The sequence below is a fragment of the Gorilla gorilla genome, chromosome 15 (genome assembly GCF_029281585.2).
Source record: "Gorilla gorilla gorilla isolate KB3781 chromosome 15, NHGRI_mGorGor1-v2.1_pri, whole genome shotgun sequence".
In the NCBI taxonomy this organism is placed as follows: Eukaryota; Metazoa; Chordata; class Mammalia; order Primates; family Hominidae; genus Gorilla; species Gorilla gorilla.
The window spans coordinates 32975073-33046245 of NC_073239.2; the positions used below are offsets into that span (position 1 = coordinate 32975073).

The window sequence follows — 71173 nt, forward strand, 5'->3', positions numbered from 1 at the left end:
ACTAGGCCCTAATAGCCACTTACCCATCAGAATAAATGAGTTTGTGGAACTTTCCTGAGAGTAATTTTTGATATGGGGAGGGAAGAAAGACATCACAAGAATACAGTGATGGGATGCAGCCAAAGGGTGCTGACCCAGGATGGAGGAGCTTCTGAAGACACACTCTTGGTGATTTGTTTAAGGAACTCCTAGTGAACAGTTCAGAAGAACCGCTGTCTGCACAATATTCAATGGATGCAGACTAACAGGGATGGCCAAGCATCAGAGGGAATGGAGGCAGGTACTTGTTTTAGGAGAGGTGATGGGCAAGGAGACAAAGCCAGCAGGGGCCAGACCAGACGTCTGAACACAGAACAGACCCTTTGGTTGCATGACAACACACAGGGCTTATGGCAAGCAGTAAGAGGCTCCATTTTGGGATTGGGTGAAGAGACACCTTCACTCCCCAGAGAATTGGTGCACACAATGCAAAGCAGATGCTGCTCTTCAGCCGTGGAGTTGATGGGCACAAACAAATCCCCTGCTGGGTGGAGGTTGGGGCGTCACAGAGAATAACTGATCAGTAGGGTGTGTCCCCATGCTCGGTATGAAGACTTGGTATTAAGATATCATAATAACAGCTAATATCAATCATAATCCAGGCCCAGATGTTAATTCATTTCCTTCTCTCAACACCCCTGCAAGTGTACTCCCACTTTACACATGAGAAAACTGGATCACAAAGAAGTTGACCCTCTAGAATTGGAGTCATATAACTTGTGTCTATTATCAAAATTTGGATATCAGTTTGGCTCTGAGGGATGCACTTACAGATGGCTGGCTGTCCCCTAAGATGCGGTCTTCACAAGGAGAGCCCCCAGCACGGTGATCAGGATTTAGGTCACATCTGTGCCTTTTTTAAGCCACTTGACCCCACTCCAGGGACTGGCAGATGTCAGTGCTGCTCTGTTCCTTCCTGGTCCTCCTGGATGAAGACTACAGTGAAGGCACAAGCTGTTTCTCTGAATAATGCAACCATGGAATAGTGGGAATAAGAGCACTGGACAGGGAGCCAGGAAGCCCAGGTCAGCAGATGGATGAAAGAGCCCAGGAGCAAGGAAGGAGATGGGCAAGCCTCCTGGCCCAGCTCTGCAGGAAACCAGCTATGGGCTGAACACAGAGGTCCCCAGATCCACCCGTGTCAGGCAGGCTCCAGTAGGAGTCAGCAAACACGGGGGTCAGGGAGGGTGTAGCAGGCCTCTGGCCTCACACCACAAAGTCTACTGATTAGATTAGCCAGGACGTGCCATCACAGGGATCAGGGCTTTCTTCTGCTTCAACTTTTCAGCAAGCTCTTGCCTCCACCATCCTGGGAGAGGTGGGCTAACTCCTGTGAAAGGCACTTGGGTCATCTTTCAGGGGGATGCTGCTTCCTCCTCCCTGCCCCACCCTCTACCCAGGACTAGATGGATTTGCTGTGCTCTGGTTTTGCCATGTATCCAGACATCTACCAGCTGGACTGGCCAGGGACAACCAAAACATGAAGTCAGAAAAGAACAAAGCCAATTTCCTTCAGCAGCCCAAGACCTTGACCTCACCAGCCCTGGGCCCCACCCCTCACACCCATCTCTAGCTCACTGCTCAGACAGAGGAAGGGAGTCCCCCTTCATCTGCTGCACTTGTGAGAACCACAGTGTCTTCCGGTCCCTGTCCTGGCCCTCATCTGAGGGGTGCTTTGAGCTGTCCTTCTACCCCCGCAGGTTGTCATGGTGACTGCCGCTCAAACTCTCCATTGGACAGAGCAGCAGATTGTCTCCATGGTGATCAAAAAGATCTGTGGAGAAAGGATGTTTGGCCTTGGAAACGAATTCATGGGAAAACTCCTGGGAAATAAGCCTCTTCTGGGGGCATCAGAAGAGATTCTCCTCCTTGTGACACAGTTCTTCAGCCATTCCACTGGCCCAGAAAGCTTAGCTTTCTAACGGTTGATGCCAACATCTGTGTTAACATTCTAGCCATAGAGGATGCCAACTCCAGATTCCTGGCTGTGCCAAGGAAAACTTGCAAGTCAGGAAAGTATAGCTGAGATGCTGAAAAGCACCTGCCCTTTCAGTGCTCTGCAGCAGTGCCCCCTGCACACCTTCCTCCCCAGTCTCCATGGAGCCTGGCTTCTCTCCCACTCTGACAAGACGCTGGGCTCACTTCTTCCTGATAGGGTGTGAACTGATACAGCTGAAAACAATGCTCTTCCCTCACCGCCCCCCCAAAAACATGTGCATTTTAGGAGAACCTTTGATAACAAAACAAACTAGTCTCTGCTGTTGCCCAACAGTCTCTGATAGACATTTCTCTGCCCCATGTATGCATATTTCTTTCTTTTTATTGTACTTTAAGTTTTAGGGTACATGTGCACAATGTGCAGATTAGTTACATATGTGTACATGTGCCATGCTGGTGCGCTGCACCCATTAACTCGTCATCTAGCATTAGGTATATCTCCCAATGCTATCCCTCCCCCATCCCCCCACCCCACCACAGTCCCCAGAGTGTGATGTTCCCCTTCCTGTGTCCATGTGTTCTCATTGTTCAATTCCCACCTATAAGTGAGAATATGCGGTGTTTGGTTTTCAGTTCTTGCAATAGTTTACTGAGAAAGATGATTTCCAATTTCATCCATGTCCCTACAAAGGACATTCTTTTCTACCTTTCATACCTTGAATCTTGGCTTTTGCACAGTTAAAGTTCACAGTATAACAGGGAGGTCACTAGGGCTCTTTGAAACACCTAGTCCCTTGCTAATCTGACACTTGCACTCCTGCAATCAGGCTGGGCTAGGTCAAGAGAGATTGGCTTTCCTCCCTTTGCTTTTCAGACAGGAACCATTTCCCTACCTACCTCAGGCACCCCACAACTTCTTGTCTCTCCCTATCAATACTTGCTGTCAAAGACGATCAGAAACCCATTCACATCGGAATGTGACTAATAACACATTAAAGTATATTCTCCCCCAGGGAAATCAGAGGTTAAATTGTAAGGAATAATTCCTAAGGGGAATTCAGGCACCAGCTCAAGGATCACTGCTACAAGAGTACTGTTTGAACTTTACTCTTAGAAAGAAAAAGAAATGATATGGGTCTTCTTTTCTCCAAAGCATTTCTTTATACTTGCCGACTCCCTTGGGTGATAAAGGGAGTTGGTTTTGTTTCTAAAGCCTAGGATGTGATTTGTCATAAAGTTCTGCCACACTGAAGCTAGATATAGCAGCACCATAAGAGGACTCTACCTCCACTGCCCAATGTCACTGCTTCCTTCCCAGCTGCCTGGCCTGGCTAGGGCACAAGCATGGTGGTACTCACCAGCATATTCAGGTGGGGCAGCCCACCATGGGCAGCCACTCCGCCAGCTGCCTCCTCATCTTCACCTCCTCTTCGTGACCCTGGGTTTCTCCTGGGATGTCTCACTCACTAAAAGCAAATCAAAAAGCCTTTTTCAGATACACCTGAGTTCAAGTATGAGCTTCACCAATTATGCCACTGAGTATCTGTCTGCTTGAATTTCTCCAAAAGTAGAGCCTAAGACAGGTAAATCCTTTGTGATGTGACTTTGGGGGAAGCAGGGAGAGGGCAGGGAGAGAGATTCAGGTCAGCAAGCAGAGCTAATATAAATAAGGATGCAGTGTGGGGTCGCTGCTGTGGGCAACAGGAATCAATTCCACCAGGACCCACTGAGAAACTAACAGAATGTCTTCCTGCCCATAGGAGGGAAACTATGCTGTGTCCCGCGCTCGTTAACCCTATGCTTCTGACTGGTGCATGTTTGAGATGAGTCTGGACTTCCTGGGAACTGTCCGCCTTGGCTGAGCTGCGGGCGCTGAAGGGATGACCACTCTTTGGCAAGTTACTGACCATTTCCGGAATCTAGGTTCTTCACAGGTAACCCTCTGCCTCACAGAGCTGTAATAATCTATAAATGAGAGAACTCCTGAGACACTGTTAGCACAGTGCCTGACCCAGAATAAAGGCTCCATAAATAGCAGCTACTATTCCCGTGCTGCGACTGGAGATGCGGAAGCGCCTCTGTTGAGCCCTAAGGCTCTGAGAGTCTGTAGCACACACCCCACCCCCATCTCTCTGGCAGGACCCAGATTGGGTAGGACTGGAAATGACATAGGAAATGGCTGCTGAGGAAGCAACCTGATTTCCAGATCTAGGAAACTCCGACAAGTTTTTTGCTTATTTCTCAAAAGAAAGACAACCCCAGTAGGGCCTGGAGTGCATGAGGCAGAGAGGTCTGTAGCTCCGGAGTGGCAAGGAGGGTGGAATCCTCCACTTTTTTTTTAAAGAAGGAACAGTTTTCTTATATGGTTTGCCACTACCAATGCACCAGGCTGACCCTTCAGAACATGAATTCATTCATTCAGAATTCGTTTATTTATTCAACAAGCCTTCACTAAGGACTTCCTATGTGCCAACCTCGTTGTTGGAAGCAGGGCCGTCAGAAATGAAAGGTAATCCCCGCACTAAGAACAGAAAGGTATGGCAATGATGCCTATGCACTATAACAAGTGCCACACTAGAGGCTGCCCTGGAAGGTGAATTCCACCAAAGGGAGCAACCTGCAAAGGCTTCTCGACAAGACAGGACACAGCACATGGCACTCATGGGGCACTATAAGTCATTCAATGGGCAGCAGTGATGCTCCTAAGGACACGTAATGTTTATTTTTTAAAAAAAATTTTTAAAGACTGACCAGGGAAGTAGAGGTCAGGATTTGAGAAGAGTTGTCTGCCACACAAGGGAATTTGGCCTCATCCTAAAGCTGATGGAAAGTCACACCAAAGAATGTATTCATTGGGAGGCTGAAACGGGTGGATCACGAGATCAGGAGATCAAGACCATCCTGGCTAACAGGGTGAAACCCCATCTCTACTAAAATTACAAAAAATTAGCCGGGCATGGTGGTGGACACCTGTAGTCCCAGCTACTCGGGAGGCTGAGGCAGGAGAATGGCATGAACCCGGGAGGCGGAGCTTGCAGTGAGCCGAGATCACGCCACCACACTCCAGCCTGGGCTACAAAGCCAGACTCTGTCTCAAAAAAAAAAAAAAAAATGTATTCAGTACCCTTCAGTACCACTCAGTCCATCCCCCCCGCTATGGTTTGAATGTGTCTCCTCTAAAATTCGGGTGTTGAAACTTTTTTTTTTGAGACAGAGTTTCGCTCTTGTTGCCTAGGCTGGAGTGCAATGGCATGATCTCGGCTCGCTGCAACCTCCGCCTTCCAGGTTCAAGCCATTCTCCTACCTCAGCCTCCCAGGTATCTGGGATTACAGGCATGTGCCACCACGCCCAGCTAATTTTGTATTTTTTGTAAAGACGGTGGTTTCACCATGTTGGTCAGGCTGGTCTTGAACTCCTGACCTCAGGCAATCCACCCACCTCAGCCTCCCAACGTGCTGGAATTACAGGCATGAGCCACAGCACCCGGCCAGGTGTTGAAACTTAATGGCCGGTGTGATGGTATTGAGGTGGGACTCTAAGAGGTATTTAGGTCAGGAGGACTCCTCCCCTTATGAATGGGATTAAGGCCCTTATAAAAGGGGCTTCACAAGCATTCAGCTCTCTTGCCCTTCACTCCTGCCCTGTGAAGACATATTATTCCTCCCCTCCAGGGGATGTAGCACCAAGGCGCCATCTTGGAAGCAGAGAGACCAGGTCCTCTGTAGCCAGCACCTTGATATTGGAACTTCCCAGCCTCCAGAGATGTAAGATGCTGTCTTTTACAGATGACCTCATCTCAGGTATTTTGTTATAGTAGCACAAATGGACGAAGACACCCCTCATTGTCATAAATGCTGCAACTTCTACATCAACAGTGATGTTCTAATCTATAAATGAAGACAGAATCAAAAGCAACCAATAGGCCTCTTTGCAAATAAACTTTTGGTAGCTGTTTAAAATCACCACAAACAACAAAAACCTTTCTTCTCTTGCCTTTGCTGATTGAAAAATTGTTGGCCAGGCACAGTGGCTCATGCCTGTAATCCCAGCACTTTGGGAGGCCGAGGCGGGCAGATCACTTGAGGCCAGGAGTTTGAGAACAGCCTGGCCAACATGGCGAAACCCCATCTCTACTAATAATACAAAAATTAGCCAGGCGTAGTGGTGCGCATCTATAGTCCCAGCTACTCAGGAGGCTGAGGCATGAGAATCGCTTGAAACTAGGAGGCAGAGGTTGCAGAGAGCTGAGATGGCAGCACTGTACTCCACCCTGGGAGACAGAGCAAAACTCTTGTCTCAAAAAAAAAAAAGAAAGAAAGAAAGAAAAAGAAAAATTGTTCATACATCATACTGAGCCACCTTTATACTTTCACTAAGAAAGCTCATAGCATTGCTGTGGAGTCCCAGGTACAATAATGTGATGATTAATACTGAGTGTCAACTTGATTGGATTGAAGGATAAAAGTATTGATCTTGGGTGTGTCTGTGAGTGTGTTGCCAAAAAAGATTAAAATTTGAGCCAGTGGGCTGGGGAAAGCAGATCCACCCTTAATCTGGTGGGCACAATCTAATCAGCTTCCAGAGAATATAAAGCAGGCAGAAAAATGTGAAAAGGAGAGATAGGCCTAGTCTCTGCCACTCTACATCTTTCTCTCATGCTGGATGCTTCCTTCCCTCAAACATCGGACTCCAAGTTCTTCAGTTTTGGGACTCTGACTGGCTCTCCTTGCTCCTCAGCTTGCAGACAGCCTATTGTGGGACCTTGTGATCCTGTAAATTAATACTTAATAAAATCCCATATATATATTCATTCAAAGAATATATATATCCTATTAGTTCTGTCTCTCTAAGAGAACCCTGACTAATACAAATACATACTGAGTGGATAGATGAATGGAAAGGGGGACAACAGTAATAATGATAAATGTGATGAGCAACTATGCATACCTGCTTGCACAGACATAGACTGTCTTTAGTAACAGTGATTGCCTCCAGGGAGGGCAGCTGAATTCTAGGGTTTGAGGATAAAAAAGAGACTTACTTCTCACTTTTCACCCTTTCAAAGTGCTTAAATTTGTTACAAAATTAATTTGTCAAAAAAATGTTTTAAGTAAATGTAAGTGCTGTCAATACCCTCCAGCCAAAGACCACCAGATCACAACTGTAGTCAAATAAAGCTAGTTTTATTGATTTGCCACAATAAGGGAGAACACGCACCATGGGGATCTGTGAGGCATCTCAGTAAGAGAATGTTAGAAAGGACTTACAGGATTTAGCTTGTGTCAGGAGATTTTGAGGAGGATTCAAGGAAGCAAGGCTTTGCCCTGGATTGGATCCAGCCGGGAAGCAGGGGTAACTCTCTGATTAGAGTCTTAACCATGAGTATCTTAACAGTTTGAGTCTAGAAAGAGAGAGGAAAGGAGCAAAGTTAAAGTTGCTTTTGATGAAGCAGCGGCAGTCACTCTTAAGCAAGCTGGGGTACTGTGTGTTTGGTCATTTTTGTAGTTTGGATGATATATTTAGTCCATTCTCACATTGCTATAAAGAGCTACCCAAGACTGGGTAATTTATAAAGAAAAGAGGTTTAATTGGCTCACAGTTCTGCAGGTTGTACAGGTAGCATGGCTGGGGAGGCCTCAGGAAACTTACAATCATGACAGGAGGCAAAGGGGAAGCAGGCGTGTCTTTGCACGGCAGAGCAGGAGAGAAAGAGCAGAGGGGAGGGCACCACACACTTTGAAACAGCCAGATCTCATGAGAACTCTATCCTGAGACAGCACTAGGGGGATGGTGCTAAACCATCAGAAACCACCTGATGATCCAACCACCTCCCACCAGGCCCCACCTCCAACACTGGGGATTAAAGTCAACATGAGATTTGGGTGGGGACACAGAGCCAAACCATATCAGATAATAATTTATTTTGCCTGTGTTCAGACATGATTACAGAGTAATCTTATTTTTGTCTTTATCCATCAAGTGAACAGAGTGACCTTGCCTGAAGGGGTATTTCCTGAAATTGTTTGTGTTGAACAGAGCACCTTCGTCTAGCTATAGGGCCAGGCCAGCTCCTATTAACACTAAGGCCCGGCTGCCAGGGTTGCTTTTCTTTCTGAGTGCCTTTCAAACTAAGGAGTACAGATGTGAATTCAATTATTTACTTTTACTATACCGCCTGAGTGGTACAGAAATTGACCTGATTTTTTTAAAATTATTGATTGAATACCAAGTAAGGATCACTTCAGCCACTTTTTGAGACACCAAAGTCCTTTAATAGAAGATATTCTAAAACTCCAGTGGGCAGGAGCTTTGAGGATGGGCCTGCTGTTGGCTGGGATGCAGTGGGGATCAGCCAGGCTCTCCGACCTCCCATTGGTATGACAGTGAAATCATTTGGGCTTATCGGTGGTCTGGCAGAGGTTAATGCCAGGTTGGCCATCCCATCTTCAAGAACTGTTCCTATTTAAATCCAGAAGCTCCTGCCCTGGGGGCAGGAAAAAGAACTTCTTAAAGGATCATCAATGCAGGAGACCAAGAAAGCAAGGGAACCTGGCATGGGGCTTTCTCATGGACAAGCCCACACTGGGAATTAAGGAGCCTTATTTCTGGATAATTTCTCCCACCGGCCCTCCACATTGTCAAGTCCCTTGCCCCTCTATGGCCCTCAGTTTCCTTGTCTATAAAATGGCAGGGGAGAGGAAAGGTGGGGGCAAATTAGACTTTTGTATTATCTTTTCCAGTTATCTCTTCCTTAATTCTGGGGTGTGGCTGCTCCCAAGGCAGGTGATGGGCAGGTTTCAATCTCTTCTTGAAAAGGTTAGAGACCAGGGCACTGGAGGAAAACCAGCAGATTTGGCAGGAAAAACACAGCCTTTATGGCAGGAATGCAGGCTTACATCAGATGAATCCTCAGGCAGTTACACCTCCCCACAGCTGCGCCAAAGCTTAACCCCAACAAGTGAAGCAAGGCAGGAGTAGAACTGAGCCTCTCTGAAAGGTCTGGCAGGAAGTTAGCTGATAAAATTCCAGACAATGGGGAAGAGAAGAAAGGAGTTAGAGGAGGATTCTGGAAATGGCTCTATCTGATGTAGACTGTTTTGTAGTTGAGGGTTGGAGGGTCCTATGATCTGAATGTAACCCCTAAAATTGATAGCTAAAACTTAATGGCTAGTGTGATAGTATTAAGAGGTGGGATCTTTAAGAGATGATAAAGTCATGAGTGCAAAGCCCTGATGGGTGGGATTAGGGCCCTTATAAAAGGGCTTGAGGGAGCGGGTTCATGCTTTTCTGCTCTTCCAGCATGTGAGGGCACAGCAGTGGGGCACCATCTTGGAGGCAGACAGCAGCCCTCACTAGACACAGAATGCTGGCACGTTGATCTTGGACTTCTCATGCTTCCGAACTGTCAGAAATAAATGTCTGCTCTTTATAAATTACCCAGTCTGCGGCCGGGCACGGTGGCTCACGCCTGTAATCCCAGCACTTTGGGAGGCCGAGGCAGGGGGATCACCTGAGGTCAGGAGTTCGAGACCAGCCTGACCAACATGGAGAAACCCCATCTCTACTAAAATACAAAATTAGCTGGGCATGGTGGCGCATACCTATAATCCCAGCTACTCCCGAGGCTAAGGCAGGAGAATCGCTTGAACCCGGGAGGCGGAGGTTGTGGTGAGCTGAGATCGCGCCATTGCACTCCAGCCTGGGCAACAAGAGTGGGGGAAAAAAAAAAAATTACCCAGTCTGCAGTATTTTGTGATAGCAACACGAACAGGCTAAGATAGAAAGTGATGGTTTCTTTTCCTTGGCATCCCATACTTCCTCCTCTTGCCTGTTAAAAGAAACCCCTCCAGATATGGGCTGACTGTGCTCTCAGTAAGCTGTTCAATTGGCCCAGGGAACCACTTGCTTTAGATGGAAGAACAGTTCATTTTTCTGGTAAAATCTGACCCAGGACATTCGAGACCCAAACTGCCTGTTGCTCTGGCCAGGGTTATTGCTGAGGTTTCCAAACATCAAACCCACGTTTGGGGTGCTTCAGGCCACCAGGGACCCACCATTACCATAAGCATCCTTTGTCAATGGTCTCCAGAAACCAAGTTACCTGAAACGGGACAAGAGAAGGCCCTGTATTACTCCACTTCCCAAGTCCTCACGTTGTAAAACTGTCCTGTTATTTACTTGGGGAAAAGTAAAGGGAGTTTTAAGATCAGCATGTAAACTTTATAGTATTAATTGTTGCATTTAAATAATTCTATTTTGCAACAAATAGAACATTTGGTTTTGAAAGACCCCCAAGCTCTTTTCATGTGTCTAGTTAATTAAGGGTTTTCTTTCTGATCCTCCTTTCCTGTCTTCCCTTCCTTTTAATTCTCTGGCTTCTTTTGGTAACTCCAAGAGACAGCCACGGGGACTGCTCAAACCATTAATGACAGATTTGAGATTGGGCAGCTTGAAAGCCTCCAGTGAAAATTTCTAAACTCTACCCCTTGGGGGAAGTGGACTAACTGTCATTTTGTGCATAGGAAATATTTTGTTTCTCCCTGGAGTCTCAGAGGAGCAATGGATCGAGCGTTTTGTTTTTAAACATATTTGAGCCCATGGACTGTTACTTACCAGAGACCTTGTAGCAGATGTATTGAGTGCCCTGACTCTTGCCCTCATCCTGATTTCAGACATGGCTGGGGTGGGCCATTTCCTGTAGGTCTCAACTCATTGCACTGTGGATGCATCTTCCTCTCTGTTGGGGGAATTGTGAAGGAGCTGATAACTCCGAGGCAACCCTTGATAGGTGGGAGCTAAGAACCCATGGATGAATGCTCCATCTGCCATCCCACTCTTCCAGAGGCATCCCACACTCTTATAAGAGGTCCTAGGGGGATGGGCATGTGGGGGCTCCCTCCATGATGTACCCCTGTAGTGGCTTTCCTGCCTCCCTAACTCTCTCACCACTCCCTCCCTCACTCACGCTCCCTCTCATATCTTGTCCAAATATTGAAAGCCTCAGGCTCTGCTTTCAAGAGACACAGAACAGGACGGAATAGCCAGAGGAGAGAACTGGGCTCATAGAGCCTTGGCCATCATTTTGTCATGGAGGATGGTTAAGAAAAAGACTCAGATTCAAATCACAGCTTTGCCTCTTGCAAGCTGTGTATGTATATCCACAAATTAACTTCTCTGGAGTGGGTAGCAATTAGAAAACATCAAAAGTCACAGATAAAATGATCAGCAAGGGGAGTCATTTTACTCACTAGGATTCATAAGAATGCTGCCTGCATAGGGGACAGCATCTTTTAGCCTTCAAGGGCTAAAGGGACAGAAACTCTAAACCTAAGTCCAGCCATCCAGGGCACACAAAACAGTCATGGCCTGCACCATTCCTTCAGGTTCCTCCACCTGCCTCGACACACTCTCCCAGCCCTACACATGAGGAAGCATGAGGCATACTGTGGCTTGTGGCCTTCATTCTGAACCTTGACCTGTGATCACTCCTTTCCTCCATTTCCATCCTACTCCTGTCACTCTTTCACTTTGTCAATCAGCCAGTGCTTACCCCCACTACATAATTGACCAAAGGGACCATTTGCTTTGGACGGACAACTTGTCTTCTTGGTAAAATCTAATCCAGGATGTTTGCTGCTGAAGTCAACAGTGAATACACGCTGCCTCAGGCATGCACCCATTTCTGTTCTCACCTGACCACACAGAACCAAGCCTCCGTAAAACCTCACGTTCTACTCTTCAGCTACAGCCACACTGTCTCAAGCCACCCTGGGACCACACCTTCTCTTTTAATTTAGCACTGGGTTCCTCACCCTGGCACTGCCCTGACCTCCCTCCTGCTGGGCGAGCCCAGCCTCACAAGCGGAACATGGGCAGGGACAGCTGGAGATACGCAGTGCCGAGGTGAGTGCTACATTGCAGTGGACAAGAGGATCTCCCCCAACCACACAGTGGTCTGGAAAAAGCAAAAACAGGGATTGCAGCTTGTACCACTTTTTATTCCAAGGGGTGGGGATAATATCCAAACAAGCATGGGTTGCCTGGGGAGTCACCAGACAGAGAACCCTCGGGCTGGAATGCCATCACCCCAGTTTACCAGAATGCTTATCTGTGGCCATCCTGCACACTCTAGAATTCCCCCCATAGCCCTGGGACTTTTTATCCTTTCTCTTAAGAGATCAGAGATAAGGGAATTAACCCGAAATGTACAAGTAGGCAACAAAGTGCTCCCAAGGTGGAGAGTCTGCTATTCTGACTCCAGCCCCCAGAGTCTGACCCATCCTAAGGCGCTCTGCCCACACCTGAAGAGCTGTAAACTCATCAGTCCCACTCACTGCCCCATCACTTCCAGGGTTCTGTTTCTTCCTCCTGCCCAGCTCCCAGACACTTCCAAGCCAGCAGAAACCCTCTGGCTGTTGTTTTGTTTTTTGTTTCTCATTGATTAGCCCAGGTAATAGTCTCAGTACTGCCCAAGGCTACTGGAAACCAAATAAATACTGAGGTGATTTATCCCAAGGAAGCACATGTGCATGGTTATGCACAACCCATAGCCCCTGTGCTGGAAACTTGGCCTGAGAAAGACTATGGGAGAAGGAGATGGGAGACTCAACCAGTCCCAGCCCTTGTCCTCACCCTACCCAGTTAGGCCACAAGACACTGCACTCTGTCCACTTAGGGGGCTGTGAGGCACAGGACAGCCCAAGGAGCATGGCAGGGTGGAGGAGCTGAGTCAGAGCACAAAGGCCTTCCCTTCTGTCTGTCCCCCACTCCTCACTCCGCAAGGCTTGGCTCAGCTTGGACCCAGGATGAGTATTTCAACAAAGGAAGAGGCAAGAGCCATAAATCAAGTGCAAATCCCCCTCCACACCTCCCACATCCTCACCTGCACTTTCTCCAACGCCTTCCCCTTGCTAAGGTCAGCCCTACTGTACCACACACACACATGACACACACACACTTGCACACACACAAAAACACATGTCACCAGGACTCCAAATCCACCCTTTGAGCATTGCTCGGCTGTGTGCAAAGTCCTCTTCTCCCCACTGTGTACATAAATGGGGCTTTCTGTCTTGGTGACATCTCTCTGCTCTTACCCAGGAAGTCAAAGCTTTCCCTACTCTCATTGCAGGGAGGACAGGGATCAATCCCCTGCCCTGCTTTCGAACTGCAGTTCCACCAGCCTCTCTGCAGCCAATCTCTCCACTCTCGGTGTCTCTCCTGCAAGCCTACATTGTCCCATCTTACCTGGTTACTTTCACTGGACTCAGCCCCTGAAAGTGGAGGAGAAGGTCATGGTGCTGAAGCTAGAGTGGCAGGGCCGTATTCACTGCCTTGGCTGTTCCAGAGCTGCAGAACCTTTGAGTGAGTCACCTCTCTGGGCCTGGGCTTCTCACCTGGAGAATTTGGCCTCCCATTGCCTGCTGCATCTCCTACTACACCTTGCTCTGTCTCCCCAGCTCATCCAGGTCGTAGAACCTTCCCCACACTGACTGAAGTCTCAGTGCTGAGACCTTATGCTTTTGGGTCACTGAAGAATTTGGATCCCCACCATCCCCCGTACTGGGATCCCTCCATTGGGCCATGTCAGGTGACATCCTGGCACTGAACTGTGGCCTGGACATGTCCCAAACCCAGGAAGACCTCGTTATCCATTTTCCTCCATCCTCAATCCAGAGTTGCTGAGTTCGGCTAGAAAAACCATGTGTCTATGTTGCCGGATTCCACTATAAATTCACCCACTGGAAACTGTATGGGGCTCTGGGTAACTCAGACACTCTTCTGTTTTGCCCTGATTCTTTCTAAGTTGCACCTAGCCCAGTAGCTGGTTCAAATCTCCCTTGGGACCCTGGGATGCCCACCGCACACTGCCATAGGAGGGATTCACACTCATTTGCTCAATGAGGGAGGGCTGTCAACCAAATAATATTAGATGAGAATCACACACCTTGAAGTCAGGAAGGATTTTGGGGGACCCCCATTTCTCAGAAACTGAGGCTCCCAATGTTACTTCCCAGTCAGGGCAGGTTTGGGGCAAGGACTCCACCAGGGGACTTACTCCAAGCAGTGACGATGCCACTCACAGCAAGACTCATGGAGGGCTACAGAATGAAGACCACATTTGAATTCTGGCTCTTCCTGTCTTCCTCTAGAAGCCACAGAAGCCTTGACATCTGGCTCTGCTTTCTGGAGAACCCAGGCTGAGGGGTGTGCTTCCATAAGAATGCATTCCTTCAGCTGCCCATGGAGATGGGTGGCCTGAGGCTGATGCATGGTAGTGCCCACCTTCCAGGGTGGGCAGCCTGGGTATGGCACAGATGTCCAGGCAGGGAAAGCTGGATTTAGGGAGGCCCAGCACAGGAGCTGGAGGTGGCCCAATTCCATGAGGAAGGAGGAAAGAAAGAACTTAGTGGGAAGAGAAGGAGCAGCGGGCAGGGCCAGGCACTGCTCAGCCAGAAGACCCTCCCCCCTCAACATCCAGAAATAGTTTTGGAAGTAGGGACGTTGGGGAGCTGTAAAAAGTGGTCTCTGATCCAGTGAGAAATCACCGCTCACCTCCAAGTGACTGTTCCTCTTCCTTTCCATGGAGTTCCTGGAAAGGAGCGGGAGCCTGGCTGTAGAAGGCCAGGAGGAGGGAGGTGATGCCCGGGGGATCTCAGGCAGGTCCCTGGCACCTCCAGAGATCTGCTTGCATTTGCTTTTTCTCTACTGCAAGGCCTGGGCCACAAAGGAGGCAAGTCTGCTATGTCACCCCTTCACCCTCTGGCTGCTGAGTCATAGGAATGCCCAGAGGAACCCAAGGAAGAGGCCAGGGCAGTCTGGCTGGGGGTAGTTAGAAAGATTTCAATAGTTAAACCTATCAGGGTTGCCCCACCCTGACCTGGCTGCGGCTTCCCTGTCAGGCCACATTCAAAGGAGTTAAAGAGAATGAAATGAAGGAATAATAGGTGGGCAAGATTAAAGGAACCAGCAAAGGGTAGTGAAGCACCAGGAACCAGCAACAGTCATTCCTAGCCTGAAGGGACCAAGCAGGGAGCCAGTTGGTGATTGGGGGGTGGCAGTGGCCTCAGAGGAGCCATAGTCATAGGTGGGCACAGACACTGCCTTCAGGGAGGGGGCCAGGGAAACATGTGCCCTCCCCAGTTCTAACCCTGAGTGGAAGCCTGAGGGCAAGGGAGACTCCATGATACAGTACAGAGGTCAGCCCGGCACCACGCAGGGCAGAGAAGGGTGGGGAGTGGATCTGGAGGGCCAAAAACACATCCGGACCCTGGTCTTGTCCGTTGCTATAATATTTCTTCCCATGTCTTGAGGATTCCAGAAGTCCATTTATCCCTTCACCATTAACCGTCCCACCTGTTCAGATCCTGGCCTTCCCACTGAAAGACAGTGTTCCTGCAACCCAATTTGTTCTCATGTTTAATGAGTAGGTCTCAGCTCCAATGGCACCTCCACCAGCCTCACTGGAAGCCATGGTCCTCCATGGTCCTGTGATGCTTTGCATATGATGTGCCTACCCTGGCTTGCCCACAACCCCCACACCCTCGACTCCTCTGCCCTACTCCTTATCTTTTTTATTCTGTACCTAGTAACACTATATATAATATAGTTTGTTATTTATTGTAGTTTCTCCTGACTAGCATGTGAGCTCATAGGGCAGCAAATTTTGTTTTGTTCATTGCTATACCCTAAGCTCCTAGAACAGTGCCTGGCACAGAGTGATAGTCAATAAATGTATCAAATGAATAAACATGTTCTGCCTCATTTTCTGATGAGTATTCTACCTTCTGTTTTCCCACCACACTGAAGGAACTGGAGGGAGGTTTGGTCTTATTTACGTTTGTGTTCTCCAGGGTGCCTGGCACGATGCATAGCTTGTAGTAAGATGCACAAATGCTTTTGTAATTCAACTATTCACACCACAAGGACCCGTCCCTGGCTGGTGGGGAGAGAAGGTGTTGTTGAAGGGCTTCCATGAGACCAAGGCCGGGGGTCAGCTTGGAAGCCTTGTCTCAGTTCCTCCCTCTGGACTGGTTCAGGACAACATTTATGGGTGGCAAGAGGGGTGCTCAGGGCCACGGATGACTCGAGGACCACTGTTCCCCCTCCACTGTGCTGAGCCTCAGTATGCATACACAGAGGGTGGTGCCTCCGAATATGACTCAGGACAATACACAGGGCCTTTTCCGAGAAAGCCATGTGTTCACCCCAAGAGGAACTTCAGCTCTGACTACTCTCCTCTAACTGGAATTATGCACAAGATTCGGTATAACTGTTTTCTCTGGGTTCTCAAAGGCCTGTGTGGCCCAGAAAACATTAAGAAGTACTAGCCTGGAGGACCCCTGGGAGAACCCCAGAATCTTTCCACTGTCACCCACCACCACCTTGCTGAGCCCCCAGCAGGCCCAGTTCAGATAATGGAGCACACACAAAGCCTTCCGCAAGGCAGCACACTCACTCCCACCTCTGTGTGTCTGCAACGAGCTCAGGGCAGCTGGCGGTAGAGGCCTCTTCCCACCATGCTGCCCTGGGCTCTACCCTTGACAGATGCTTCCAGACTTGAGGATAAATTTGAGTTTATTTTAGGAAAAAAATGCTTAAAGCACAAATTACAGAGAGGAGGAGCTGAAATCCTTCGAAGGCCTGATCTTCTACTCCTTTCCCTTAAGGTTCCTCCAAAGCACCAGCTCCATAAAATCCTTCAGCTCCCCAGACCCACACCAAGAACCCCACATGTTAATTGGATCAGCCAAATCTACAAGCAGATAAGTCCTAAGGAGAATACCGAAGCGTTTTTCTTCTTCCTCAAGCCTAGCATGAGTAAGCCCCCAAATTGCTAGTCTGGCAGAATGGCAGACTCTGCCTCCAGATGCAGATGATCACCTAGACACCCCCTCAGGCTCCTGGGCCTGGCACCACAGCTGCGCAGCCGCCCCCACTCCTCTCAGAGCCGAGAGGAGTAGCCTGCCACCGCAATGTTCTCCCCATTAATGTAGCTGGCATCTGGAGAGCACAGGAAGGACACGATTCCTGCACAGTCCTCTGACTCCCCAATCCTGGATGGAAGAAGGACACAGTGTCAAGCATCTTCTACTCTGATTCTGCTGCTCTGGGGCTCACGGATGATAGGTGGGAGTGGGCTCCATGGGGAACAAGGGGGATGCAGCAGGGCTACTTGCACCCTCCAGGGCCATGTGGACTCCAGATTTCAGCAAAAAGAATGGCCAGATGACAGGGAGGGGTCTGCTCTTGCAATAGACTCAACTGTCCCCGCCTAGCCACACATGGACCACCAAATCTCCAAACCCCACTTGCCTCTGCAGCTGATAATGTTCCTTGAAGTTCTTCCAGAAAGACTCATTCCCATGAAACTGGGCAAAGGGAAGAAATGAAGGAGTCAGTGCTACTAAAACAAGAAGATGGGCAGGGCCCCGGGAAGGCCACCAGGCAGAACACCTAGGGCAGCTATGCCCTTCTCAAAAGAAGGAGCATCTTCTCAGGATAGATGGACTGCACCATGGCTGAGTTCAGAGAACAATGAAGACCTCAGTCATAGGCATGCTGACCTAAGGATTCAGTCACCCCTTGATCCCTTAGTCACTGGGAAGGGTTCCCACTGAGCCAGACTGGGAGATGGAAGACACACCCAATCCTCACCACTTTGCTGAAGTCAGTTTTGATAATTCCTGGAACCACACAGTTTACCCGGATGTCCTTGGGGGCCAGCTCCAGTGCCAGTGTTCTAGTGAGACCCAGCAGCGCTGTCTTGCTGACATTGTAGACACCCAGCGCCTGGGAAGGGAATTGACAGAGTGATTAAGATATGGGAGAGTGGGGGAAAGCATCAGTTGGATTTCTCACCTACAGGGATCTCACAGGCCCAGCAGCCCTCCCACCCACATGGAGACACGCTCAGCCCAGGGCAGCAGGAGGATGGTGGGGGTCTGTCCCAGGCACTTTGTCTGTAAGACTCTGAGGAAGAGAACAAAGTTGCCCCTCACCCTATACCACTCAGGAGCACAAGGACCAAGCACTTACCACTACTGGATTATAAGCTGCAATGGAAGAGACCAGGATGACAGCACCCCTCCTGAGACAAGACAAACACAAGAGAAGCTGAAGCTAAGAGCTTACCACTGATGGTGACACTATCATGAGTTCATTAAATGATGCAACCCTCACAGAAGCAACACAGGTCCTATTACTATCCCCATCTCAGAGTTCAGAAAACTGAGGCTCAGAAAGGTTTAGTACCAGCCAATACACGGCAGAGCTGGGATTCCATGCCCATTTCTCGTAAATACGATGTCCATGCTCAGAACCCTTATCCTCTGCTTCCTCTCTTGCCAGGTGCTTGAAGGAGAGGGCAGCGTGGGCTTTGTGAAGAGGCACCCAAGGCTGATGGTGAGTGCCTGTCAATGAGCAACCTCTAAGGAGCAGATGGGGTAAGGGAGACCAGAAGTGACAGTCAGGAACTTTCCTTCTACTGAAGACAGCCCCTGGCCAGTTCCTAAGGGTGTGTCTGTGAGGAGTACAGTCAGATCTGCAGGACCTGGAACACAGGCAGGGTCCCTGGAGACCAAGCACAGGCATGAGGAGGGGTCTGGGACAGGCTTTTTCCTATGGAGAGGAATGGGGCTAACCCTGTCATTGGTTTTAAGTTGGTAAGAACAGAGAGCAGGTAAGGTGACAATGACCAGCCCACAAGGTCAAGGAGTTAAAGCATAGCCTTGTCCCAAACCTGCTGATGTCAAGGCCAAGGAGGCTATGCCTGGGCCCCTGGAATACTACTCTCATCCTGCAGCCACTGGAATTGCGAATGGCAGCCACACAGATGGGGAGGCAGGACAAGAAGATGAGGGATGTGGAGATCCCAGACCTCTTCTGTCCTCTACCCACTACTGGCTGTGCTACCGACTGTATTTCTGTGCCCACCTCAGGTCCCCAACTCCGACTGGTCCCCACCCCCACCCTGCCATACCTGTTCTCCATGTAGGGCAGCAACTGGCTCAGCAGCAGGGCTGGGGACTTCACGTTCACACTTAGGATCTGAAATCAGAGCAGAGCATGGGTGAGGGCAGAGAGACATGGTCAGCCCAAGTCCTGCTCTCATAAGACACTTGGAGCCCTGTAATTTGTGCAGTAGACCCAATGTATGTGCATATAAGAGAAACCAATCCCCCTTCTGACTGGTGCAAGAGGTATTTCCAATTTGCTAATGGTTTCATAGGCAGGCAGGCTAAGTCACAGGCCGGTGAGCAGAGCCCTGAAAATGTGAATTGTTCAGGACTGACACGAGGAAGGAAATGTTCAGGCCTTTTAAAGAAAATGGGGACTGGGGGCAGTGGGTCATGCCTGTAATCTCAGCACTTTAGGAGGCCAAGGTGGGAGGATTACTCAAGGCCAAAAGTTCAAGACCAGCCTGAGCAACACAGTGAGACCTTGTCTCTACAAGATTTTTAAATAATTGGCCTGGTGTGGTGGTGCACACCTATAATCCTAGCTACTCAGGAGGCTGAGGCAGGAGGATCCCTTAAGCCCAGGAGTTTGAAGCTGCAGTGTGCCATGATCATGCCACTGCACTCCAGCCTGGGTGACAGAGTGAGACCCTGTCTCTTAAAAAGAAAACAACAACACACTGTAAGCAGAGGCCTCTGGAGAAAAACTGAAGACAGCCTGATGGAGGGGAAGCAGGTGCTAGAAGCAAGGGAGATTTCTGGAAGAGCCTTTTTTGTCTCTCTGAGCTTTCATTTGCTTGTCCTCTTACCTTGTCCCCATAGAATTTAAGGCATACTCACAATGCAACAGCATAAAATAAATCAAATAGGTACTATGTGTGAAGAAATGGAGAAAAGGAAAAATCAGTGTAGAAAAATAAGAAAAAGCAAGAGTGAGGTTGGTGCCTACAGTTCACAGCATGTGATAAGGACTGAGCATTTATTCTATTATTTGGTCATAAAAATGCAGGCTGTAAGGGCCTACACACACCAGCTTATCGCAGACTTGGCTCTGAGCTTTCCTGCAGCCAATACAAACAGGAAGACACAACAGAGAATTGCCATGCTGGGAGCTACATGTCTATGCTGATCCTGCTTGTGACTAAAGTCTGAATCTGGGCTAAGTCACACATGTCCTGACACTCTGGAAGCTCTGTCTGGTGGGTCTGGGAACAGGGGAGAAGTGAAAGAGGAAGTAGCAAGGAAAGATGCAGAGGCGGAGCCTGGGAGCTAGGGCAGTGCCAGGTGGGACTGACATGGCACCAGGAGTCCCTCCTGCAGGGATCTGTCCTGATTCAGGTCAGCTGCATCCTGCATCTCTAGGGAATGAGACCACATCTGCAACTCACCAGGACTGTTCACTGTTTTTTCCACCCCCCCAATCTCACGCCCACTCAATCCCTTGGATGTGGGAAGGAGAAATACTTAAGCTGAATGTTGCTGTGGCCCATTTGATGACAGGTTACCAGTGTGGGGGATGACCCCCAATGACTGCAAGAAGTGGTCCAGATGTCAGAAGGGGGTACCACCCTGAGGTCCCTAATAAGAAGGAATTGAGGATTAGGTTAGCTGTAAGGGTTTCCTGGTCAAAACAGACCCCAACCAGCCCACAGGATATCTGTCCAATACTCCATGTGCATCAGGCTGAGTGAGGGGCTGAGTTAAGACCCCTCCTGGACTCAGGAACAAAAACCAAGCCAAAGAAAAGGTGAGACTCCCTCCCTTGATGAAGAAAACTGCCCCATTAGAAAGTAAGAGAGAGTAGTTCAGTGCGCCAAGTAGTTCTGAGCAGAGAACTATCCATGAGCCTGAAAGAGGGCGCATGCTGGAGACACTGGATCAGGAGAAGGATGGAGGTGATGTGGTTTTGGTAGTTTAACAGATTAGAGGTTTCCCAACCTGCTGGAAAGAAGGGGGGTTCTGCCTGGAGATGGCCTCAAAACTGGCTCAAGAATAAGATGAGTGGTAAGCAATTCTCCTTACAGGACACCTACTGAAAACGCATTTAGTTGAAAGCAGAGCATCTGGTAAATTCTAAACTCATTTTGTGACAATTTCACCTCTGAGGTGATGGCAGATGTGATCGGGGACGAGTCATCAATGATTTCTGTCCAGTGGTATAGAATTGCTCACTGAAGGCCAAGTCCTTGGAGGACAGGGGAGAATCAGAGAAAGTAAGGTCAGATTGTTGGCATCTGCCCTCAGCTTCAGGAGGGAGGACTGCAAACAGTTTCGAGAAAAAGAGTCATATCCTGTGAACTGAGACACTAAACAGCAAAATGATTCAGGAGGGTTAGGAGACTGTCAGCAATAAAATCCCAGCTATAAAATCACAAATGATCCTTTGGAGGCATTAACAACATAGCTAAAGAGCCTGGGGAAGCTGCTCAGCAGGGGCTGCAGGGAGCTCAAATTTCAGATCATCTCTGAGGATGTAGCCGAGGGCACCCAGCCAAGGGCAGATAGAAGGGAGGGGCTAGCCTGAAGATGATGTTGGCAAGTGAGAGTGCAGGATCTAGGGAAGGCAGAACACACTAAGGCCAGAAGGCAGGAAACACTTTGACCCAGTGCTTAGGGCAGAGTGGTGAATGCTCACAATAGCAGAAAGAATGAGATTCATCACGATGCATTCTGGCAGAGAGAACAGGAAACAAAACATGAGAGTGAAGGGAACAGAAGTCACTGGGGAACAACTAGGCCCAAGATGAGCTTCAAGGCATTTTACAAGGTCTCTCCCGGTCCCTTGTGGACAAGGTGGCAGAATCCTTGAATGGACTTGCAGCAGGCTGGGATGTCTAAGCCCCCGGAATGCTGATGGCTGGATCTGGTCCTGTCGGCAAGTTTGTGTGGGACTCAGTGAGGAGCCCCCTTCTAGGAGAGACAGTCTCCGCAACAGGCACAGGTCACCAAAGAAAAACACAGTATCCATATCTTCCCCTACAAAAGGGTGTACCATACAGAAATGTTTGACTCTTACAGAGAGACTCTGACTAACCATTCACAGCTGTATCCCTAGAGCCTGGAATGGTGGTGCCTGGCAGACAGCAATAAATATCTGCTGAATGATTAAATGAAAAAGTGATGAGAAGAGAAAACAAAGCAGAAAGTGTGGGGGCCAGATTTAAGAACCAACAAGCCAGAAAGTAGCATCCGGGCACATTTTGGGAGACAGCTGGCCAGGCAGGACTACCACCCAGGGCCTGCTTCTCCCATAACCTCTGGAGGGAAACAGAGAGTCTTGGTGGGCACAGGCATGCTGGAGCCCAGTGCAGAGCTGGCATTGGGCCCTCAGCTGCCTCCCCAGGGGAGGCTTCTCACCTTGTCCCAGATCTGCTCGCTGGTCCCCAGAGTGCTCCCCACCAGAGGGTTGACCCCTGCGCTGCACACCAGGAAGTCGACGCCCCCACAGTGCTCCAGGGCCTGCGGAGAGGGGATTGGATGAGTGTGGAGATGGCCTGAGGAGGACTCTCCCTCCCAGGGCAGCCCAGGTCATAAGGCCTTCAGGCAAAGCTTGCAGAGCTCCTAAAGGAAAATGACCTAGGTGTCCCAAGGGCAGGCTCCTGGGGCCAGGCACTGAGAGAGGAAGGTCTGCTCCAGGAGTCCCTCTGGGGACCTCCCTCACCCCTTCAGACTCCTCCTCCACAGTGATCCTCCCAGGGCCTGGGGGTGGGGTGAGGGTCCTCTCACGAACAGGTCACTTTCCTGAGGGACCTTCTGGGTAGCGAGGTTAGCTTGGGCAGCCTGGGTGCAGTCATGGTCTCAGGACATATAATAGACCCACCCCACAAGGGCCAAGCAGTGAAGGAAAGGTTCTGCATGTTCCCCTCTCTGTGTCCTTCCACCGCCTGCCCCCTCACCTTGGCCACCAGCTGCTCCCGGTCCTCAGCCTTCCCCACGTGGCACACAATGCCCGCCACGCTCAGCCCCTCCCCCAGCAGCTTGGCCATGGCCCGGTCCACGTTCTGCTGCTTCCGGCTGCTGATGACCACGTGGGCCCCGTCCCAGGCCAGACGTCGGGCGATGGCAAAGCCGATCCTGAATGCAGAGATGGAGGGCAAAAGTCAGCCTCAGCCTCTCTCCACTGTCCTTCCTCTACCCAGCTCTGGAAATCAGCAAATAAGGCTGGGTCTTGCTTTAAAACCCTGAGTCCTTGTGGAAGCCACAAGGACCCTGTGAGGGGCCAGGACCCATGGGCAATCCAGCACTCACCCACTGGTGGACCCCGTGACCACGGCTACCCGGTTAGCCAGGACGCCCTTCCCGTCTATCCCGGTGCTGCTCATCCTCACAGAAAGCCTAGCACAGGGATGAAACCAGCCCTGGTAGCCCCGGGCCACTGCTGACAGCATAGTGGTTGGTGTCTGAGATGCTTCCTGCTGAATCAGGCCTGGGGGAAAGAATCAATTTCACTTATCACTGATGCCTCAGTGAGCATGAAGGTAATCTACCCTCCTCCTTCCTCCAGACAGACAAGGCCAGCAACAGAAAGTGGCAGAGAGTCAGGCTGGTTAGGGTAAATTTCAAACATGTGAACCTCAGGTCAGGAAAGCAATCCATGAAAACTCCTAAGCTATAAAACTGGGGAAATTATTCACAAATTAAAATGTGAGACTCAACATTCATTAGACAAGGGTGATTTTTCCATTCATTGCATAGCAAACATTGAGCACTGGCAATGTGTCAAGCACTGGGCAGTAGAGGTGGGGACACCTTAGTAAACGACAGACTCAGCCCTGGACCCCAACCATGCAGCTTCCCAGTTAAATGAGATGCCAGGCACCAACAAATAACTATACCAGTTATTAATTAACTGCTTCTGTGTCTGGAATTGGTCGGTTCTTGGTCTCGCTGACTTCAAGAATGAAGCCACGGACCCTCGCAATGAGTGTTACAGTTCTTAAAGATGGTGTGTCCGGAGTTGTTCATTCCTCCTGTCCGGAGTTGTTCATTCCTCCCAGTGGGTTAGTGGTCTTGCTGGCTTCAGGAGTGAAGCTGCAGACCTTCGCAGTGAGTGTTACAGCTCTTAAAGGCAGTGCATCTGGAGTTGTTCATTCCTTCTGGAGGGTTTGTGGTCTCACTGGCCTCAGGAGTGAAGTTGCAGACCTTCATGGTGAGTGTTACAGCTCTTAAAGGCAGCGCAGACCCAAAGAGTGAGCAGCAGTGAATCAAGATTTATTGCAAAGAGCAAAAGAACAAAACTTCCACAGTGTGGAAGGGGACTCAAGCAGTTTGCTGCTGCTGGCTCGGGTGGCCTGCTTTTATTCCCTTATCTGGCCCTGTCCACATCCTGCTGATTGGTCCATTTTACAGAGAGCTGATTGGTCTGTTTTACAGAGAGCTGATTGGTCCATTTTGACAGAGTGCTGATTGCTGTGTTTACAAACCTTTAGCTAGACACAGAGTGCTGATTGGTGCATTTACAATCCTTTCGCTAGACACAAAAGTTCTCCAAGTCCCCACCTGATTACCTAGACACAGAGCGCTGCACCCTTGCTTGTCCTCCTAGACCATGAGGAGGACCGAGAAAAATCGGATTTAGTGGCCCTTACCGACGCATTCTCGAAAACCTGTTAGAGTCCTAAGCATTCTCCTGTTAGTATTGGGAACTTACCCGTGTCCTATAAAGATGTTATGCCCCAAAAATGAAGTAGAGGGCCATAACCTGAGGGAGGGAAGGGGTCTCCAGGGTTGGAAGAGTGACACCTTTTGTCCTCACTTATATGAATAGGAAGGATACAATTTCTGAGGCTCCTCATAGTCTAGCTTCAGGAATAGCTTTTGTTAGACCTGCTTATCTGAGGAGGGATCCTAAAATTCCAGATAGTTCCCCCTACAAGTGGGCTTTGGGCAAAAATTATGTCTTTCTGATTGGTGAGCCCAGGTGCCTAAAGAAGGTAACAGAGTCCTGAAATTTTTACCAGAAATCATTCTTATAAGAGAAACTAGAAAAACACCAGAGACAGGGAGTGGTTTTTTAGAAGCGGGACTAGCCTTGGAGAAGAGAGGAGAGAGGAAGTTTGTCTGGCAGGCATTAGGACCCAGGGAGCAAGGGTCAGGATAGATAGGATAGATAGGTGAGTCTCACTTTGGCAACATGCCTTTGAGAGTTCCGCTCATGGCCGCAGGGTCAACCAACTTGTTGTGGGGACTCCGGAGCTGAATGGCTTTCCTCTCTGTTGACCCTCGGCTCAGCCCAGAAGTACAGGAAAAGCAGAAGCTGGTTCCAGGCAAACCAACATTCCCAACTCCGCAGAGCCAGGGGTTGTTAGAGATCCCTTTCCCAGAAAGCCTGACATCCACGTTTTTAGTCCAGCAGCTGCGCTAGTCACTTTTAACTGGCTGACAGGTGCCCAGAATTTAGCCACCAAATTCTAAGGAAAAATAGGACAGAATAGCAAATGAAAGGGATCTGATGGTACTCACCACTTGGCGATAGGTGATAGTCTCACCACTTGGTGATGGTCTCACCACTTGGCGATAGTCTCACTGCTTGGCAATAGTCTCACCACTTGGTGATAGGTGACAGTCTCTTCAAGGTCACCAAAATGCGTCCGGAATTGATGGGTTCTTGGCCTCACTGACTTCAAGAATGAAGTTGCAGACCCTTGCGGTGAGTATTACAGTTCTTAAAGATGGTGTGTCCCGAGTTGTTCATTCCTCTTGGTGGATTCGTGGTCTTGCTGGCCCCAGGAGTGAAGTTGCAGACCTTCGCAGTGAGTGTTACAGCTCTTAAAGGCGCCACGGACCCAACGAGTGAGCAGCAGCAAGATTTATCATGAAGACCAAAAGAACAAAGCTTCCACAGTGTGGAAGGGAACCAGAGCAGGTTGCCGCTGCCGGCTCAGGTGGCCTGCTTTTATTCCCTTAACTGGCCACACCCACATCCTGCTGATTGGTCCATTTTACAGAGAGCTGATTGGTCTGTTTTACAGAGAGCTGATTGGTCCATTTTGACAGAGTGCTGATTGGTGCATTTACAATCCTTTAGCTAGACACAAAAGTTCTCCAAGTCCCCACCAGATTGGCTAGACACAGATTGCTGATTGGTGCGTTTACAAACCTTTAGCTAGACAAAGAGTGCTGATGGGTGCATTTACAAACTTTTAGCTAGACACAGAGTGCTGATTGGTGCATTTACAAACCTTTAGCTAGACAGAAAAGTTCTCCAGGTCCCCACCGGACCCAGAAGCCCAGCCGGCTTCACCTCTCAATGGCACGCACTGCGGGACTTTGCGGCACCTAGCCCAGGCACTCCAGCAGCCCAGAGGGAGCTCATCCCCCAGTCAAGCCCAGCTGGCACCGGCCTGCCCACGGAGCCCCTGCTGGCCGGTGAGTGCCCTGTACAGTGTGGGCTCCTGCTGGTGCCTCTCCCTCCACACCTCCTGGCGAGCAGAGGGAGCTGGCTTTGGCCTTGGCCAGCCCCAGAGAGGGGCCCCCACAGTGCAGTGGTGGGCTGAAGGGCTCCTCAAGTGCAGCCAGAGTGGATGTGGAGGTCGAGGAGGCACCAAGAGTGAGCAAGGGCTGCTAGCACATTGTCACCTCTCACTTCTAGTTGAAAAAGCAAAATCAACAGAAACTCTCATTCACTGCTGGGTAGAGGGTAAGTACAATCACTTTGGGAAATGATTTGGCATTATACGGAGAAGTTGAAAATAAAGATCTCTGACTCTGTAGAGGGAACTTGCATCCTGCAGACAGGAGGTCATGCGTGCACCAAGAGACTGTACACACATGTTCAGAGAAGCCTGCTTAGAATGTTCCAAACTGGAAACAAGTCTGTATTAGTTTGTTTTCACACTGCTATAAAGAACTACCTGAGGCCAGGCACGGTAGCTCACACCCGTAATCCCAGTACTTTGGAAGGCCAAGGTGGGCAGATCCCTTGAGCTCAGGAGTTTGAGACCAGCCTAGGCAACAAGGTGAAACCATGTCTCTGTAAAAATTAGCTGGGTGTGGTGGTGCGTGCCTGTAGTCACAGCTACTCAGGAGACTAAGATGGGACGATTGCTTGAGCCCAGGAGGTCAAGGCTATGGTGAGCTGAGATTGCACCACCGTACTCCAGCCTGGGAGACAGAGCAAGACCTTGTCTCAAAAACAAAAAAGAACTACCTGAGACTGGGTAATTTATAAAGAAAAGAGGTTTAATTGACTCACAATTCCACAGGCTGTACAGGAAGCATGGCTGGGAAGGCCTCAGGAAACTTACAATTAAGGCAAAAGGTGAAATGAAGCAGGCAGGACTTACACAGCTGGAGCAGGAGGAAGTGAGAGCAAAGGGGGAGGTGCTACACACTTCCAAACAACCAGATCTCATGAGAACTCACTCACTATCACAAGCGCAGCAAGGGGGAAATCTGCCCCCATGATCCAATCACCTTCCACTAGGCCCCCTCCTCCAACATTGGGGATTACAATTCGACATGAGATTTGGGCAGGGACACAGACCTAAACCATATCAAAGTCTATATGCCTATTAACGGTGGAATGGATAAACAAACTGTGTTGCATTTCTATAATGGAATACTATACAATAATGAAAATGAATGAGCTGAAGCCACACTGAACAACATAAAGGAATCTTTAAAAATATACTGTTGAGTAAAAGAAGTCAGACATAAAAGAATACATATTATGTGAGTCCACAAGTTTCAACAACAGGTAAAACAATTCTATATTGCTTAAGAAGGCAAACAGGTGACAAAAATACAGAGAAATGCAGGGCAGGGATCACCACAAAAGTGAGGAGAGTGGGTATTTCTACAGTAGAGCTGTGGGGAGGCAGTTATGATTAAGAAGGTGCAAACAGGCTAGGCACGGTGGCTCATGCCTGTAATCCCAGCACTTTGGAGGCCAAGGCAGGGGGATCACTTGAGGTCAGGAGATGGAGACCAGCCTAGCCAACATGGTGAAACCTCATCTCTACTAAAAATACAAAAATTAGCCAGGTGTGGTGGCGCATGCCTATAGTCCCAGCTACTTGGGAGACTGAGGCAGGAGAGTCGCTTGACCCAGGAGTTGGAGGTTGCAGTGAGCCAAGATTGCACCACTGCACTCCATCCTGGGTGACAGAGGGAGACTCCGTCTCAAAAAAAAAAAGGGGGGCAAACTAAAGAGCTTCTAGCGTGCTGGCAATGTTGTATTTGATAAGCAAGTGATGCCTACATGATGTCCATGAAGATATATTATATCACCTATGTATGCATATACTTTTTATGTATGTGTTATAATTCACAATTTAAAAGTTTAAAAGTAAAGATTACCTGCTCATGGTAAATTTTAAAATTCAAGCAGCCTAAAACTTAATTCAAAAATTAAATCCTCCAATTCCCTTCTCAGAAGAAAATTTGCCAGCATCTCAGATACTTTCTCAAAGTTGTTCTATGCAAAGGGCTTTGCTTTAAATAAGCAAAACTTTCTTGATTTTAAACATTCAGTTCACAGAGGGCTTTCATGGAGTATCCTAGCCAGGAAGCAGAGGATCAGTAATGAGTGTCATGTGAGTTCCTTGAACACAGGCTCCACTCCTCCCTCTTGGGGCCCAGGGCTTGAAACACAGGAGTGCTCAATAAGGCTGGTGAGCTAATCAGGCTGGGAAAGTTGCAGGTAGATAGGACCTGCAAGACTGAGGAGGATTTTGACAGGGGCAGCAACAGGATAGATCCTCCTGTCAAGGGGAACAGGCTGAGAGGAAGAATGGAGGGTGTGGATGTCCAGGGTGTTTGGGAGAGAGCAGGGATGCCTATGTGCCTGGAATACAGAGAATGGGGGGCTCATGCCTGAGAAAGCAGACTGCAGTTCTGAATGACTCCAGCAGGCCGGTGCTGATTGAAGCTCTCTGAAGGGAGGTCCGTGGAGCTGAGCCAGTTAAACCAGCCACAGACATCCAGGCTGCTGTGTGGAGACCTGTGCCCTCAGGAGGCCCTTCAGAAGGGAAGGGTGTGCCTCTGTAGCTATGCGCAGATGTGAAGGCAGGGAGAGGATCTGGCATGGGAGACTCACGTATGAAGCTATTTCACCATGAACTGGAAAATGCCAGGGATGCTTGTCTAGGAGACCCTCTTTCACCCAAATCCTAATTTCCCAGCTCCACATTCATGTTAGCCCAGAGGCTCCTGCCTTCCCCTATGTGGGATTCCCATTGGCCTGCCATTCCCTACTCTAATGGAAGAATCTGATGAGCTTCCTGTTGAGAGAGGGAGGAAAGGAGTGGTTCCAGCAAGGGGTTAGTTAGCAGGGCACTCAGGGACTTAGGAGTGTGCTTTTCATGTGGGACAGGACAGTGCCAGGAAGGTGAAGAGAGGCAGGCTCTGGCAGCTCTGGGCCAAGGGGCCGACAGATGTGAACTTTCAGGAGGCTCTGGCATGGGATGACTCTGTCTACAGACCCTCATCAGTTCCAGACATGCTCTGGCCACTCCATCACCAAGGGACTCCTGGTTACTAAGCAACCCCTGCCTTACCTACTGCATCTCCCCTTGTTCCTTAGCAACCCTTGCATAACTCAGTTCCTTCGAGTTAGGGGTCTGTATCTATAAATTATAAGTGAATGGGTGCTGCTCAGGAATTGTGAAGAAACTGTCTATTAAATATCAGTCTGTACTCAGTGTCAAAATGCAGGCGACCAAATGCTTTGCTTTGGGAAGGAAGCCTTGATTTCCGATTTATATCTCTTCTGATATTGTATTTCCAAAAACAATCTTTGTAGGTCCTAGACCTCCTCCCTCTTTCCTCCCAGCTGCTTCCACTCTGCCTGCTGTTGCTCTCGCTTACTCTCTCATGCCTCTCTCCTTCCTGCAAGGTCATATTTACAGCCTTGCATTATGTGGAGACAAGGGGTTTCAGCTCCTGATTGGTCTACCTTTTCTAAACAGGACACCAGATTCTGAACATTGTTATGCCCCCCCTGGGGAACTCCTCTCCTTCTGCTGCGAGCGCAGATTAACCCCCTTTTGAGGTTGAGAGGAATCCAGTCTCCTTGGCTGGGAGGACAGCAGGAAAAAGAGGACTCGCCTTTTGTCGGGACAGGACGCCCCCTGCTGGAAGGCTAGAGTAACAGCACCTGTGAGAAGTGTTCCTAGCTCAGCAAGTCTGGCTGTCCCCTTTCTGGCCTCTAACAGTTCTCACCAAGCCCTGCTTGTCTGAACTTGCCTCAATGTGGTTTGCAGGAAAGCTCACCTATTGTAAGGAAAGGCAACTCTGCCTGGACTGTTGCAGGTAAACAACCTGCAGAGATGAAGTCAGGCCTCCTCTGTCTCCCTTGCTTCCCCTTCCCATGCAAAGCCCCTCTTTTGCCTGGGAGGATGGGAAGAGTGAGCAGCTTCCAAGGCCTCTGGTTCACCCTACCCCACTCACTTATGCTTTCCCCAAAACAGTCAGCTCGGTCAGCTGGAGCAGAATTGACCACAGGTCCTGGGAGCTTAGAATGGTCCCTGAGCCTGGCACTGCCCACTCTGATACCCCTTTCCATGCTTATCAATTCAGATGCCCAGATCTGGGGGTGGGGAAGCTGAATGCGCACACCCTTAACCTAGTCCCATCTTGGAGGTGAATGGCCTTCAGCACTGGTCCAAAGAGAGAAGAGAAGGGAAAAGGAAAGGGGTGGGGGGGTAGAGGAAGAAAACAAAGATTAGAGGAGAAAGAATGAGAGACATGGAAGAGTTAGAAATATTGAAAATCAGAAAAGAGAATAATGTAAACAGGAAATAAAATTCTAAGCTCCCCAACCAACTGAAAGCACTCCTCTGCTTGGCAAAAGGCATTGCAAAGTCAACTTAAAAAACCAGTGCAGGCCATGATGGGAATACAGGGTTGGACATGCCTCATTATACCCTCCTCCCTTTTGAGTTCAGGCACGACTGACCAGCATTAACATTAAAATGGAGATCTTAGGGCTGAAAAAACAGACTTTTAGCAATAAGATACCAAATTCTAACCTGACTCTAGTATAGCATCACATGACAGATAGCAGGTCCTGAAAAAAACTGAAGTATTTTACATCAAAATGCATTTCTTTGACATTTTTTGAAATGGCCCTGCAAGGCTGTCTCTTGTGAGCAAAATTTACATCCTATAGAAAATCCCATTCTCTTTCCAGGTCTTTTCCTGATCCAAGAGAGATTGAACTAAGAGTCTGGCACCTTTTAGGGTCTGATAAAAAATATTTACAATCTATTATCTATGATGCCTACTACCTGGAGGCTTCATCTACGTAACAAGAACCTTGGCTCCCACAACTCCCCTTATCTTAACTACAAACATTTCTTTCTATTGACCTCAACTCTTTAGGCAGAGCTTAACCCTTTCAACCACTTGCCAATCAGAAAATCTTTAAATCTACCTGTGACCTGGAAGCCCCCACTTCAAGATGTCCTGCCTTTCTGGGCCAAAACAATGTAATCCTTACATGTATTGATTTATGTCTCTGCCTGTAGCTTCTGTTCTCCTAAGATGTATAAAATCAAGCTGCAACCCAACCACCTTGGGAATATATTCTCAGGACCTCCTGGACCTGTGTCACGGGTCATGGTCCTCACATTTGGCTCAGAATAAATCTCTTCAAATATTTTACAGTTTGACTCTTTTTCATCAGCACTAAGGAGATATCAGCAGAAGCTGTGTGATCTTGGACAAGTCTGTTCCCCTCTTGCCTCCATCTGTATCACAGTAAATTAAGGGGTTGACTTGGGTGGTCCAAAGGACTTTGATAGCCCCAAGAGCTTTGTATTGATAATCAAAGAAGAAATAGACTGAGCTGCAGACATAGAGGCAGGAAGAAAGAAGCATCAACATAAAAAGTAAACAGGAGTGAAGATGGGCAGTTCCAGTCATTATAGACCCAACCCAAGGCAGTGAGGCAAGGCAGCCCCAGCCTGAGCCACATCATGCCTGCCCTGGGCAGTGTGATGCTGGCCCAGGCTTACCTGGCTGTGCACCTGTCTGTCCGGAGTGCAGTTTGGCAGCCCTTCTGTCAAGCAGTCTGCAGCTGAGTATGAGGATGTGAGTAAGCAGCAGGCTGGATTTCAGGCACTGCAGATTCTATCTGAACAACTCAAAGATTCCTGGAATTTATAGCCCCAGAATTCAGAAAGGTTGGAGGAGGGTTTCAGAAAAGGCCTCACCCACAACTTGGGAGGAAACCTAGGGGAAGTGCAGGACTTGTTGTCTGAGTAATATTCTGCAGAATGCTGCACATACCACTTAACAAGCATAACCAGCAAAAGAGTCCAGCTGCTTGCTGCTTGTGGAAAGAAGTCAAAATAATAATAGTTATGATAAGAGGGAGCAAGATGTCTTTATTATCCATGCTAGCAGGGGAAGAGTAGAAAGCAATTCCACTCTTCAATTTGTGGAGGGAACATAGGAGTTTTCAAAGAAAGGGTTTGGAATACAGAATATGACTAATTATATAGTATTAATAATATAATAATTAAATTATTTAAATCATTATAACTAGGCTCAAACACATCTTTAGTAATAAAAATAGGAACCATTACAATCAACACATTTTTGCCAATGAGAAATAAGTTTATTTATTCCTGTAGCATAAAAATCCATGCTTCAGGATTCAGCAAACTCTTGGAAAGCATTTTCTGCATCCTGCTGGTTGTGGAAGTGTTTTCCCTGCAAAAAGTTGTCGAGATACTTGAAGAAGTGGTAGTCAGTTGGTGAGAGGTCAGGTGAATATGACAGATGAGCCAAAACTTCAAAGCCCAATTAATTCAACTTCTGAAATGTTGGTTGTGCAATCAGTGGTTGGACATGGTCATGGAAAACTGGGCCTTTTCTGTTGACCGATGCCTGCTGCAGGTGTTGCAGTTTTCAGTGCATCTCATCAATTTGCTGAGCATTCTTCTCAGAAGTAATGGTTTTGCCAGGATTCAGAAAGCTGTAGTGGATCAGACCAGCAGACCACCAAACAGTGACCATGGCCTTTTTTTGGTGCAAGTTTGGCTTTGGTAAGTGCTTTGGAGCTTCTTCTCAGTCCAACCACTGAGCTGGTCATTGCTGGTTGTCATATAAAATTCACTTTTCATTGCACATCACGATTCAACTGGATAGTGGTTCACTGTTGTTGCACAGAATAAGAGAAGATGACACTTTAAAACAATAATTTTTTTGACTTTGAGTAAGCTCATGAGGCACCCATTTATTGAGCTTTTTCATCTTTCCAATTTGCTTCAAATGCTGAACGTAGAATGGTCAGCAACTTCTAGAGCAGTTGTAAGAGGATCAGCCTGGATAATTGCTCTCAATTTGTCATCAACTTCCAATAGCTGGCCACTACACTCCTCATCTTCAAGGCTCTCGTCTCCTTTGCAAAACTTCTTGAACCACCACTGCACTGTACATTTGTTAGCAGCTCCTGGGCCAAATGCATTGTTGATGATGTGAGTTGTCTGCACTGCTTTACAACCCATTTTGAACTCAAATAAGAAAATCGCTCAAATTTGCTTTTTGTCTAACACCATTTCCATAGTCTAAAATAAGTATAAAATAAACAGCAAGTAACAATTCCTTAGCAAAAAAAAATGCAAAGCAAGAAATGCACATTAAAATGATATATAACATAAGCGCATATATTTTTTTTTCTTTTTTTTTTGTTTCGAGACGGAGTCGCACTCTGTCGCCCAGGCTGGTGTGCAATGGTGTGATCTTGGCTCACTGCAAGCTCCGCCTCCTGGGTTCATGCCATTCTCCTGCCTCAGCCTCCTGAGTAGCTGGGACTACAGGGACCTGCCACCACACCTGGCTAATTTTGTTTTGTATTTTTAGTACAGATGGGGTTTCACCATGTTAGCCAGGATGGTCTCTATCCCCTGACCTCGTGATCCACCTGCCTTGGCCTCCCAAAGTGCTGGGATTACAGGCGTGAGCCACCGTGCCCGGCCAACATAAGCATATTTATTTAAGAATGTATTCCAATATCAAACAGCAAATTTCAACAATGCAAAAACTGCAATTATGTTTGCACCGACCTAATAATTGAGTCACTCTTCAGCTGGGAGTGAGTTCTGTCCCTGATGTAATCTTTTGTTGCAGAGAGAATTCCAGAGCTTTCTGGTCCCTATCAGGATCTGAGACCTAAAGATGTTACCACTAGGGAACATATGAGTCACATTGCACCAAAGTATGTTAGCAACAGCAAATCCATATGGGTCTGCAGCAACTTCAGTTTTTGCCTCTTCAGAAGAAAGAATTCGACTGAGGGGCACAAGGCAGAGTGAGAAACTGGGGGAACTTTTTGAACAGGAGTGAAAGTTTGTTAAAAAGCTTTAGTGCAGGAATGAAAGAAAGTAAAGTGCACTTAGAAGAGGGCCAAGCAGGTGACTTGAGAGATCAAGTGCCCAGTTTGACCTTTGACTTGGTGTCTTATATGTTGCCAGGCTTCCGGGGTTGTGTTACTTCTCCCCTGATTCTTACCTTGGGGTGGGCTGTCTGCATGCACAGTGGCCTGCCAGCGCTTGGGAGGGGGCTGCATGCACAGTGTGTTTACTGGAGTTGTACACAGGCTCACTTGAGACATTCTTCCTTTACCAGTCAAGTGTTCCTAGAAGAAGGTCATATACTAAACTCCAACATTTTGCCTCTTGATGTGCATGCTTGAGCCCACTCACCCAACTCCTGAGATCTTATCAAGAAGCTGCTGATCACCAGCTTCAGGTGTTTCTATCTGTTGGGAGACGGCCTTTCCCTGGCATCAGCTGTGACCAATTATTATTTTAGAGAGACAGTATAACAACTGTCTGACCATCACCTGATGGTCTCCTGACATTCCTGGGTGGGGGGTCTCTCCTATCCTGTTCATGTCTACCTGACTACCTACTGTAAACTCTTCCCCCATCAAGAGTTCATCCAAAACTCCCAAATGTTTGGGGAAAATGGACAAAGATCAGTCTTTTATAGCTACCTCCTGCTGACAGATGGGCAGTGGTGGTTGTTCTGTGAGTCTTGGCCTCTTGCTAGCTGTCAGGGCATGGTGGCTCCATGGGTTGGTGAAAGCAGTATTCAGCCAGGTCCAAGGGAGGCAGGTGCAGAATTTCACCTCTGTTGTGTCCCACTGATGAGCATTCTAGGGGTCCTCTGTAGAAGGGTGACTCCTGAATATTGAGAGGATGGTATTCCTCACTGAGGATCATCTGGAGCTTGATGGCCCATCCCTCTTGTTTCTTCTGAGCTGCAGCCAGAGATCACTGGTTGGTTCACAGGAATAAGCAGGGTCAGTCTAAATTGTGGGAGAAAAAAACTCAAAAGCAACTGATAAGACTAGACTCTAATAACAGGTATACCATAGTTCTTGAAACATAATTTTTCTCTCTCTAATTTCCCTTTTTTTTTTTTTTGCTAAAAACAAATCATGGTAGGACTGACTTATTTACAAAATAAGCTTTAGTCTTATTATACTCAGCCTGATTATTTACATAGAATACAGTAAAAATAATTATTTGCCATATAATCTCCTTTTAAAATGGGTTTTGATGAAACTGTTCCATGAGGAATCCCAGATAAGACTTTTTAAAGCCTTAAGAAAAGCCATGGGTTTGTGCCATCAAATACCTGTATGAGTTGGGTAAATTCCTCTCCTCTAGAGGTCCCAAGATAACTTGAGGCTCCTGGACCTGTCAGAAAGTGACATTCTCTACTTACCACAAGTCAAGAACCCTGTACAAGAACTGTGTAGACAAGCTATGAGGGCAGTGTTCTCAAGGGGCTTTTATTGGCTCTGTAAGTCAAATTTGATTCCTTAAAGGAAAGCACACCATTCTAGTCAAAGCCTTGGTAAAATAATCAGTTTCGCCAATTGTGTCCTGTTGCAAAAGGAAACAGATTCTTATTGCACTTATGCAAACAACTATATTGCCATAACTTTAGAATACTCACAAATAGTTTCCAAATTCTAAAGAAATCATGTAGAAAGAAACAAACATGCTCCAAATTTTGCTTACAGCAGTATATTTTACTTAATTGTTAAAAGCTGTAAACAGCTCAGGAGAAAAGTTTTCTTGGCTCTGAAAAACAAAGGATCAGCAATGTTTTCAGCAAAAAGTCACAAAAAGATTATTTCAGTCTTCTATTAGTTCAGGCCGTGCAATTAACTCCTATTCTGCTTGATATTCATGAATATTTCAGCTCTCCATGAGAGTCCTGAAAGTTTTTTCTTCTATTCTAATGTCACAACCTCCAAAGTTATCAGAAACCTGGATTTAAGAGCACCTGTTAGGGTCCTATAGTGATTATAAAACCATCTTTTACAGAGGTTCAAAAGAAGACAATAATGGTCTGTGGATGACAAAAAGTCTTAGGGCAGCCACGGCCAAAGATGCAATTGACAAGGAAATTTGCTATCTTTGTGGCACACAATAATTTAACATAACAATTACAATTATCACTGGTAACATATACTAAGTCATATCAGAATTACAAGGGTTTTACACAATTTTAGCTAAATATTACTTTTGCATTCGTATACTATTGATGTTAAACACAATTCTTAATAAAACTTTGTAGATAAATCTGTCCAATCTTAATCAGTTTGACCATAAGGTAAGATTTTTATAAACCTTTTTTAACCCTTTACAATTTTCTGTTAAAGAACAGAACAATGCTCTAAGAAAACCATGTTGTACGTTTATTCCAATGTTCAATTTATGGATAAACTGAATAATGCTCCTTTAATTTTAGCTAATATGTTCACATGCAGAATTTCTTTTACAAGATTAGTCTTTCACAGACCTCCTACAACTTGCTCAAATCTTCAACTTTATTCTATCTAACTTAAAACCATTATTTAACCCTCTAAACTAAGCAAAAATGTCTACATTACCATGCCTTCTTATAAGGTTTTACCAAAAGCACATTCTATTTTCCTTATACGCCTTGCCTGTAAAACCGCTTTTCCAGACATGTTACATTGTTAACTCTTAGCAACTTTTACTTTTGGTGAAAATCATAGTAAGTAAGCTATTCTAATTATGTACTAGGTTTGGAGCCTAGAACACCAGACAGAACTGCAGATAAGGTTTGACTTTCCAGCATAGCTAGGGGGCGTGACTAACTCTGCATGTCCCAGGACCTTACCTAGAATTTAATAGCTTTAAAGCAGGCAAGTTGCACAGTTAAGAGTCATAGTAGTTGCTTATGACCTTAAAGCATTTAGTAGACCTACTAACCTTTAAAATTGTATAACATTTCTTTAATAAATTCCCTTTCACGAATCTTTTTACAACTTACACAAACCATCTACAACATTCTTGGACTTTCTGACTTGTCCTAAACATCTCTCTTTCTAAACAACCAGTCATTTTACTTTAGGACAAGAATTTACCATACAAGAAATTTTCTCATATAAAATCTTTTATTTATAACCTTCCTCACCAAAAATACCTCTTTATCTCTATAACCTTTGAATTAACAAAGTAATTTTCCTTCTGTTAGAAAGTTAAGCATTGTACTGCATGTTGCTGCGCAAGTCCCATGAAGTGAGAGCAGATAAAGAGATTGTCTACCTACTGTAGAAGTTATCCCTCTCAAGAGATTGCTCAGTTAGATTTTTTTGCTAGGGCTTGTTCGAGTAAGAGTGGGCTATTTCTAAACCCCTGAGGTAGAAATGTTTACGTTAAAGATTTAGATAGCTTTTTGGGAGAAATAGGGCTATCAGAGGGAAAGATGAATTCAAAGATAGGCTAAATATTAAGTAGGCATCCATCTTGGAAAGCATATTTTTGCCCCAAGGAGGTGTGGGGTATCTAGACATTACCAGGGACTGGTGAGAGAATGGTAATTAGTCCCTTAAGTAATATAAAGGGGTGTGGATCCCAACAGGATTTGGAGGAGGGTTGCTTAGAGAAGGAGATTAGCACAGAGTAGGCAGCTCTTAAGCCCAAAAGGGAAACTTTAAATTTTACTTGCCACCTCCAGAGTTGCCCTTGGCTTTGTCCTGTTGGTGACAATGTCTGATTTGGAAGCCAGCTGGAGTGGAGAGCCACTTCAGCTCAGGGCCATAAGAGGTTTGGTTTCTGTCCCGGGGCCCTTCAGCCTTCAGGACAGTCCCATCTTCAGTGGCCAAGCTTGTGGCAGACAGGGCAAGCCATGTGGGCCTTTTTCCCAATTTTCTCATTGGGGCAGTTTGCCTTCCAGTGACCTGTCTTTCAGCACCAATGGCACTTATCTGGAGGAGTGTCCTTAGGGCAACCTGGAGGGGACTGGTGGGCTTGCAAAGCAGCTAATAGTTCAGCCTGCCTCTAGTACCTGCATTTCTCTTTCTCCCTAGCCCTGCCCTCCTTATTCTGCTCTCAGTTATAAAAGACCAAGGAGGCTAATTTGAGGATTTCCTGCATAAAGGCACTAAGTTCTAAGGCTGACTTTTGTATTTTCTCCCAGTTTATTTTTAGGCCAAACAATATTATAAAGAAAAACTAGGGGGTTTTTTTGTTTGTTTGTTTTAAGGTTTAGGGGAATCAAACTTTTTCCAGTTTTGGAGGATGAATCCGAGAGACATGTCCTGTGGTCTGGAGACACAATTACCCATCTGTGAAGACAGAACAGAGGAGGAAAAAGGAAAAAGATGCTGCCCCTTCTTACTTTCCTATTATGCTGAATAGGGTGTCCCCCATTTGTCCTTAGGGTTCTGGAATGAATTGGTCTTACTGTGTACCTTTAACTTTGGTCCCATCTCATCACAATTACCCACTTGAGAACAAAGGAAATGCTGGAGTGAACAGGGGGCCCCCTGTTCATCCTTGGGGTTCCAGAATGAACTGATATTACTGTGTACCTCTAACCTTGCCTTGGTCTCTGTTCTAATGGTTATCTGTTAGCTTGGGACCAGCCTTCAGCTCTGTCCTATGGGTCTCTTGATCCTGCAGCCTTGGGATGGCCTGTATCCTTGTATCCATGACCTTATAGTGATGCTCGCTCAGAGCAACAAAATGATTGTCTCTTTTCTCAGATTCCCATTTCCCATGTTCTTTAAGTGGATGAGAAGCCTGTCTTGTCCTGCCACAAGGGGGTGGACTTCCTTCCCTTCGAATATGACCTTGAAGGTCTTGATGCACATTGACAAGGGTGTGGAAGTGATTAGAGAAATGGAGGCTACTGGAGAAAGTGGAAGGAAGCAAGAGGAATACTCAAGGAAAGCCTTCTTATGCTCACAAAAAATATCAGCCCTTGGATTTGAGAGAGCAACATTTATTTGCCCTCTTGACATAAACGAGTAACCTCCACAGGACTTGGAGCTTGGGGCAAGAACTTGCAAATGACAAAGGAAGAATTTCCCTCTCCCCAAAGGAGTCCTAACTCAAAAAAAAAAGCAGAGTGAGGTCCTATGCAGGCAGACAAACTGCTTCAAATGCCACGAGAAAACCTGGCCCTGGGGTGTAAAAGGAGTGAAGAGCATATTGTAAGTCATAAGAAGCTGGCAGAGCCAGAGTTCCAATTAATGTCTGTCCCAGCAGTGAGCCAGTAGACAGGGGAAAGGTTGGAGGTCATCTGCACTGGTAGAGTAAAAACAAGTATACAAGTATAAATCTCGGGATAATCACAAATGGAGCCCTTGTCTTTGCTGCTGAGCAGATGCATCAAGAGCTGTGGGCACACAAATAACAGGGAGTGTGAGTTTTAAGGCAGAGAAGACAGTCACACAGCATGTGAAGTGAAACCAGAGAAGAGGCAGACTTGCCCCTGAGGCAGACACTCAGTGGGTGTGCGAGGCCATTGCAGAATACACACAGGGAAAACAGGAGAATAGACAGTGAAGATTTTGGAAAAGAGTGGATTTTAGTTGAAAAAGCAGAGGAAACCCCAGGTATTGCATGGTTTTAGGCTTTAGCCCTGCTACTCTTGTAAGCTTCCTCTCTAGGAGAGCCATTACTGCCTCAGAGCTACTCTATGCAGACTCCAAGGTCCTTCCTACCCCCTCAACCCACCAGTCACAGTGAACTGAGAGATAAGCCGGGGGTAGCAGAGCCTCTGTGGCTGACAGGAATCATTCTGAGTGTTGGTTAGTAGGCAGGAGAGTGAAAAGAGAGAAGAAACTGTGTACAGGGGTTGAACACCTCCAGCTGAAGAAGGTGAGAGGTAGAGATCTCTTACCACTAGGGAATGTATCCGAGCCACATGGCACCAAAGTACGTTAGCAGCAGTGAGTCCATACAGGTCTGCAGCAACCTCAATTCTTGCTTCCTCAGGAGAAAAAATTCAACTGAAGGACATAAGGCAGAGTGAGAGACCTAGGCAAGTGTTGGAGCAGGTGTGAAAAGTTATTAAAAAGCTTTAGAGCAGGAACGAAAGGAAGTAAAGTATGCTAGAAAGAGGGCCAAGCAAGCAACTTGAGAGATCGAGTGCCAGGTCTGACCTTGGACTTGAGTTCTTACATACTGGCATTCTGCATGTGCAATGGCCTGCCAGCACCTGACAGGGGCTTCATGTGTAGTGTGTTTACTGGAGTTGTATGCATGCTCACTTTAAGCATTCTTCCCTTACCAGTCGAGTATTCCTAGAAGGTGGTCATATACCAGTTAAACTCAGCCATTTTACCTCTTGATGTGCATGCTTGAGCCCACTCACCCAACTCCTGAGATCTTATCTGGAAGCTACTGATCACCAGCTTCAGGTGTTTCTATATATTGGGAGATGGCCTTTCCCTGGCACCATCTGTGGCCAATTATTGTTTTAGAGAAACAGCGTAACAACTGGTATTCCTGGTGTGGGGTGGGGAGCTCTCTCCTGCCCTGCTCATGTCTGCCTGACTACCTACTGCAACAAAGCTTCTAAGGAAATATATTGCAGATAAGAGAACATGGTTTGTGCTTAACAAGCCTTTAGGTAAATAACTGTACATGAGGCATGGGAGCATAGCATGGGAAAGAAAGGGAGTGGAGGTTCATAGCACATTCTGAGATTGTTATTTCGAGATGAAAGGTAACATATATGCAGTTTGTCTCAAAGTTACCTCTTGAGACTGGGAGGAGGAAGAGGGAAAGGAAAAGAAGAAAAAAAAGTACAAAGCACAGTTTGAGGACCCATTCTTGGCAGTCTGGCTGTCTCCAAAGATGCTGTCACACAATGGAAACAGATGGACCCATGAATCCACAGCTCCAAACTCAAGCAGGCTCCAGACCCCACTTCATGCTAGGCACCAAGTACTGCAAACACAAAAAAATAATGAAAACATAGTCCCTACCCTCAATAAGCTTACAGAAATAAATAAAAATCAGCTTATAGTCTAACGGAGGAATCAGATAAATGCAACGCAGGGATACGTGTCAAAATAGAAGTAGGTCTAAGGTTCAGACGGTACCCCAGGAAAACATCATTAAAGGCATGGAGATCACTATGGGATATTTCAGAGGAGGTATCCCTGCAATTGGATAAATAGTTCTGGAGTTCAAGACTGAGTTAGCGATAAGGAGAATTATTTGGGGATTATTGGTCATAGGTAGAAGCAGCCTCATCAAATGGAAGAGAGCTCCTAGGAGCATGAATAAAGTGAAAAGAGAAGAGAGCCAGGATTGGAACTGTGGGAGCCAGCCTCTAGATGGCCACTATGATCCCTGCCCACTGGTACTCGCACCCACGTAAGTTTCTCACACCACACCAGAGTTGCCAGAGGTAATGGTCCATCACTTCTGAGGTTAGGATGTAAAAAACAGAGTGTTCTGTCTTAGGCTTGCTCTCTCTCTCCTCTCTGTCTCTCTGAGCACTCTGGCTGCCATATTGGGAGCCTCACTATTGCAAACCCATGTGGCAAAGACCCGAGTCCTCCAGCCAACAGCCAGCGAGGAACTGAGACCAGTGAGGAACTAAGGCGTGTTTGCTCAATCATGTGACTGAGCCTGGAAGGGAATCTCTCAGCCCCAGTCAAGTCTTGAGGCAACTGCAGCCCTGCTGACAGCATAGCCACAACCTCATGAGAGATCCTAAGCCAGAACTACCCAGCTACAGTGCTCTCAGGTTCCTGACTCTCAGAAAGTGTGAGATAACACATTTTCAAGCTGCTGAGTTTTAGGAGAATTTGTTATGCAGCAATAGATAACTAATATGGGAACCTTGGTGAGAGGTAACCCATTGAAGAGATAGAGCAGAAAATTCTAAAATATGAGACATTTTAAAAATAAACCAACCATAATTAAAAGAGTATTGTATTGAGACACGAATAAACACATCAAAGGAAAAGAACGGAGGGTCCAGAAATATACCTGAGCACACTTGGGAATTTAATGTATGATAAAGGTGGCATTTAAACCAGTGAGAAAAAAGATACATTTGTCAATAAATGATGTTGAAACAACCAGGTAGCTCTCTGGGAGAAAATAAATGAATTAGATCTGTGCCTTTCACACACTACACCAAAATAAATGTCAGATGAATCTGATTTGAATATTTTTTAAAAACCATAAAACTACAATAATTCTTTTTCTTCCACATGAGAGAAAAACTACATAAAGTCAAAAGAAAAGGACAATTTACATAAAGTTCTAGGATAGACAAAACTCAGCTATAGTGCTAGAAATCACATCTGTGATGTGATTTGGGGCACAAGGAAGTTTTCTAGGGTGATGCAAATGTTCTATATCTTGATTGGGCAGTACATCTCAATAGAGTTGATTTTTATAAGAAAGAAAACTAAGTGCAAACACCAGCAGGTCTGACGTTTTATAAAAGCAAAATCTCTCCATAAGAATTGAGAGCCCTGGATCCAGGGCAGCCCTGGATCCTGACCTGCCCCAACCGCTTACTTCTCCAGTGGTGACCTTTCTCAGCCTCCCCTAAGCCTAGATATTCAAGGCTGACTTCCTACAGCATGAGGGACTGTCTTCACAGAGTTGAGGTCTGTACATGACACAGTATTACTTTGCTTTAGTCTTTGTACCAGATTCAAGCATTCTCCAATCTTTGTCTCCGGGAGGAGTCAGTTGACTGGTTGAGTAGTTGGTTGGTTGGCTGGTTGGTAGACTGGTTGGTTGGTTCACAAATTGGAGAGATTAAAAAGCAAGAGATTTCTCTATGGCAAAATCTGAAAGAGAGAAAAGAGGTAAAAAACTGAGAAAAGAAGAAAAAACCCTAAGGAAAAAAACTAAGGGTTTATACATTTGAGGAAGTATTGACTAGGGTGAAATTTTATAAGACAAAAAAGTGTGGAAAAACAAGAAATGGAGGAAGTGGTATATGTACATCCCCCTGAGGGGAAGAAAATAAGGTGGAAAAGAAAGTTCTTGCAATAACCTTTTACCATCTTAAGGAAATCCCCCTTAGTAGCCGCAGCCTTTGATAGCCATGGGGTAATGTAGAAAGATAGGGGCCTTATTAGAGCCCAGAAACACAGGAAATATTACCAACCTTATGGTGGCTACAGGAGAGTTATGCAAGCGCAACTCCAAGGGCTACATTTTGTGCAAGACTTGTTCATTTTTAAACATGAAGCCCAAATGCCAGTTGCAACATTTTACAACCTCCCTCCAACTCAGTCCCCACTCCCATTATCATAGTATCTCACTAACTTGACCAGCCATAGAGGCATTTATCAGGAGAAAAGCTGGCTTGCCTGCATGACTTTGCCCCCAGTATCCTCCTGTCAGAGCTTCCTTATCTGACTGTCAGAGCTTCCTTATCCTCTTTATCCTCCTTCCTTATTCTTCCTTATCCTCCTGTCAGAGCTTCCTTATCCTCTAGTGAGCTCTGACTGTCAAAGGTGGCATACAATACACTTCGGTTAACATCAGTAAGTTGCCAATGGATCTGGGTTCTACTCCACATCTTGGCACTAAAGGGCCACCTCCCTATGTCCCCTTTATAAGGTTGCCAGACTTGCAAATCAAAATACAGGATGTCAGGTTAAATTTGAATTTCATGTACACAACAAATAACCTTTTTGTATAAGTATGTCCCAAATATTGCATAGGACATACTTACATTTAAAAAAAACTGATTTGTGTTTTATTTGCAATTCCAACTTAACTAGGTATTCTGTATTTTATCTAGCAATCATACTCCTCTGCCCTAGTAAGGATTTTCCAGAGAACAGTAACAATTAATTGATCTGAAAAAAATATCAAAATTGTATAAATTTTATACATCATCCAGAAGAAAAGTGAAGACAAAATATCCTTTATAAAATAGATTTAAATGACACCAGTAATAATGAGTACATTCTCCTTGTAACCATTTACAAAATATAGATAAAGCAAAAGTTCTCCAACATTAAGCCACCAGATCCCTGTACTCTTCCGAAAAGTAAGCACAGTTAATAGTGTGTTCTTCTAGAGCTTTTCTATGCATTTGAATATATATATGTAAGCATAGAACATGTAGGCTTGTTCTTTGTGTGCGTGTGTATCATATTGTAAACACTGTTGCATTGTTGTACAACTTTTTGCATGGCAATATATATCTATCTCATTGCTTTGTAAAGCTGCCTAACATTCCACAGAATAAATATTACCCTTGTTTAACAGTTATCAATGTGTGGTTAGGGAACCCCTTAGGGAACCCTTTGTAGGGTTCCAAGAGGTCAAAATTATTTTCATAATAGAAGTAGGACATTATTTGCCTTTTACACCCTTACTCTCTCACAAACATACAGTGGAGTTTTCCAGAGGCTACTTGGCAAGTGATGACACCACTGCTCTGACAGCTAATGAAATGTGTATGTATACACTGTTTTCCAATTTTTTCTAAAGAAGTAGATTTAGGGTATACAAATATGCTTGTTTGGAGACAACTCAGTTTCTTCTTGTGTTCTTACCGTGTTCTTCCTAGCTGTCTTCAGTTATACCTGCTATAATTGCAATACTATTATCTAATAAATTTTTATTTTGAAATTCTGAAGTTTTTCTTACATCTGTCTGAAAACACAAGAAACAATATACTTTGTCTTGTTTTGTAATAACATTTTTAAATGTTTTTAAAACCCTAATGAATTGTGTAATTTTAACCAAAATTGTTATTAGACCATTTCTTTACAATATATTTATTCTTATAGTCAAGGATTTATCATTGGCATAAGATGGATTGATTAGATTTGCTTTCTCAACCCACAGGTGCACCGTCCCAGTATAAAAATACTGAAAAAAAAAAATGAAATTAGGCCAGGTGGAGTTGCTTACACCTGCAATCCCAGCACTTTGGTAGGCCAAGGTGGGAGGATTGCTTGAGACCAGGTGTTCAAGACTGGCCTGGGCAACACAGCAAGACCCCACCTCTATTTATTTTTTATATCAATTTAATTTAAAAATAAAATAAATAAATAAATAAATAATAAAGTTTTTAAAGATGAAATTGGCATATCAGGGAGTTGTCTGACTAGCGGAAGGGAGGGATATACTCTGAAGAAACTGTGAAAAACTACATAAAAACCAAAAATATAATGAAATCTATATTTCCCTCATCTATATATATAGTAATAATTCAACTTATTATGTCTTATTCAACAGAATATTTTGAAGAGTATTTTAGCAATACTATTACTAAACTTATTTGTTTACTCTTAATAGTTAGTTGCAGCATCACTTTGAGACCAATCATTTAGAGTTTAGAGAAAAACGAATTAAGCATTTTAAATGTAGATATGGTGAGCTCTTTAAAATCCAAAAATTGTTAGCTTTTCAAACTGGCCATGAAAAAGTTACTGAAGCTTCTCATAGGGTAAGTTATTGTATTGCATTAGCTGGAGAAGCCCACACAAAGGCTGAGAGATAATAAAGCCTTATACATTGACATCACTGAAAGCCTGCTGGATAAAAATCAGTGAAAGAAATCCTAGGGGCTGCCACTTTTCAACAACACAATCACTCGTCAAATTAAACATGTAGCTGCAAACATGAAGACTGAGTTAACCTCTTGTCTAAATAATTGCACTTTTGCCTCACACATGGAGACTTGCTGTTTTCTTGTATTCATCCAGTGTCAGCACCAACTAATCATTTTCTTTTATGGGAATACTTGGCAAAAAAAAAAAAAACACAAAGGGTGGTAAAATTTTCAGTGCTGACTTTTTTTATTTTCATGGTTTCTTCTAGAACAACAGTTTTGATATTTTCTTCGATGACACAAAAGCAATGGTGGGTAAAACTGCTGGCATTTAGCACAAATCAAAGCAGTGGCACCAAACTGTCCCAGTCGTCATTCTATTCCCTAATGCCACACACTTGCAATGAGGGGGAAAAGCCAGTTTCACTTCCAGTTATTTTCTTAAATCTTGATTCAAGAGAACATGTTTTTTCAACAATCTTTGTGAAGAAATGGGAAGTATACATTAAACGTTTCTGCTGCATACTAAAGAACAATGGTATCTCAAGAAACAGTACTCGTGCAACCATGCAAGATAGCTGAACTGTGTACATTTTTTATGAAACACGACTTTTAGTGGAAAGAATGACAAACTATGATTATTCAGGTCTGAGTATTTTGCAGGCACTTTCTTAGAAATGCAAAGAGAATCTCACTTCAAGAAAATTAGTTGACAATATTTGCTGCCAGTAATAAAATTTGAACTTTCCAGCGAAACTAAGAATTGTGAAAAATTTCTATCTGCCATCATGAACTTGACAACTGCCTGATTCTTCCAATGAGATCTTCCAATGAGTTGCAGTGGTTTGTACCTGTGAAGCACCTAGCAGCATACCTGGAACATAGCAAGCAGTGATAGGATGATAACTCTCTCTCTCCTCTTTTTTTTTTTTTTTTTTTTTTTTTTTTTGAGACGGAGTTTTTCTCTGTTGCCCAGGCTGGAGTGCAGTGGCACAATCTCGGCTCACTGCAACCTCTGCTTCCCAGGTTTAAGCGATTTTCCTGTCTCAGCCTCCTGAGTAGCTGGGATTACAGGTGTCTGCCACCACACCAGGCTAATTTTTTATTTTTAGTGGAGATGGGGTTTCACCATGTTGGCCAGGCTGGTTTCGAACTCCTAACCTCATGTGATCCACCCACCTCAGCCTCTCAAAGTGCTGGGATTAGAGGCGTGAGCCACCGCAGCCAGCCCTTTCTCCTTTCCTTTCCCATATGTTACATGTCTGGCCCCAAATACTTCTGGCCACCCCATGCCAGAGCTGGGAGAAGGCCAGGGTAAGTTATTGTATCGCATTAGCTGGAGAAGCCCACACAAAGGCTGAGAGATAATAAAACCTTATACATTGACATCACTGAAGGCCTGCTGGATAGAAAGTCAGTGAAAGAAATCCTGGGGGCTGCCACTTTTCAATGACACAATCACTCATCAAATTATTTGTATCACCTGTATGTCCCACCCTGGCTCTCACACCCCCTGGGTGGTATAGGATGGCAAGATGAGGCAGTCTGTTGCCCTACAAAAGATGAGAGAAGGGAATCTGGCGCCATCACTCCCAAACTCCCAGGGACTCATTTTGAGGGCCTCCCATTTTCACTAAGCCTTTAATCTGTTTCCTAACCTGTACCTGCCCACCTTCCTGAACCCAAATGACCCTCTCCCCTATAATGCCTTCCCACCCTTAACCTCCCAGGTCTGAATTGCCCACTTGGCAACAGAGGGGCAGAGCAGTAGGTTCGAGATTGCCCTAGGGGCATCCGGGACTGGCTGGGCATTCCCATGCAGAGCAGGACAAATAGCCAGGCCCCCGGACAGAGCTTCCCCCAGATCCCCATCACCCTGCCCTGAGGAAAATGACCCAGAGAGCACTCCCACACAGCCACCCACTTCCCACCATCCCCTGTCATCAGGCAAAGAGCTCCAGCTTCTTCCTCTGGGACACTATACATAACCAAGGGTCTGTCAATTCCTATCCACCCCCAAGCCCTCACCAGGTGAGTACAGCTCAGGCTCCTGGAAACTAGAGGTTAATTCATGGAAAGATTGATGGTATGTCCTCCAAGGCTGCATGCCAAGGACCTTCAGGAGCCTTTCCCCCCATCCCCTTCTTTCCTGAGGATATATTCTGTCTGTAAATCCTAGCTATTGATTCAACAAACTGTTGCCAAGTCATACGTTATTTTATTTTTCTAGGAATTGGTAAGGTGTTCATTTCACAATATAAAACACAGAACATCCCCAGGACTCTCCTCCACCCCCTGTGCTCCTTCCTGCCTTCCCTCTCCCTATACTCCCTCCTGGGTTCCAGTATCAGTAGTGTTGATTAAGTCAGCCTCCCCATAAACCTCACACATTACACAGAAGCTAACTCAAAACGGAACACAGAATTAAAGGTGAAACATAAAACTATAAAATATATAGAAGAAAAAATAGCCTGTTAGTATGGTAAATTGCATGGACTGATTTTTGAATATTGAATGAGACTTGCACTATTGGTCATGGTATATACTGCTTTTTATAAACTGCTGAATTCTATTTGCTAATATTTTGTTAAGGGTTTTTGCGTCTACATTTATGAGGGATATAGGACTGTAGCTTTCCTTTTTCTTTTTTTGTACTGTCTTTATTTGGTTTTAATATCAGCATAAAACAAGTTTTATAAAATGAATTGGGAAATATTCCCTCCTCTTCCATTTTCTGGAAGAGATTATGTGGAATTGGGCAGATCTCTCTAGTATATTCCGGAGGGGACAAGTGTTTCTTTCTTTCTTTGTTTAACAATGGTTAATGATTAGCTTGTGGAGGTGAGCCACTTATCTACTATAAGGTTCAATTCTACCCTATTTGTTTTTGTTTGCATTTTGAGATGAGGTCTCGCTCTGTCACCCAGGCTAGAGTGCAATGGCATGATCATAGCTCAGTGCAACCTCGAACTCCTGGGTTCAAGCAATTCTGCCTCAGCCTCCCAAGTAGCTAGGACTATAGGCATGCACCACCACAACTGGCTAATTTTTTCAGTTTTTGTAGAGACAGGGTCTTGCTATGTTGCCCAAGCTAATCTCGAATTCCTGGCCTCATGCAATCTCCCACCTCAGCCTCTGAAGGTGCTGGGATTACAGGCATGAGCCACCACACCCAGCCTACCCTATTTGTTTTTATATATCTATGATTCTACTGTAGCTTTACCATGTGCCAGAAACTATTTTAGGCACTTTGTAAATATTAAATCTTTTACTCTTCATAACAACCATTTGAGATAGGTACTAGGATTGTTCTGATTTTACAGATGAGGAAACTGAGACACAGAGAGGTAATGTAATTGGCACATGGTCACATAGCTAGTAAACGCAGAGTTGAGATTTCAGCCCAGGCTTCTCTTCCCTTAACCACAGTGCTCTTCTGTCCACAGAAGAGGACATTATTATTATTATTTTCTTACTCTAGATAAGAAAACTGAAGCCTAGAGAGCTGAAGTGATTTGCCCAACTGAATGTAACCAAAGTAGAATTCTTGATTCTCACCCACCTCTCTCTCCACATCTCCCCATCTCCGAAAAGTGTTCTAGCCAAAAATTTGAGTGTCCCTTGAGTTTTCTCTTCACCTTACCTTCTGCTTCTAATCCATCAGCCAATCTTGTTGATTTTGCCTCCAAAATATGCATCAAGTTCTCCGCTTCTCTCCATCTCCGCCGCGCTCTCTCATCTGACCCCTTCATTCCACTCGTACACTCTCACAAGCTATTCTCTTTCCACCTGCAGACAGCATTAGCATTTTAAACATCAGTCTCTGCTGCTTAAAACTCTGCAGTGGCTTGCCATTGTACTAAGAATCAAATCCAAATTATTTCCCCAACTTACAGAGCCCCCATGGTGTCTGGCCCCAAGTTCTTCCCAGACCATCTACTGCACTTTCCCCTCCACCTGCGTGCTCCAGCCTCCAGCCGGCCAGGTCAGGCCTGCCTTCACAGCCCCTGTATCTGCTGGCCCTTGAAAGCTCTTCCCACAAACACTTCATTGCTGTTAAATGTCAACCCTCTTGGAGACATTCCCTGGCCACCTGGTATGAGACAGATCCTCAGCAGCGCTCTCTCCCACCTTTCTCTTTTATTTTCTTCATGGCACTTATCACCTGCCTAATATTTTTTGTTTGTTTGTTTAGGTTATTTCCTCACCTACTAGAATGTAAGCTCTGCAAGCTTATACTAATAACTAACACTTACGTAGTCCTTATTTTGTGCCAGGCACTGTTCTAAGTACTTTATATGTGTAAACTCATTTAGTCTCCACCACTATCCTGAAAAGTTGCACTCTGAACATCTCTGTGTTTCAGAAGATAAAACTGAGCAACAGAGAGGCAAGGTAACTTATCTATGGTCACACAGCTTGTAAGTCGTGAAGCTGGGATGCAAGCCCAGGCAGTCTGGCTATGGAGTCTGTGCTCTTTTTTTTTTTTTTTTTGAGACGGAGTCTCGCTCTTATCGTCCAAGCTGGAGTGCAGTTGTGTGATCTTGGCTCACTGCAACCTCCACCTGCCGGGTTCAAGCAATTCTCCTGCCTCAGCCTACTGAGTAGCTGGGATTACAGGCGTGTGCTACCACGCCCAGCTAATTTTTGTACTTTTAGTAGAGACAGGGTTTCACCACATTGGCCAGGCTGGTCTCGAATTCCTGATCTCAGGTGATCTGCCCACCTTGGCCTCCCAAAGTGCTGGGATTACAGGCATGAGCCACCGCGCCTGGCCGAATCTGTGCTCTTAGCCCTCATCCTTTATGACCTTCCTGGGAGTGGGGTGCTTATTTGTATCGTTCTCCACCAAGTTTCCAGCACCTGTAATAGTGCCCGACAGAGCGGAAGCACCAATAAATATGTGGAGAATAAGCAAATGAATGTTGTATAACTGGTTTAAAGATAAAGCTTGCCTTTGAACCAGATTGGTCGGGCTCCAAAACCACACTCTCCAGAGTATGGGATTGTAGTATTTCAATTTTCAACTCAGAAATTCACTGAAGCTTGCCCTCTACTCTAAAGATGTCTACAGTCCTGTGGGGAAGGCATATTTAAGTAACTACAAGCCAGGTAGAAAAACTGCGGTGCCACAAGGAAAGGGCACACAAAGTGCCATGAGGGAGTGATAACTTTTAACTAGTAGCTCAAGGAAGGATTTGAGGTGAAAGTGGCATTTACACTGGGTTTGGAAGACTCTGGACAGGCAGAGATGAGAAGGAGCATGTAACTGAAACTACGAGTTGTCTCCTAATGTCCGTTTCCTCTTCTTCCACAGTAATCATATTCCAAAATGTTAGCTGTGCAATTGACCACTGAGAATAAAGGCTATATTTCCCAGCTGCCCTTGCAGCCAGGCACGGCTACCTGACCATGTTCTGCATAAAAGGTTATAGAGAAGTCAGGGATGAAACTTCCATGAGGTGTTCTCAAGTGGAAGGAGCATGCCCACCTCCTTTCTTTGTCTCCCTCCTGCTGTCTAGAACATGACTCTGATGACTGGAGACAAAGCAGCTATCTTTGGCCTCAGAAGGCACATGTTGAGGATGTGGACTACAATGTTGAGGCAGTCTGATCATGAAGGCACGATATAAGGCCCGCTACAATCTTGTTTAAGCCACTGTTACAAGTGTCCTAGGTTGGGTTACCACAGCAGATCCTAAGACAAGGCTTTATGTGCAAGTAGTTTATTAAACAGATGCTCCCAGCAGGGAGCAATGGCTCCTATCTATAATCCCAGAACTTTGGGAGACCAAGACAGGAGGATTGCTTGAGGCCAGAAGTTTCAGACCAGCCTGAGTAACATAGTGAGACCCCTGTCTCTACAAAAAAATTTAAAAATTAGCTGATCAGTCATGTGTGCCTGTAGTCCCAGCTACTCAGGAGGCTGAGGCAGGAAGTTCCTTTGAGCATAGTAGTTTGAGGTTACAGTGAGCTATGATTATGCCACTGCACTCCAGCCTTAGTGGCAAAGTGAGACCTTGTCTCAAAAATAAAAATTAAAAAAATGCTCCCAGGAGAAACTAGTAAGGGAGTGTGGAAAGTAAGACAGGGAAGGGAGGAGGACAAGCAAGGGAATGTTTCAGCAAAGCCCCAGCCTTAGCCTGGTCCCAAAGGTCAGTTCTGGAGTGTAAACTACACCTCACAGTTTGCCCAGATTTCAGACAATGGAACTAGGCTTTTACCTAGTTCAGCTAAAGGCTGCCACTGCTTCTCTCGATGCGCAGAAGCTGTGGGAGATGATTAAACGGGTCACAGGTGCTCTGGTGCAACCTCAATGGGCCCCTTACACTGGGTTTTCTCTCACTTATAACTGAACCTAATCCTAAAAAGTACCAAAAACATTTCTGGCAGAGGGGAGAGTATAAATAAAGTGCACAGAACCTGAAGGAACAAGAGGCTATATGAAAGTATTGGAAAGGAAGAGGATAGGAAAGAAAGAAATAGGAAACAAATTTGGAAAACCAAACTGTAGTCACTGGGACTTGATATGGTTTGGCTGTGTCCCCACCCAAAACTCACCTTGAATTGTACCTCCCCACATCTCCCTTCTGCACTGCCCTAGCAGAGGCTCTCCATGAGGGCCCTGCCCCTGCAGCAAACTTCTGCCTGGACATCCAGGCATTTCCATACACAGCAGTGGGGGCCTGGAAATGTAGGGTCGAAGCCCCCATACAAAGTCCCCACTGGGGCACTGCCTAGTGGAGCACCATCCTCCAGACCCTAGAATGGTAGATCCACCAACAGCTTACACCATGCACCTGGAAAAGCCGCAGACACTCAACACCAGCCCCTAAAAGCAGCCGGGAGGGACTTTGTACCTTGCAAAACCACAGGAGTAGAATGATATGGTTTGGCTATGTCCCCATACTGTTCTCATGATAGTAAATAAGTCTCACGAGATCTGATGTTTTTATAGGGGGCTTCCCCTTTTGCATGGCTCTCTCTCTTGCCTGCCACCATGTAAGAAGTCCCTTTGCTCTTCCTTGGTCTTCTGCCATGATTGTGAGGCCTCCCCAGCCTCTTTATAAATCACCCAGTCTTGGGTATGTTTTATCAGCAGCGTGAAAATGAACTAATACAGAACTTATAAAATTTTGAATTTCTGGCTAATGCATAAACAAAGGGAAACCAAAAGGACTTTGAATCTGATGATTCAGAAGATTAATCTGGCAACTATGTGTGAGAGGAATTGGAATGAAACTTGTGTGGGGTAATACCCATTATGAGGTCATATCTATAATCTAGGCAAGAGGTAATGGTGGCACAACCCCAGGTGACGGTGCTGGGAAGGGAAAGTAGAGAATAGTTGCGAAGTCTTACAGAGAAAGATCTGGTCTTTCTAAATGCTTTGACACGAGAGAAAAGAGACAGAGAGGATCCAAACATGACGCCAGGGATAATGGTGGCATTGCCAACAGAAATAGGTAACAGAGGAGAAGAAACAAGCTTGATAGAAAATATGAATTCTACCTATTGACATGGTGACTTTGAGATGAAGGGAAGCCTTCTAAATGGAGTTGTCAAGAAGGCAGTTAGAAAGCAAGACTGATAACAGAAGTCAAGCATGGAGCCATGGATGTGTGCATTGTCTACAGAGATGTGATAGAAGCCATGGCTGTGGATAGGATTACTAAGGGAGGGAGGGCAGAGACAGAAGAGGAAAAGGCCAGTATAAGATACTTGCAAGTTGTGCTGTTTGCCTGTTGCCTCTTGGGCCTATGCCACCCTCCCCTGTGGTGTGAGGGCCAAGGGACTGCCAACAGCCTTTCCCAGACTCTCTCTTGCCAGCTGGCTTCCTATTCAATTCTGCTACTAAGAGGCACTGAGACGTGGCTGAAGGACATAGGGTGAGAGAAGGGTTTTCCTCCTGTTTCCAGCTCCTGTCAATGTCCCTCCAGGAGGACTCTAGCCTAGGGCTTGGCAAACTTTTTCTGTAAAGAGCTGGATATTAAGTAGTTTAAGCTTTGAAGGCCATATGGTCTCTGTTATAACTCCTCAACTCTGCCATTGTATGGCAAGAGCAGACATAAACATATAAATGAATAAGGATGACCGCATTGCAATAAAACTTTATTGATGGACACTGGAGTTTGAGTGTTTTATAATTTTCACGTGCCATGAGATATATCTTCCTTTTTGGTTTTATTTTCAGCCATTTTTAAAATATGAAGAATATTCTTTTTTTGTTTGCTTGTTTTTTGAGATGAACTCTTGCTCTGTCACCCAGTCTGGAGTGCAGTGGCGCAATCTCGTCTCACTGCAACCTCTGCCTCCCGGGTTCAAGCAACTCTCCTGCCTCAGCTTCCCAAGTAGCTGGGACTACAAGTGTGCACCACCATGACTGGCTAATTTTTTTTTTTTGTATTTTTAGTAGAAACAGGATTTTGCCATGTTGGCCAGACCGGTCTCGAATTCCTGACCTCAGACCATCCACCCACCTCGGCCTCCCAAAGTGCTGGGATTACAGGCATGAGCCCCGTTCCTGGCCAAAATGTGAAGAACATTCTTAGCTCATGGGCCATGGAGAAACAGGTGGCAGCTGGATTTGGCCTATGGGCAATAGGTTGCCCGTGCTAGCTCCCAATTCTTCAGACACTCCTGGCAGCAGGTGAACTGCACCTCCTGGAGATACCAGCGCCCCAGAGGCTCAACCCCATCACAATGCATCCTCATTCTGTGGTCTGAACATGGGCCAGGCAAGGCTGAGCCTGGAGGCTCTGGTGGCCCCACTTCTTCTCTTCTGTCCCTCCAGCCCTGAGAAGGAACTCCTGTAGTTACCATATCTGGTCACTGCAGCATCTCCATTTGCCCTTCCAACCCTCCAACACTGGAGTAGTCAATTCCCTGAATACATCCCTTCTGTAAGAAATGCCTTGCATGGAATTGTTTTCCTGCTTGGACTCTGACTGACACAGAAATCCTTCCATTTTAGGGAGGGGAAGAAGAAAAGGAAGCCAAAAGGGAGAAGTCAAAGACTGAAGAGGCAAATTAGGAGTGTCCCCACACTGAAGGGAAAAGAAGCTCAGGAAGAAGGTCCTGGGGAGCAGCAGTTGCCACTGCTGAGAGGTGAAGAGGATGCCTGCGAAGAGGGTGATGAGCTGAGGAACTTCCAGAAGTCATCCTCAGGGGGTGGCAGGGGCCCGGGAGCTGGAGGCAGACAAGACACAGCCTCCTCTTGTGAGAGTTTGTGACAGGCAAGGTCTGAGGCGGTCCCTTGTGATGCAGGAGAGAAGCATGGAGATGGCTCTGCCCGTGTCAGGACTGTCAATCCTCCCAGTTGGCAAACACATGGAACCCGGGGGTAGCCGCCTTCCCTCCTGACTCTCTCCCTCCCTACACTGCACTCTCTTGGCCCTGCCTCTGATTACAGAACACACCTGGGCACTGGCTGAAGTTCCCTGCTCCTGCAGATATTCTTGTGGGTAAGCAAGCACAGGTGAATTACCAGGGATGCCCCTCCAAGAGCTGTCTTGTGAGCACAGAGGATTGTGGGTGTTTTAAACATCTTCATGACATTAATTAATCCAGCAAATATTTATTCACCACCACCTGTGTGCTAGGCACTACTCTAGGTGGTATTGATACAGCAGTGAGTTAAAAAAATGCCTTCAAGGTGCTTATATTCTTGTGGGAGAGACAGGTAATAAACAAGTAGACATAAAAATGGCAGGTGCTGAGAAGTGCTCTGAAGAAAAATACAAGGTGAGGGGGACAGGGAGTGCAGGATGTGAGTGATTTTTTTCTCTGGCCCATATCAGGATGGCCTCTCTGAAGAGTTGACAAGTGAGCAGAGGCTTAAATAAGTGAGAGTGAAGAATGTTCCAGGCAGTGGGAAAAACCAAGGCAGAAGCAGGAGGTAGGAGAGTGTTTGGCATAGTTCGAGGGACAGCAAGGAGGCTTAGTGTACCTGGAGTAAATAGGCTGAAAGAGACGGATAGGAACTAACTCAGAGAGGGTTAGGCTTTGAGTCACGATGAGGACTTAGCTGTTACTCTGAGCAGTGGGTTTGAACACAGAAGTGACCCATCTAATTTTCATGTAAAAGATTGACCATGACAACTACGGGGAGAAGAAACTGCAAGATGACCCCTCCATTCTCAGAATGATGTTGCTCTTCTAAAAATAGAGCTAGAAAGTCATATTCCACAAGTGTAGCCTGGTGCTCAAGTGGCTGAGTACAAGAATAATAGAAGAAAAGCTGTGAGTCAGAGTCGGCCACAACCTAAACATGAATTAGGAGTGTCATGCCACGGGGAAAACTCAAAAGCCAGACAACCCTGGGATGTGTTGGTATAGCCATGGGACACGCAAAGACTGGGACACTGACTTTGTGCGTGTTCAGCATAAATGGGCTTCCTGCCATGCCTTCTGTTTGCGATGCTTCCCACCTGTCCCTCAGTCTAGGCTGTACACAGGCCTGTCTCCCTCCACAAGCGCTTCCTCCCAGTGTTTTTCCTTCCTTCTGTCTGTGTCTTTTGTGCTGTCATTCGGTCAGCAACTACCATGTATAAAACTTAATGAGCAGTGCCATGGGAGAGTCTCTGATAAGTGCTTGGAGCTCAAATTCTTTGTTAATTGTATCTAGACAGCTATGTCTGCTGTTGGCACAAATCTCTCTTGTTGGCCCCTTCAAGTTTATCCTCTAACTGTGGGCTTTTCTCTACCTCTTAAAATTGTACTCTTGGTGGATTTTCCTATTTATGAAGCTCTATTGGAAAATATGCCCTGCCAGAGAAAAGATCTTCTCTACTGTCAAGAATCACTGGTTTCAGTTGGGTCAGGACTGACAACCTAGCCTCTGTGTGTAGACAAGTGAAGACAATCAGGGCTAGGGTTGGCAGAATTGTGCAGGGAGTCAATGTGTCATCTTTAACACCTGTACATTCACCTCTAAGCAGGGCCCTTTTTTTCTGGCAAGCTAAGGCCCTATGTGAATCAATGCAAGGCTTAAGCTTGAAGTACCTATAGCCAATCCCTGTCCCCTTTCCTGACAGGTAATGGCATCCAGAAAGAATGAAACCTTGAAGCAGGAGACATTGGGTGGCTGAGTCAGGGTGTGGGACTTGAGCCAGTTTCCACTCTGCAAAGATCGGGGAACAAGCACCCTCTCCATCTTCCCCAGCCTGGAGATGCCAGCCATGAGGACTCAAAGGGGTCTCTGGCCTGGCATTCAGCCTCCTACTCCAGAGCCCCAGGGAGAGTACTGGGGACTGAAAGCACCAAGCCAAAGGCTCTGAGAGGCCACAGTGCTTGGGGATTGAGGCTCTGAGCCCAGAAACTTTGCCAGAGAGCCACATAGTAGCTCCATAACCACCAACTCCCTGGAGCTAGAGGAAAGGAATGAAGGGAGGCCAGGTCCAAGAACTCCTAGACCAGCCCTGGTGGTGCACATCCTCAGGTACTTTCCCACATAATTATCTTAACAACCTGTGAGGTGTTATCAGAGGTGTTTGAAACAGAGCAATTCCATCTTGAATAGGGGCTGGGTAAAATAAGGCTGGGACCTACTGGGGTGCATTCCCAGGAGGTTAAGGCATTCTTAGTGACAGAATGACATAGAAGTTCAGCACAAGATACAGGTCACAAAGACCTTGCTGATAAAACGGGATGCACTAAAGAAGCCAGCCAGGCCGGGCGCAGTGGCTCACACCTCTAATCCCAGTACTCTGGGAGGCCGAGGCAGATGGATCACCTGAGGTCAGGAGTTTGAGATCAGCCTGGCCAACATGGTGAAACCGTATCTCTACTAAATATACAAAAATTAGCCGGGCCTGGTGGTGCACACCTGTAATCCCAGGTACTCGGGTGGCTGGGGTGGGAGAATCGCTCGAACCCAGAAGGCAGAGGTTGCAGTGGGCCAAGATCGTGCCATTGCACTCCAGCCTGGGTGACAAAAGCAAAACTCCATCTCAAAAAAAAAAAAAAGAAGCCAGCCAAAACCAACCAAGACCAAGATAGCAATGAGAGTGACCTCTAGTCGTCCTCGCTGCTTATACGCTAATTATAATGCATTGGCTGCCAAAAGACACCCCCACCAGCCCCATGACAGTTTACAAATGCCATGGCCATGTAGGAAGTTACCCTGTATGGTCTAAAATGGGGAGGAACCCTCAGTTTTGGGAATTCCCCACCCCTTTCCCAGAAAACTCATGAATAAATGAATAATCCACCCCTAGTTTAGCATATAATCAAGAAATAACCATAAAAATGGTCAACCAGCAGCCCAAGCCACTGATCTGCCTAAGGAGTAGCCATTCTTTATTCCTTTACTTTCTTAATAAACTGTTTTGTTTTGTTTTGTTTTTTTGAGACAGAGTTTCACTCTTGTCACCCAAGCTGGAGTGCAATGGCGTGATCTCAGCTCACTACAACCTCCGCCCCGCATGTTCAAGCGATTCTCCTGCCTCAGCCTCCTGAGTAGCTGGGGTTACAGGTGCGCACCACCACCCCTGGCTAATTTTTTTTGTATTTTTAGTAGAGACGGGGTTTCACCATGTTGATCAGGCTGGTCTCTAACTCCTGACCTCGTGATCCACCCGCCTCGGCCTCCCAAAATGCTGGGATCACAGGCCTGAGCCACCACACCCGGCACACGACACCCTTTTTAACAGTAAGAAAAACTGAGTTTCAGTGAGGTTGCACAACATTCCCAAAGACACACAAGCTACAACCTGGCAGGGTCCTCCTGACTCCAGACCCTGCTCAGATGTCCCGGAAAGAGCCCCCCAGGAGCCTCATTAGGGGCCCCAGTGGCCTGTGAAGAACTGGTGGATAAACTCAGACCTAACACCAAAGCTGTGTCTAGAGAGGCAACTGCAGTCTAGAGAAGATAGGTTACTGGCCTAAGAAACCACAAATTTCACCTTTGCTTCCTCTCCATCAGGTACCCCAGGCCTTCTGACTTTCCCACCCTAAAGCCCATCAGATCCCAAACCTATTTGACATGGTTTCTTTTTTTTTTCTTTTCTTTTAATAAAAACATTATGAACCTCTAAATCTACTTTAAGACATGGTATCTAATTAGCATAAATGCATTCCAAAGGGTGGGTGGGTCCAGCCCAGATGGGCTTCCAGATGGGCCTCTTTCCTCTAACTGCTAGTCCTTTGGGCACCCCTCCCACCAATACCTCCCTTCCCTTCTGACCAAATTCTGCTTTCCAGAGCCTGGCTCAAGTCAGGAACAGTCCTCTGGTCACAGCACAGTTCTGCAGAGCTCCTGCACCCCACCTACCCTCCCCTGCCGGCCTCCTCCCTGCCCACTGTGGGCATTTGGCTACAGTAGCTTGAGCTTTGAATTTCAGGACAAATCTAGAAAACCAGGGATCGAATACCTAGGCTCTGGCAACCCAGTGGGGTCTCAGGTGGGGCTAGCAGCCCCCAATGTTACGTGACAGCCTGTAGCTTTTTAGTCATCACTGTCAGGCTTTGCATAGCACTGGGGTGCATATGCTAGGCCCCTCTAGGGCCTAGGGGTCGGGTGTGGGCAGAACAACCACAGATAAGACAATGTAAGAAACTCCTGAGATGCAGAGGAACCAAGTCCTATGGGATTCCAAAGGGGAGAGCCACTAGTTCTGCTGGGAGAGTGATCCAGAAACTGGTGAGAATGTGGTGGGAAAGAGGGGTACTCACAGGTAAGCTCACGGAGACGACAGCACAGGACTCAGATCTGAACGAGGGCAAGGACCAGAGGGCCCTGGTGCGTCATCATTCAAGGCAAAAATGGTCAGCAGTCTTTCCAAAGTTGTTCAGGGTATCCTGCAGAGGGTTTGGGGCCCATCCTACCGCTGCCAACCCCTCAACCATCCTTCCTGTCCACAGCCTGAGGTCACCACGGTCACTGATGTCTGAAGGCCAGAAATAGAAATGAGTCACTTGGCCTTCTAATGTGCTTTATCTAATGTTTGCTTTATTAAAGATGAAACAGTGGCCTTTTGCAGTGGGAGCCTCACTAGGCACCTGAGCTGCTGCATGTGGTGTCTGGGTCTCAGTATTCATGTAATTAATGCCTGCATGTTCTTTCTGCTATAAAACAGGGTCACACTACCTCTTCGGTTCAGCCCCAAGACTTTGCTCTGTCAGGGGAGGGGTGCCGGGATCACCACTAAATATTAGTGCAGTTAAACTTACCCTACTCTTCTTTTCCTGTAGCTTATCATCAAGGAGACACAGTAGTGGTTGAAGGTGAAGGGAAGCCCACCTCCAAGAATGCGAGTATGACCTTAGACATGCACCTCAGAGGAAAGAATGCCCACAGTCACTCTGAACGTATTCAGGACAGCTCCTGTGCCAGCATAAGCAGAGTGCTGGTCAAGCAGGAAGAGACCTGTCAATACCAGTGAGCAGGAGGTCAGTACAAAAGAGGTCTGGCTGTTGATGTCAGGGACCCACAAGCAAGAGCTTCAGTCATTATGTGATCTGGAGCATGAGGCCACAAGGTCAGATTCAGTGGCACAAAAGAGCCCCAGGATCATCTCAAGACCAGCAGCCACATGGCCTTGAAGCCAAACTATCAAATTACTCCTGTAGGCTCCTTCCATCTGCTGGGTAGGAGCAGGGTGCCCCCTGAGAATCAAGGACAGAGGATATGGTAGAATGGTGTCATTAGGAAGATATTCCTGACAGGATAACAGAGTGTCTTAGTCTGTCCAGTCTGCTATAACCAAGTATCACAGATTGGGTGGCCTACAAACAACAGAAATTTGTTTCTTACAGTTCTGGAGGCTGGAAGTCCAAGATCAAGTTGCCAGCAGACTCTGTGTCTGGTGAGAGCACACTTCCTGGTTCACAGATGGCACCTTCTCATTATGTCCTCCCATGGCAGAAGAGGCAAGGCAGCTCTCTGGGATGGCTACACTCTTATCCCTAATCACCTCCCAAGCCCCACCTCCTAATACCACCAGGAGACTGGAGATGAGGTTTTAACATATGAATCTGAGGTGGACACATTCAGACCATAGCACACAGCCATACAGAAAAAGAGCTGGGTGGCTGCGGCAAGTCTTCCCAGGAGGAGAGAAAGCTACAGGTATGATTAGAGTGAAGAGAGGGAGGCTGGCTGCATGCTTCACCCAGTTCATCTCCCACCAAGGACAGGGTTTGGGGGAATCTACAAAGAAAAGTTTGTAATGAGGCAACATGTGCAGTGGTTTAAAAAACATAGATTTTAGGGGGAAAACTAACATGACCCTACACACTTTGCAGCTATATGGCCAAGGGTAGTATTCCTCAAAATGTGGCCTTTGGTCCAGTAGCATCAGCCTAATCTGGGAACTTGCTGGAAAGGAAAATTCTTGATCCCCACCCCAGACTATGGAATCACACTCTGGGGGTGAGGTCCCACACACTGTTTTAACAAGCTGTGCCACTAATTTCATTGTACGCTAAAGTTTGAGAGCCATTTACCTAAGACATAGTTACCAACCTCTGTAACCCACAGTGTTCTCATCTGTAAAATGGGTTTACATGTAAAATGGGCTCAAATATAAATAGTGCTTACCTCATAGGTTATTTTGAGAATTAAATGAGATACTGCAAGTACAGAACTTAGCACAAGGCTTGGTTCATAGTAAGCCTTCAGTGAATGCCAGTTATTATCACCATTATCTCCCAACTAATCTGCAAACCAAAAAGAATCCACAGCCTAGTGGTGCCCTCTTCCTGAGTTATCTGGTCAGTGTCATCTGTCAAGCACCCATAGCATTGACAAAAAGACATGAGGCATATCTCCCTCCCATGCAGTGAGAGAGGTAGAGCTGAGAACTTCTGGGAGGTGCCCTGGTTCAGGCCCCCACTCCAGAGCTACCAGGTGTGTGAAGCATGACCTGCCAGGTGTGACGCCTCCTTTATATCTCCCACACAAGGGAACAGGGCACATACCGGCTGCTCAGTCCTCACTGAAGAGTGAAATCAACCTCAACTTCTCCATGTTCCATGTAATGATGAGCCTTTACCACCACCTATTCCGGGGTTGTTGGAAAGCTATGTAGTCAAAGAACCGATTGGAAAGGTTGATGTGCTTATGCAGAGATTTCATCAGGGAAGTGTAAGGCTAAGGGTTAACCTCATGGTGTGAACACCCTTACATTTATACAAGGGCAAATGCTGGTCAACAGCTGTTCGAGTATAAACAGCAGGAACCGAGTTCATGGTAGCCTTGTCTAGAAGAAGGCATCACACAAAGGCAAAGGGAGGAAAGGGGTGGGGCCTCTGCTGGCCCCAAGGGGCAAAAGATGAAGCTTCTTTACCTGAAAATGGATTTCATAGATCCTGAAATCTCCTGCGTTTATTTTTGGCACGCATCATTCTGAACAGTTGTTCCCATTTTTCTTCAAATATGTTGCTTTAAAAATATGTTTTTCAATTTTTCTATTTTCTATTTTCATCAGAGAGAGTCAACTAGATGTTAATATGTCTTTAACATCTGCTATTTAATAAGGACATTCCTTATTTCCTATTTAATAAGGAAGTTCTGTGCAAAGTAAACAGCTCAGCTGTAAGAAGTAAAATTTCTGCTGGGTGCGGTGGCTAACGCCTGTAATCTCAGCACTTTGGGAGGCCGAGGCAGGCAGATCACCTGAGGTCAGGAGTTCAAGATCAGCCTGGCCAACATGGTGAAATCTCATCTCTACTAAAAAAATACAAAAATTAGCCGGGCGTGGTGGCGGGTGCCTGTAATAACAGCTACTTTGGAGGCTGAGGCAGGAGAATCACTTGAACCGGGAGGCAGAGATTGCAGTGAGCTGAGATTGTGCCACTGCAATCCAGGCTGGGCAACATCAAAAAAAAAAAAAAAAAAAAAGCCGGGCGCAGTGGCTCATGCCTGTAATCCCAGCACTTTGGGAGGCCGAGGCGAGCAGATCACCTGAGGTCGGCAGTTCAAGACCAGCCTGACCAACATGGAGAAACCCCGTCTCTACTAAAAATACAAAAATTAGCCAGGCATGGAGGCACATGCCTGTAATCCCAGCTACTCAGGAGGCTGAGGCAGAAGAATCACTAGAACCTGGGAGACAGAGGTTGCAGTAAGCTGAGGTTACGCCATTGCACTCCAGCCTGGGCAACAAGAGAGAAGCTCCAGCTCAAAAAAAAAAAAAGTAAAATTCCACCCTGGAAAACAAGATGGTTGAACCACTGAGTTCAGAGTAAGCATCAGAAACTAAGAATTCTAGACTTCTGATTCCAAAATGGCAATAAAGAAGCAAGTTGGGCTGGGCGTGGTGGCTCATGCCTGTAATCCCAGCACTTTGGGAGGCCGAGGCAGATGGATCACCTGAGGTTGGGAGTTTGAGGCCAGCCTGGCCAACATGGTGAAACCCCATCTCTACTAAAAATACAAAAAAATTAGCCAGGCGTGGTGGCATGAGCCTGTAATGCCAGCTACTCGGAAGGCTGAGACATGAGAATTGCTTGAACCCAGGAGAAGGAGATTGCAGTGAGCTGAGATTACGCTACTGCACTCCAGCCTGGGCAATAGAGTGATAGTCTCAAAAAACAAACAAACAAGCAAATGAAGCAAGCTGGCTTCACTCCCTCTCCATAGAAAACTAGTAACCAACATACAGCACCAAGATTATCACTAGCAATATCCCAGAAGTCCAGAACTCAAATATAAAGATGAGACAGTTTCTGGGGCCACAAAAAAAGGGAAAAAGCTCCAAGCAGATGGTAAGAGAATCAGACTTCCAAATCCACAATGCCCCTGCTCCCAATCTGTCCAGCACCAAGCATATAGAAAATTTCCCCTGACTCACAGTTTCTACACTGAAAAAAAAAAGTGAGATTGAGGTGGACAACCAGCTTCCCCACTATCCTGGGTTCCTGGGCAGGAGATCTGTTCCTGCCTCAACCCAGGGGAAGCGCTGGAAGTCCCTAAAGGGGGAAATATCTCAGAGACAAAGTGGACAGGTGGTACTAGCATCCCCAGACACAGAAACTCTGCTCTGTAACTCAGCCAAAGGAGATGTCAAATAAGAGCAGCTGTTCAGCAGCACCACACCATAGGAAGTTCATTCCACAAGTCCCTGGGCGTGAACCTTTAGGCAGCCTTCCTACACTATACTACCTTTGGGACCTCCCCCATTCTTGACAGGCACACACTGATTGTTTACTAAAACTAAGGCAAACCTGGGCTTAAGGTACCATTTAGTGCCAAAAAGGAGGCGGCGACTTAGCAGGGGAAAAAGAAGTAAGAAAATCAACAGGTAAATTACAAAGAATTCCTAAGCAAACATTGAGTAAAAAACAAAACAATGAAGGATAAAATACCTGCAAGAGGAAAAAAAAAGGCAGACAGAGAAAACTGGAATAAGTAACGAATCCTTAAATGCCGAAACATAGACATACATCCATAAGAAACAACAGCAAACTGAGAATCATGACCTCAAATGGACAAAGCAAGGAACCAGCAACTGACCCTAATGAGACAGCAATGTTTGAACTCTATGGCCAAGAATTCAAAATATCAGTTTTAAGGAAACTCAATAATCACCAGGATAACACAGAACAATTCAGAACTTTTTTCTTTTCTTCTCTAATCCATTATGACTGGTAACAATTCAAAAATGTATCACAGAAATTTTACAAGAGTTTGAAATAATAAAAATCAAATAAATCTTGAAACTGAGAAATACATTTGCTAAACTGAAAAATTCAATAGAGGCTCTCAAAAGCTGAATGAATCAAGGAGAGGAAAGAATCTGTGAGCTTGAAGACAGGTTATTTGAAACTACAGTCAGAGGACAAAAAGGAAAAAGAGTGAAAAGCAACAAAGATCACCTATAAGATACAGAAAATTGTCCAGGCACAGTGGCTTATGCCTGTAATCCCAGCACTTTGGGAGGCCCAGGGAGGTACATTGCTTGAGCTCAGGAGTTCAAGGCCAGCCTAGGCAACATGGTGAAATCCCCATCTCTACAAAAAATTTTAAAAATTAGGTGGGCATGATGGCCTGTACAGTAGTCCCACCTACTTGGGAGGCTGAGGTGGGAGGATCACTTGAGCCCAGAAGGTCAAGGCTGCAGTGAGCCAAGTGCCAATGCACTCCAGCTTGTGTGACAAAGTGAGAGCCTGTTCCAAAAAAAAAAAAAAAAAAAAAGATATAGAAAATTACCTCAAAAGACCAACCAAATCTAAAAATTATTGGTGTTCAAGAGGGAGTTGAGTAAGAACAAGGGGTAGAAAGCTTATTCAAAAAAATAATGACAGAAAACTTTCCAAAACTTGGGAAAGAGATAAATACTGAGGTACAAAAAAGTCAGAGAACACTGAAGAGATTCAACTCAAACAGGACTACTCCAAGGCATATAAGAATAAAACTCTGAAAGAACGAGGGCAAAGAGAGGATCCTAAAAGCAGCAAGAGAAAAGAAGTAAATAACATATAAAGGAACTCCAATTCATCTGGCAACAGACTTCCAAAACAGAAACCATATAGGCCAGAAGGGAGTGGAACAACATTTTTAAAGTGCCAAAAGAAAAAAACCTCCCATCCAAGAGTACTGTATCCAGCAAAGCTACCCTTCAAATATGAAAGAGCGATAGCCTTTCCCAAAAAAAAAAAAAGGTGAAAGGGTGAGAGAATTCACCTCTTAACTTTTTCTTCTGATTTCTTTTAAGGGACCAGATCTACCTTACAAGAAATGCTAAAGGGAGTTCTTCATTTGAAAGAAGAAACACTAATGTGAAGAAAATTTGTTAAGGCATAAAACCCATTGGGAAAATTAAGTACATAGACAAACCCAAAACACTAATACTGTAAATGTGGTGTGCTACCCACTCATAACTCTAATATGAAGCCCGAAAGACAAGTCTATCAAAAACAATAATACCTACAGCAACCTGTTAAGAGACAGGCATTATAGGCCGGGCGTGGTGGCTCACGCCTGTAATCCCAGTGCTGTGGGAGGCAGAGGCGGGTGGATCACCTGAGGTTGGGAGTTCGAGACCATCCTGACCAACATGGAGAAACCCCGTCTCTACTAAAAGTACAAAAATTAGCTGGGCATGGTGGCGCATGCCTGTAACCCCAGCTACTCAGGAGGCTGACATGGGAGAATCGCTTGAACCTGGGAGGTGGAGGTTGCGTTAAGCCAAGATCCTGCCATTGCACTCCAGCCTGGGCAGCAAGAGTGAAACTCCGTCTCAAAAAAAAAAAAAAAAAAAAAAAAAAAGAGAGACAAGCATTATAAAAATGTATAAATTGAAACAATACAAAGTCAAAATGTGGGAGGTATGGAGTTAAAGTGTAGAGTTTTGTGTGTGTGTGTCTGTTTGTATTCTTTTCTTTGTGATCTAAGATAAGTTAGCATCCTTTTAAAACAACTTGTTATATCCATAAGATGTTTTTTGTAAGCCTCACATTAACCACAATACAAAAACCTGTAATAGATTCACCAAAGAGAAAAAGCCATGAATTAAAACATACCGGCCAGGCGCAGTGGCTCACGCCTGTAATTCCAGCACTTCGGGAGGCCGAGGCAGGTGGATCACCTGAGGTCGGGAGTTCGAGGCCAGCCTGGCCAACATGGTGAAACCCCATCTCTACTAAAAATACAAAAAATTAGCCAAGCATGGTGGCATGAGCCTGTAATCCCAGCTACTCAGGAGGCTGAGGCAGGAGGATTGCTTGAACCCGGGAGATGGAGGTTGCAGTGAGCCAAGATCACACCACTGCACTCCAGCCTGGGCAACAGAGCGAGACTCTGTCTTAAAAAAAAAAAATACTACAAGAGAAAAATCACTTAACCACAAAGGAAGACAGTAAGACAGCAAGAAGAGAGGAGTTGTAAAACAAACAGAAAGCAAGCAACAAAATGGTAGTAGTAAGTCCTTACTTAATAATAAAGCTGAATGTAAATGGACTCAATTATCCAATTAAAAGGTGTACAGTGGCTGAATGGATAAAGAAAAAGATCCAACTATATGCTTTCACAAGAAACCCACTTCACCAGTAAAGCCATAGACTGAAAGTGAAAGTGTGGAAAAGAATATTCCATGCAACTGGAAACCAAAAAAGGGCAGGAGTAGCTACAATCATATCAGATAAAAGAGACTACAAATCAAAGACTGTTTAAAAAGATAAAGAGGGTCACTATATAGTGATAAAGGGGTCAGTTCAGCAAGAGAATATAACAATTATAAATATCAGGTCGAGTGCAGTAGCTCACGCCTGTAATCTCAGCACTTTGGGAGGCCAAGGTGGGCAGATAACTTGAGTTCAGGAGTTCGAGACCAGCCTGGCCAACATGGTGAAACTCCGTCTCTACTAAAAATACAAAATTAGTTGGATGTGGTGGCGTATGCCTGTAATCCCAGCTACTCGTGGGGCTGAGGCAGGAGAATCACTTGAATCTGGGAGGCAGAGGTTGCAGTGAGCCAAGGTCATGCCATTGCACTCCAGCCTGGGCAACAAGAGTGAAACTCCACCTCAAAAAAAAAAAAAATGATAAATATCTATGCACCCACCAATGGAGCTCCCCCAGGTATATAAAGCAAACATTAATAGATCCGAAAGGACAGATAGACTTCAATACAAAAATAGTAGGGGACTTCAACATCCCATTCTCAGTAAGGGACAGATCATCCAGACAGGAAATGAACAAAGAAATATCAGAATTAAACTATACACTAGATCAAATAGGCTTAACTGACATTTAAAGAACATTTTGTCCAGGTGCAGTGGCTCACACCTGTAATACCAACACTTTGGGAAGCTGAAGCAGGAGGTTCACTTGAGCCCAGGAGTTCAAGACTAGCGTGAGCAACACAGCAAGACCCTATATCTACAAAATATTTTTTAAAGAACATTTTACCCAACTGCTGCGGAATACACGTTATTTTGACCAGTACATGAAACATTCTCCAAGACAGACCATACCTTATGGTCTGTCTTAACAAACAAAACAAACAAACAAAACAAGTCTTAACAAACTCAAAATAGTAGAAATCGTATCAAATATCCTTTCTGACCACAATGGAATAAAACTAGAAATCAATAACAAGAGGAACCTCAGAAAATACACAAACACAAAGAAATTAAACATGCTCCTAAACAGTCAATGGTCAGTGAAGAAATTAAGAAAGACATTTAAAAATTCTTGAAACAAATGCAAATGGAAATACAATATACCAAAATCTATGGGACACAGCAAATGCAGTGCTAAGAGGGAATTTTATAGCAAAAAACATCAATATCAAAAAGTAGAAAGACTTGGCCAGGGATGATGACTCATACCTCTAATCTCAGCACTTCGAGAGGCTGAGGCAGGAGGATCACTTGAGGCCAGGAGTTTGAGACCAGCCTGGGCAACATAGCAAGATCACATCTCTACAAAAACTAAAAAAATTAGTTGGGTATGGTGGTGCGCACCTATAGTTCTTAGGAGGCTGAGACAGGAGGATTTCTTGAGTCCAGAAATCTGAGGCTGCAGTGAGCTATGGCCATGCCACTTCACTCCAGCCTGGGTGACAGAGCAAGATCCTGTCTCAAAAAAAAAAAAAAAAAAAGAAAGAAAAAAAAATATATATATAAAGACTTGAAATATATAACATAATGATACACTTCAAGGAACTAGAAAAGCAGGAACAAATCAAACCCAAAATTAATAGAAGGAAAGAAATAATAAAGATCAGAGTGAGCCAGGCGTGGTGGCTCACGCCTGTAATCCCAGCACTTTGGGAGGCCAAGGCAGGTGGATCACGAGGTCAGGAGTTCAAGACCAGCCTGGCCAATATGGTAAAACCCCATCTCTACTAAAAATACAAAAATTAGCTGGGCGTGGTGGCACGTTCCTGTAGTTCCGGCTGTTAGGGAGGCTAAGGCAAGAGAATTGCTTGAACCCAGGAGGCGGAGGTTGCAGTGAGCTGAGATCATGCCACCACTGCACTCCAGCCTGAGTGACAGAGCAAGACTCTGTCTCAAAAAGAAAGAAAGAAAGAAAGAAAATCAGAGTGGAAATAAAAGAATTGAGACTAAAAAACAATATAGAAGATTGACAAAGTTAAAAGTTGATTTTTTGAAAAAATAAATAAAATCAACAAACCTTTAGCTAGACTAAGAAAAAAAGAAGTAAGACCCAAACAAATAAAATCAGAAATAAAAAAGGACACATAACAACTGAGACCCTAGGACTACAAAGAATTAGCCAGGTGCAGTGGCTCATGCCTGTAATCCCAGTACTTTGGGAGGCTGAGGTGGGAGGATTGCTACAGCTCAGGAGTTTGAGACCAGCCTGGGCAACATGGCAAGACTCTATAACTACAAAAAATGTAAAAATTAGCCATGTGTGGTGGCATGGACCTATAGTCCCAGCTACTCAGGAGGCTCAGGCAAGAGGATGGCTTGAGCCAGGGAGGTTGAGGCTGCCGTGAGCCATAATTGCACCGCTGCACACTAGCGTGGGCTACAGAGAGAGACTCTGTCTCAAAACAAAACAACAAAAAAAAGACTACAAAGAATCATTAGAGACTATTATGAACAACTATTAATATACACCAACAAATTGACAAATCTAGAGGAAATGGATAAATTCTCGGACACATAGAATCTAGAATCTACCAAGATTGAACCATGAAGAAGTAGAAAATATTGACAAACCAATAACAAGTTGGAGATGAAAGCCATAATAAAAAGTTTCCTGTCAAAGAAAAGCCCAAGATCCAACGGCTTCACTGCTGAATTCTACTAAATGTTTAAAGAATTATTACCAATTCTACTAAAACTCTTCAAAACAATTGGCAAGAAGGGAATACTTCCAAACTCATTCTATGAGATTAGTATTACCCTGATATCAAAATCAAACAAGGACATAACAAAAAAGGAAAACTACAGGCCAATACCACTGGTGAACATAGATGCAAAAGTCCTCAATGAAATACTAGCAAACTGAATTCAACAACACATTAAAAAAATCATTTCCCATGATCAAGCGGGGTTCATCTCAAGGATACAAGGATGGCTCAACATACCCAAATTGATAAATGCGATACATCAATTAACAGAACCAAGAACAAAAACCATATGATCATTTCAATAGATGCTGAAAAAGTATTTGATAAAATTCAACATCCCTTTATGATTTAAAAAAAAAAAAAAACCCTCAACAGGCCAGGCAAGATGGCTCACCCCTGTAATCCTGGCACTTTAGGAGGCCCACGCTAGCAGATCGCTTGAGCTCACGAGTTCGAGACCAGCTTGGGCAACACAGAGAAACCCCATCTACAAAAAATACAAAAAAAGTTAGCCAGGCATGGTGGTGAACATGCACCTGTAATCCCAGCTACTCAGGAGACTGAGATGGGAGGATGACTTGAACCTGGGAGGCTGAGGTTGCAGTGAGCCCACTACACTCCAATCTGGGCAATAGAAACAGACCTTGTCTCAAAAAATAAACAAACAAACAAACTCAACATACTGGATATAGAGAAAACACACTTCAGAATAATAAAGATCATATATGACAAACCCACAGTTAACATGCTACTGAATAGGGGGAAATTGAAAGCCTCTTTTTTTTTTTGAGACAGAGTCGCCCAGGCTGGAGTGTGCAGTGGTGCGATCTCGGCTCATTGCAACCTCTGCCTCCCAGTTCAAGCAATCCTCCCACCTCAGCCTCCCGAGTAGCTAGAATTACAGGCATGCACCACCACACCTGGCTAATTTTTTTTCTTTTATTTTTAGTAGAGACAGGGTTTCACCATGTTGGCCAGGCTGGTATCGAAGTCCTGACCTCAAGTGATCTGCCTGCCTTGGCCTCCCAAAGTGCTGGGATTACAGGCATGAGCTACCACACCCAGCCTCCTCTAAGATCTGTAATAAGACAAGGATGCCCACTTTCACCACTTTTATTCAACATAACACTGGAAGTCCTGGCCAGAGCAATTAGGCAAGAGAAACAATTAAAGGGCATCCAAGTTGTAAAGGAAGGTGTCAAATTAGCCTCGTTCACAGACAACATGATCTTAGACTTACAAAAATCTAAAGATTCCACCAAAAAACTCTTAGAACTGCCAAATTCAGTAAAGTTGCAGGATACAATTAACATTAAAAAAATCAGTAGCATTTATATACACCAACAGCCAACAATCTGAAGAAGAAATCCAAAAGCAATCCCATTTACAATAGCTACAAAGAATATAAAATACCTAGGAATCGGCTGGGCATGGTGGCTCATGCCTGTAATCCCAGCACTTTGGGAGGCTGAGGGTGGATCACAAGGTCAGGAGTTCAAGACCAGCCTGACCAACATGGTGAAACCCCGTCTCTACTAAAAATACAAAAATTAGCCAGGTGTGGTGGCACGCGCCTGTAATCCCAGCTACTCAGGAGGCTGAGGCAGGCGAATCTCTTGAACCCGGGAGGAGGAGGTTGCAGTGAGTGGAGATCATGCCACTGCACTCCAGCCTGGGCAACAGAG

General features: G+C 45.8%; 1 protein-coding gene and 1 long non-coding RNA gene across 7 annotated transcripts; both read right to left on the reverse strand.

The window, feature by feature from the left end:
- Positions 1–16537: 16537 nt before the first annotated feature.
- Positions 16538–26166, reverse strand: LOC101141716 (dehydrogenase/reductase SDR family member 2, mitochondrial). Of its 4 annotated transcripts, none has more exons than XM_019009332.3 (9): positions 25399–25806; positions 23185–23362; positions 22833–23010; positions 22294–22395; positions 18960–19027; positions 18017–18068; positions 17636–17770; positions 17294–17349; positions 16538–17034 (listed from the first exon to the last, which is right to left on the reverse strand). In XM_019009332.3, the coding sequence occupies exons 2-9, from the start codon at positions 23322–23324 to the stop codon at positions 16923–16925; spliced, it is 843 nt and encodes a 280-aa protein (XP_018864877.2). In that variant the 5' UTR covers positions 23325–23362; positions 25399–25806; the 3' UTR covers positions 16538–16922. The 4 variants fall into 4 exon arrangements, 3 of the variants coding, with proteins under 3 accessions (XP_018864877.2, XP_055218320.2, XP_055218321.2); XM_055362345.2 differs by having other exon boundaries at positions 17684–17770; positions 25399–25795; XM_055362346.2 differs by lacking the exons at positions 16538–17034; positions 17294–17349; positions 17636–17770; positions 18017–18068 and adding an exon at positions 18075–18407 and having other exon boundaries at positions 25399–26166.
- Positions 26167–32264: 6098 nt separating this feature from the next.
- LOC101141473 (uncharacterized) lies at positions 32265–60030 on the reverse strand. Of its 3 annotated transcripts, XR_008671572.2 has the most exons (5): positions 59392–59585; positions 49361–49506; positions 42842–42985; positions 35530–35591; positions 32265–35165 (listed from the first exon to the last, which is right to left on the reverse strand). It is a non-coding gene; the product is annotated as an uncharacterized lncRNA (long non-coding RNA). The 3 variants fall into 3 exon arrangements; XR_008671571.2 differs by lacking the exons at positions 32265–35165; positions 35530–35591; positions 59392–59585 and adding an exon at positions 59890–60030 and having other exon boundaries at positions 38032–42985; XR_002002615.3 differs by lacking the exons at positions 32265–35165; positions 35530–35591 and having other exon boundaries at positions 38032–42985.
- Positions 60031–71173: the final 11143 nt, after the last annotated feature.

Coding starts and splice junctions, on each gene's coding strand:
- LOC101141716 (XM_019009332.3), bottom strand. CDS start 23,324: ATGCTGTCAGCAGTGGCCCGGGGCTACCAGGGCTGGTTTCATCCCTGT. Junction 22,396..22,832: donor GGGAGCAGCTGGTGGCCAAG/GTGAGGGGGCAG, acceptor CCCTCTCCGCAG/GCCCTGGAGCACTGTGGGGG. Junction 17,350..17,635: donor AAACTGACTTCAGCAAAGTG/GTGAGGATTGGG, acceptor CCCTTTGCCCAG/TTTCATGGGAATGAGTCTTT.